Below are 72,089 nucleotides of genomic sequence, written 5' to 3'. Positions count from 1 at the left end.
ATCAATAAATGGATGTTGAACCATCCTTGTATCCCAGGGATAAACATGGCTTGATCATGGTGTATGACCTTTTCAATGTGCTGTTGAATTTAGTTTGCTAGTATTTTATTGAGTATTTGTGCATATATGTTCATCAGGGATATTGACCTGTAATTTTCTTTTCTTATGGTCTTGTCTGGCTTTGTTATCATGGTAATACTGGCCTTATAAAATGAGTTTGGAAACGTTTCTTCCTCTTCAATTTTTTGGAAGTTTGAGAAGGATTGGTGTTAACCTTCTTAAAATGTTTGGTAGAATTCCCAATTGAAGCCATCTTGTCTTGAACTTTTCTTTGCTAGGAGACTTTAGATTACTGATTCAATCTCCTTAATAGTTATAGGTCTTCATATTTTCTATTTCTCCATGATTCAATGTTGGTAGGTTATCTGTTTCTAGGAATTTATCTGTTTATTCTAGGTTATCCAATTTGTTGGCATATAGTTGTTCACAGTAGTCCATGATCTTTATATTTCTGCAGCATCAGTTTTAATGTCTCTTCTTTCATTTCTGATTTCATTTATTTGAGTTGCTCTCTTTTTTTCTTAGTCTAGGTTTGTCAGTTTTGTTCACCTTTTCAACAAATTGGCTCTTAGTTTCATTGATCTTTTCTATTGCTTTTCTAGTCTCTGTTTCATTTATTTCTGCTCTGATCTTTGTTATTTTCTTCCTTCTGCTAACATTGAGCTTAATTTTTTGTTCTTTTTCTAGTTTCTTGAGATATAAATTTAGGTTGTTTATTTGTGATCTTTCTTTTTTCTCAATGTAGGTGTTTACTGCTATAAAGATAATTATTATTAACAATGAAACTTATTATCATTTATTATTAGTATTATTGGCTTTGATGGAAAATTTATATCATTTGCTAAAGATAATAGAAAGTAATAGAATAAAAGAGTTTTCTTTATCCATTTACCACTGCCAATCGGTGGGAAAAAATATTTAGGAAGTGTTTCATGATATTAAAATATTTTTAGAGAATTTTTCAGTTAAAGAATAATAGAATATAGCATGATCAAGACACATTCATCACTCTATTTTTCAGGCCCCTCACTCACTTGGCCTTCATGTATAATTATAATGGAAGCTCACATTGTAAGGGTGATTTTAAGCTGTTCAAATTAGCAGAGATATCAGTAAGATATTCTACTTTTAAATCCATTCATGAAAACAATTTTGAAGATTGAAGGCTTTCTTCAGAAAGATTTAGAGTTCTATCAACTCAAATGAAAGAGTGAGGACTTGGGCGCATGGAAGCTAATGATCTTCGATGGTTTTCATTGCCTCTGTTCATCTCTTTGAAAAGTAAAAATCTGAAATTTAAGAGAACTTTGGATTATACAATTGACAATTTGAAAAGCATCATTTAAATACTCCTCTTCAGTTTTCATGTGTGTACTCAGGGGGATTTTGCTGGTGCATCCAAACAGTGACTAGATTATGCTTCTAGGGCAATCATTTTAATACTCCACTACTCAACATTCAACAGCTTTTCAAAGTGACATTTCAATTTAATGCTGAAAAGAATGCAGGAATGGACTTGAAAATTCAGTATGTAAGAAAACATACTAGTGAACAGCATTCTATGAACAGTTCCAAGAGGAGGTTCACTATGATCATGGGTAGGCCTGAGTCCCACTCCTGTGATTCGTGTGATATACAAATTACCACAGCTTTTCCTGTTGTAGCCTCACCTTAAAAAGTCACATCCAGGGCTTCCCTGGCGGCGCAGTGGTTGAGAGTCCGCCTGCCGATTGAGGGGACATGGGTTTGTGCCCCGGTCCGGGAAGATCCCACATGCCGCAGAGCAGCTGGGCCCATGAGCCATGGCTGCTGAGCCCGCGCGTCCGGAGCCTGTGCTCCGCAATGGGAGAGGCCACAACAGTGGGAGGCCCAAGTACAGCAAAAAAAAAAAAAAAGTCACATCCAGAAGATCACAGCTGTGATATGCTAGCTTTGTTTTTCCTAACACACATTAAAATAATCACATGGCTATTAAATGAAAATGTTTACCTGTGTACCATCTAAAATTACTCACATCACCAGAAGTACTCTGCCCTAAGGAAACTTGTTTAGAGTATCCTCTGTAGCAAAATAAATTTTTAGAGAGCCTATTTTTTTTTTTTTTTTGCTTTACTTTGGCATATTTTCTCTGCCATTCTACCCATATGTATTTTTAAAAAACAAATGAATGAGAGGTTTTTTTTATTAACAATGTAAAATGTACCATGGAGTCATTCTTGCCATCTAGACACATTCATTGAAAGGTATAATTCGAGTGAAAGAAAATTATTTATCATTTTGTTCTGTCTGTATTTGTTGTGAACTTATGTATCTACTTTGAGAACATTCATTTATTCAAGAAACATGTACTGAGTATTTACTATGTTTCAGTAATTATTCCACCACTGAGAATAAAGGGGTAAACAAAGCAGACAAAAATCTAGTCCTCATGGAGCTTAGATTCTAATGTGAGGAGACAGACAGTAAGTAAAATAAATAAGTGAAATATAGTTTTAGATGGTGGTACCATTTGGAGAGAAATTAAGTGGGAAAGACAGACAGAGTTCAGTGTGCTTAGAGAAGCTTTTGCTGGAATATAATATCTGAGCAAAGATCTGGTAGACTCAGTGAGGGGCCATGGAGTTAATTTGAAGAAGTGTGCTTCAGGCAGGCAGAACAGTGGGGGGCAGGGAAGGGGAAGAAAAGAAGCTCTGGGCTGCATTTGAGTACAGATAAGGAGGCCAGTGTGGGAAGAGCTTAGTAAACAAGGGGAGATGAAAGTGGGAGATAAAATCAGAAGGAAAGGAGGTTAGAGAAGTAACTGCAGTGAAGGGGTGGTGGGCAATAGTGTCAGGCTCCATGGGCCTTCAGCTCTTCTGACAGTTGAGATGAGAAGCTATTGGAATGTTTTAAGAAGAGGAGTGACCGTGATTTGACTTCAAGGATCCTCGCCTAAGCAACTAGAAAGGTTGGGTAAAGTGGCCGTTAACTGAGTTGGGGTAAAACTTGAAGAGGAAGATATTTTGCAGAGGAATGGGGAAACAAATTAGGAATTTATTTTAGACCATGTTGGGTTTAGAATGCCTATTATGCATCCAGACAGTGATGTTGAATAAGCAGTTGGTCCTATCAATCTGAATTTCAGAGGAGGGATACAGGTGGGATACAAAATTTGAGTGTCTTCTGCACAGAGATGAATTTAAAACCGCAAGCAGAGTGAGATTACCAAGAAAGTAGATATAAACTAGAGGTAGAAAAGGAAAGAAGCCCTAGGACTGAGCCCAGAACATTCCTATGTAAAGATATAAGGAAAAATAAACCAAGGCAAATTTTCTAGCTATCCTTAAGAAGGTTACCTGGAAATTCATTTATTTATGATTGGAAAAAAGAATTAACTGTATATATCACAAAGCTAAAGAATCTTAAAGCTAAAGTACGTCTTAACCTAAAGGATGATCAAATTCAACCTGTTGGCCTTTTGGCAACAAATATTTTGACCTTTAAAAAACTAGCTGACTCACTTGCCCAATGTAATTTAGGGATTTAATTTCAATCAAATGATGGGAAATGATTGAAATATGAACCTCCAGCATAAAGTAAGTGGATTAGAGTAAACATGGGTTGACTTGGACAAAAGAGGGGATCTAGTTTTAACCCAGGGGTTTGGTTGAGGGACCACTTAATTCCACAAATATTTACTGAGTGCCAGTTATGTGTAAGACACTTGAAAGAGTAATTTGGGAAATGCAAATTTGATTAGGAGACTGTCTTTTTCTTCAGAAGGATTACAACAGAAAAATAGAAAGTAACACAAGTAAAGTGTGATAAGAGGCACAGAGAGACAGAAATACTTTATGGAAGTTCGAGTTAAAGAAAGTGATTCTCCACTGGGAACATCTTAGATGCTCCATAGAGGACATGACATCTCAGATAGCCCCTGAACTATGGGAAGGATGGGATTTGACAGGTAGAAGGTATAATATGGCCAAGGGCCCCGGTGTGAGAAAGCTCAGGAGTATGTTTCCCTGGTGGGTGTTTGTGTCCTCACACCACTGTTATTATCATCTATATTTCTTTCATTTTTTTCCTCCCAAAGTGGAGAAGCAGAGATTGCACAAGAAATTATGGGTTTGAATCCATTAAGAAAATACGTATATCTTCGCACATATTTCCCATCTTCATGGCAGCTTTATTCACAAGAGCCGTGAGGTGAAAGCAATCTAAATGTCCATTGATGGATGAATGGATAAAGAAAATGTGGTATATACATATCTAATGGAATATTATGCATCCCTAAAAAGAAGGAAATGCTGTCATATGTTATGATGTGGATGAACTTTGAGGACATTATGATAAGTGAGATAAGCTGGTCACAAAAAGACATATAGCTCATAATTCCACATATATGAAGTATCTAAAGTAATTAAACTCAAAGAAACAGAAAGTAGAATGGTAGTTTTCAGGGGAAGGAAGGATGTGGAGAAGAGGAGTTGTTGGTCAGTGGTTATAGAGTTTCAGTTTTACAAGACAAAAATGTTCTAGAGATCTGTTGCACAACAGTGCGCATATAGTATGCACTGCTGTACTGCAGACTTAGAAATGGTTAAGATGGTAAATTTTACATAATACGGTTTCACCACAATTTTTAAAAAAAAAAAGGAAAAGAAAGAATGTGTATGGGTCAATACTCATTCAATTGCAAGAGACTAAACTCAGCCAAAATAGCTTAGTCAAACTAAGGAGAAATTTATTGGTTCAGAGAACCTAAGAAAGGTTAAGGATGCAGTGAGGCCTTAATAACTGCAACCAGGGACTCTAAAGAGCCCCTAGGTGTCGCTCTTCACCTCCCGACTCATCTTTCTCACTGCAAATCTGCTTTCTCCACAGGGCGGCCAAAATGGCTGAGGATAACTCCTAGGTTTTATACCTTAGACTTTCTGCCCCAGGAAGAGTGCCCTCATGTTCTCCCTCCAAGTTCAAAACATTGAGAAGAGCTCTAAGTAGCCCAGTCTGCCTCTGGACCAACAGGGGAGGGAGAAGGATGGGGCTAAATCATTTAATCTACCACAAGGTGTGAATGTGAGAAACAGTTTCCAGAGGAAATTTGGATGTTGGGCAAACAAGACAATAGGAGTCCTGTATAGTATTATTACATAGATACAAATATAGTAATATCAAGTAGTAGATTTTATCAATCCCCAAATGCTAAAGTAGAGAGGATTAGAAGAGAACCAGTTATCCCTTACAATGTTGTGAGCAGTATACTAGGAATTTCATAGCTATTATGTCAAAGGAGAAGCAATAAAAGCTATTATTAACCTGAAACAGTGTCATTTTGCACATAAACTCTCTCAAGTTGCAAAGAAAGTGTCCTTGAGGATTCCAAGTTAATAACCTCTTTTCCAGTTGGCGCCTCTTTAAGAGTAGGTCATGCCTATTAAACTTTCTAATGTTTATGTCTGTGAAACAAATGCACCAGCGTGGAATAATGGGAAAGAGAAATATTCTGGTGCCAGAGAAACCTAAGTTTAAATTCAAGTTCGGCCACTTCCTAGTTGAATGACCTTAGACAAGTCACAAGCCCATTTTACCATTAGTTTTCTTCTCTGTAAAATATGGGTAATAATACATACCATACAGGATTTGGGGGAGAATTGAATGAGATCACATCTATAAATGTATATCACAGTGTCTGGCACATAATTATGCAATAAATGTTAGTTTCTTGGTATGGTGATAACAAATGGAATAAAGCAAGAGTCCTGTCTTGAGTTCAATTCTGTGTTCCTTTCCGCACTAAAATCGAATACTATTACAGAATGGAAGAAGTCTCAAATAAAATGGAGCACAAGTTTGCACAGGAGAAAAAAAGTAAAACATTGAAGTCATTGGCACTATACTTGAAACCAAAATTCGACTGAAAGAAAACAAAGTAGTTGTTTGTTTTGTCAACTATTTCTGTCAGGAGAATCTTCTGGTAACCTAACTGTGAGAGTTTTGCTTCACCTCTCAGTCAGTAGTGGAGCACATGTAGCTTCCTGTTAAACTGTTAGAGTACAGTGGTCTAAACACTGAGGAGCTTAACACATCTTTCACTAACCACAATTTACAGGTGTGATTCAGTTTTTTTAACATAGGAGAGATGTTAACTTTACCTTCAGTAGCTAACCAACTTTCTCTTTCAGGATGTTTCTTCCATGTGCCTCCTTTTCTTCACAGTATTGGGAACTCAAAGTGTTCACACCTGTAAATACATTGTAAAAAGGCAATTTATAGTATAAATTAGGTTGTCAATTTTCTACTTTCCTGTTTGACAGAGTATATCTTGGAAGATTAATTTAATTAATTTGTCTTCTTTTTTTTTTTTATTTTTTTTTAATTTGTCTTCTTTAGATGCCTTTATACTTTATGCATTTCACAAGTGGTCCTTGCTGCAGCCTTGTTTACAAGAACCTTTATATTTTGCTGGGATTTCCTTCTTAGTTTAATACTAATTAGCTGTTAAATAAAAGAATGATTTAATATGTTATCATTAAACATTTGTACATGTTTTATGCTAGAAACCAACAAAAAACTTCATTAATCCAGAGCATAGTATTATTCAATAGTAAAGAATTCTCAGAGTTTCATTACTTCATATTATATCGTGTACCTTTTCTTTTCTGGATGGCAAAATTATAGAGAATTTAAAAAAAAAAAACAACCAAGTTTTCAAATTGGAGTTGCAAGAGAAAACGGTAAAGCTGAGTAACTTTTAAGATTGTCGTTTTACTCCAATGAAGCACACCTTTTTCCATAAATTTTTCCCATTACAAAAAACTCTGAAAATCTAATTTTCATTTCTTAAACAATTTGTTAAGCTCATCAGATTGTGGCAACTACAAATTATATACTATAACACATTGATTTCTTATTAGGTAACGCTTTAAATATACTGCAACTTCAGCTCTTTTTACTGTAAGTCATTTTCCCATTATGAATATAAGGTAGATAAATTAAAAACAAGAAAAAATATTTTTATCATTTTGGTTTGCTTGTATTTGCAATAGTCAGAATTTTTTAAACTGTAACTGCTAGAAATCCAACTCAAACTACTTAAGTAAAAAAATGGGAATTAATGGGAAAAGCATGCGGCCCATTATAGAATTGATGGAATTTCTGTGGGGAACAGGTGACTTCAGGTATCTCAGGGAGAGAAACTTCCAACTTGACATAACTAGGACTTAACTCTCTTTCATACCGTTCGTCTCTCATTGGCTTAATTCTTCTAGGCTTTATTTTCTCAAAATATCTTCCACATAGAAGCCCAGGACTACAGCTTTCTTATTTTGTGCCTCAAGAAAGGAGTCTTTTCCTGAAAAAAATCTCAGAGAAGAACTCTGCCCTGTCTTGGGGCCTGTACTTATCCTTTAGAATAATCCCTTTTCCTAGAGAGATGGGGTACTATGATTGACCAGAACAAGGTCATGTTCTCATTCCTATAGGCCAGGTGGAGTGATGTACTGTAGTTGACAGTCCAACCAAAACTAATTGGAGGGAGTTCCCTGGTGGCACAGTGGTTAAGAATCCACCTGCTAATGCAGAGGACATGGGTTTGAGCCCTGATCTGGGAAGATCCCACATGCCGTGGAGCAACTAAGCCCGTGTGCCACAACTACTGAGCCTGCACCTAGAGCCTGTGCTCCGCAACAAGAGAAGCCACAGCAATGAGAAGCCCGCGCACTGCAATGAAGAGTAGCTCCCGCTCACCACAACTAGAGAAAGCCCAAACGAAGACCCAACACAGCCAACAATTAATTAATTAATTATAAAAAATAATTGGAAAGGGGGAAGGACAGTTTCCCCAAGAAGAAGGGTAGCTGTTAGCAAATGAAAGTGGGAAGAGGAGAGGTATTCTGCACTTAGACATATGAATGAATAAATATCTCCAGTCATAATTCTACTATAATCTGGGCATGTTGAGCCTCTTGGTTTCAGTCTCCTCTGGTCATGTCTGAAGGTCTGGTGGGGTTCACATCCTAGTATCTGTATACATGAAGGACTTGGTGCCTCATTGGAGAAATTTTAATCCAAGGGAAGGGAATGTCATGGCACAAAAGTATGGCTTAAGGACAGTGGGCCAGGATAAAGGAGGAGAAATGATTATGAATGTGGCACTATTTCTGTCTGTCTATCACTCAGATTATCTAGTGGCCCATCCCCCACGGATTCATGCCTGAGCCCTAGAGTGAAAGGGACGCAATAAAAATGTGATCAGATCTGAAGGGCTTTTTCACAATGATCTCTGTGGGATAGTGAAGTGCAAGAGGTCAGCAGTATCCATGACAACAACTTCTGTAGTGACCTGAGACTGCACCCCAGTGTAGACATCTGCACTCTCAATGTCGAGTGCCGGCAATGTTAGCATAGACATTGGCAGGCACTGGTAACTGTGGCAAAGACTTAGAAGACAGCAGAATTGTCACTTTTGTCATTACACACGTAGGAGACATGATCACATGAAGCCAGAATAGGAGAGAAGGAGATGACTGGGCTAAGCTGAAAGGTTCTTCTGTCCCACATGATGTTGACTGGAGGTGCAGTTGTCTGTGGCTCAACTAGTCTGGAACATCCAAGATGGCTCATTCACATGGCTGGCAGCTTGTGCTGGCTGCCTTCTGGGAAATCAGCTGGGACTGCTGACCAGACTGCCTCAGTTTTCCTCCCTATGTTATTGCCATGGTTTGGACTAACCACAGCACGTTAGTTGGTTTCCAAAAGGGAATATCCCAATCAGAAAAATTGGAACCTGCAGATATTTTAAGCCCAACCTTAGAAGTTGCACAATATCTGTTCTTCCACGTTCTATTGATTAAAACTAATTACAGAGCCAGTTCAGACTCAATGTGGGAATTGTTTACATAAGGGTGTGAATACTGGGAGACATGGTTTACTGGAGGCAATCCTTGCAAACTAGCTACCACAGCAAGAGAATGCAATTTTGCTACTATTTTAGTGATCTTGTGTTATCTGCAGTTTATCTAGGAAACACATTACAGCTAAAAATATTATTCATTCATTCATGTGTTTATTAATTCATTCAGCAAATATTTAATTATCCAATAGTGCCAGACACTGTGCATGCATGGTAGTGAAGATATTAACATGAGTATGATAGTGAAATGAACACAGATATAGGAAAAAAGGGCTACAATGCAGTGGCATAAGGGCTAGAAGAGAGGGAGGCCATGGGAGCACAGAAAAGAGGAGATGCAATAAAGTGTCAGGGAAGATTTCTTCCTGAAAGGCAACAACTAAGTTGAATTTCAAAAGATGCATAGGAGAGGCATTCCCAAAAGGAGCAGCATGTTAGAAAGCAGAATAAGGGGAATTGGGAGACCTGAATGAAATGAACATGAGGTTGAGGGGAGTGGCCTGTGCCGTGGGTGTTATCAAGCTTGTCAAGGATCTTGTGGCCCATGCTGAGAAGACTGGCTGTTATCTGCTGGGGAATGGGAAGCTGTTTAAAAATGTTAAGTAAGAACAGGACATTAATATAATATTATTTTAGAAGGGTCATTCTAGCTGCACAGTGGGGTATGGATTGGAGATGGTTGAGGATGGAGGCAGGAAGATGAGTTATATAGAAGGATTTAGGAGCTGTCCCAATTAGAGAAATAATGAGGACTTAAGAGAGGAAGAAGAATTAAGGAGGAATGAAAAGATTTGGTAATTGATCTATCTGAAGTGGATAGTGAAGAAGGAGGAATTTATTGGCACGTTGCTTGTATCAGTCAGGATAGGCTAGCATACACAGTAATCACAACAAACTGAAATCTCCGGAACTTACCACAAAGGTATTTTTCCTTAATCATGTGGCGTCTCCTCCAGCTTTTAACTATGCCATCTGGAATTCATGGCTTCTAAGGTTGCCACAACTGAGGGAAAAAGGGATTAAGGGGAATACAACTTCTTTAAGTGCCTTGGCCTGGAAGAGACACACATCACTTCCATTCCCATTTCATTGGCCAGAACTAGATAGATGATCCCAACCTAGTTGCAAGGGAGGTGAGAAAATGTTTAGACACATGGATATTTGGTGCTGCTCCTGATAAGTGTGGGTTAGCAGTATGGACTCTGAAAACACCGAGTTTACATCTCAGTTCCTCTACTTACTAGCCATGTAACTATGGGCAAGTCTGTTTCCTCATTTATAAAATGGTTTTAACAATAGTACTTACCCCATAGGCTTGTTTTGAGCATTAAATAAGGTAATGTATATAAAAGACTCAGAACTCAATTAATCATTTTAATTATTAATTATTATTCACATTAAAATGACTCCAATATTTCATTGTCAGTGACCAAGTCAAAGGGCAAAAGGGTGCGGGATGGAACAAATTTAGGAAGGGACATAAATTAACAAGTAGACATGTTGAATTTTCAGTGCTTGTGGGACCTCCAGTGGACATGTTAAACAGGCCATCACAAAATGAATGGAGCTTCAGAGAGAAATGGGGCTGGAAAGATAAACCTAGGTCATAAACCTATGGTCATAGTTATCAGCTTTTATGATGATTTTTTTGTCAGCATTTTGATAAGAAAGACAACTCCTCTCTTACTGAAAGGAAAATCTTCCTCTTTCTGTAAGGAATGCCAATGTAAGGAGACAAATCAGGCCTCAGTAGCAGCAAAAAGTAAAGAGACATACAAAGTAAGAAAGTGGTTTAAGCATTAATTCAATAGTTTCACTGCATTATAATGGTAATTTCATGACTATTATAATAGTATAAAAACAGGCAGGGGCTGGGGGAGAAGGGACACATTGGAGAAAGAATTTTTCTGAAAAACCTACAATATAGTAAGAGTAGCTTAATCTCCAACTGGAAAATGACACATTTTGGGGAAATTGTTTTACAGCCATTATCATGAGATATTTAGTGTCATTTCAAGTCATTACTACTATTTTTTTAGTTTCAATCATCTAAACTTGTATACTGCCATCAAGTGGTAGAAGCATGTGTGTGAAATAAGAGAATATTGTTTTTCTCTTCATTTTATTCTTTGAACCTACTTCTGTAACTGCATTTTATTCTACTAAAATTACACACACACACACACACACACACACACACACACACACACAGTTATTTACTGGACTCTGTTGATGTCCTACTTGAATCCCCTCAATTCACTCCTTTTTTTAAAATTTTTATTTATTTATTTATTTCTGGCTGCGTTGGGTCTTCGTTGCTGTGTGCGGCCTTTCTCTAGTTGCGGCGAGTGGGGGTGCTGCTCTTCCTTGCGGAGCATAGGCTCTAGGTGCACGGGCTTTGGTAGTTGCGGTGCACGGGCTTCTCGTTGAGGTGGTATTTCTTGTTGCGGAGCATGGGCTCTAGGTGCATGAGCTTCAGTAGTTGTGGCTCGCGGGCTCTAGAGCGCAGGCTCAGTAGTTGTGGTGCACGGGCTTAGTTGCTCCGCGGCATGTGGTATCTTCCCGGACCAGGGCTTGAACCCGTGTGCCCTGCATTGGCAGGCGGATTCTTAACCACTGCGCCACCAGGGAAGCCCCTCAATTCACTCTTGATGTCACTTGCAGCTTCAAGAAGAATTGCTTTATATTGCCAAGGGTATCTCACCTCAAGCATCTGTGTCTTTCTGCCTAGAGACTTTCTCTGGCCTCAGGAGTGAGCTCAGCCCGTTTGTGGGGCAGGGTCGACGTGCCAGGAATATAATGGCTCAGAATAACCATCAATCAGTGAGGGATGAGTGTTGTGGATAAACCCTAGCTTCCTCACCCATCGTAAGGACAATTATGTCGTCGGTTCTACATCAATTCCATCAACTCTCAGAATTACCCAGGGAAACTGAGCCCCAGTTGCCCACAGCAGGAACCCATTCATTAAAGCATTGACTTTTCTTCTTTCCTTTCCTTGTTTCACTTCTTCATCACACTTCGTGGGATCACCTCCTAAATAAAGTCCTTATACCAAATCCTTGTTTTTGCTTGGTCTGCTTTTGGGAGAACCCAAATAAGACAACAATTCACCTTTAATTCTACTTTTAAAGCAAAAATCCTTCCTAGCACTAAGTCATGCTATTCATTGCCAAACAATCTAAAGATTGCATATCTGTTAGTCTGTAAAATTTGTCTTGTGTCACAGATAGGATATTCACTCTGCTTAGGTTTTGCCTTTGAAGCACATGTATAGCCTTTGATTTTGTTTTGCTGTGAGGTGGAGTAGAAAGCTCCTGGCTTTGAAAGAAAAAAAAAGTTTACCTCTTTCTACCTAAGTAGCTTTGTCAAATTACTTATCCTGTCGAAGTGTCAGTTTTCTCATCTATGAAGTGGGGATAATAATACCTACCTCTTAAGCCTGTGGGGAGGACTAAGTGAGGTTATGCCCTAAATACAGGGTCCAATTAAAAGCGGTTCATTCTTTTTTTTAATGTTTTTTATTTTATTTATTTATTTGGCTGTGTTGGGTCTTAGATGCAGCATGCAGGATCTTCATTGTGGCATGTGGGATCTTTGGTTGCGGTGCGTGGGCTCTTCATTGTGGTGCACAGGCTCTCTAGTTGTGGCATGTGGGCTCCAGAGAGCCTGGGCTCAGTAGCTGCAGCACACGGGCTTCTCTCTAGTTGTGGCGCACGGGCTCCAGAGTACCCAGGCTCAGTAGTTGCGACACACAGGCTTGTCTCTAGTTGTGGCGCGCAGGCTCTAGATCATGCAGGCTCTAGAGTTGCCGCGTGGCATGTGTGACCTTAGTTTCCTGACCAAGGATCAAACGCAAGTCCCGTGCATTGCAAGGCAGATTCTTAACCACTGGACCACCAGGGAAGTCCCAAAAGTTGTTCATTCTTAATATTGCCATTTGCAGCGACATGGATGGACATATCACGTGAAGCAAGTCAGACAGAGAAAGACAAATGTTATATGATATCACTTATATGTGGAATCTAAAAAAGAATACAAATGAATTTATTTACAAAACAGAAACAGACTCACAGACATAGAAAACAAACTTATGGTTACCAGAGGGGAAGGGAAGGGGAGATAAATTAGAAGTTTGGGATTAACAGATACACACTACTATATATAAAATAGATAAACAACAAGGACCTACTGTATAACACATGGAACTATATTCAATTGTTTGTAATAAACTATAATGGAAAATAATCTGGAAAATATATATATATAACTGAAAAAAAGTGGTTCATTTTTTAATGAAATAAATAGATAAAACATCTAGCAAAATACCTCACACATGTGTCTTAGTTCCTTTCTCCTTAACTTCTTTCCCTTAAAGTATTACCTTCTTTCTCTAAATAGTACCAAAAAGAAGAAAATAACAAAAGAGCTATCTAGGGCATATTCTTATTTGTACCATAAAACCGTCATGATTATTTTTCCTTATTTAGACATAAATTATTTATTTGCTCTTTAATACTCTTCCCTCCTATTCAGTTTATTCTTATTTCTCTCTCTGTCCTTTTTATCTTTCTCCTACCTTCCCTGCCTCAGTTTAACTTTGCCTGGTTTGTCACTGGTCTACTAGGACTATAAAAATAATATTTTTCCAATTTAGTTTTAGAGTATTTTTGAACAGTTTAAAGTAATAAGACAGATTTCCTAAAATTTTCCTAAAAAGTGACAGAATTCCTTGCAAAATATTTCTAATAAAACACATATTTAAAAATCACAGCCTAGGGTTCATGTCCCTGTCCAGGCACTATGGATGTGTGTTTGGGACTTCCCTGGTGGTCCAGTGGTTAAGAATCTGCCTTCCAGTGCGGGGATGCAGGTTCAATCCCTGGTCGGGGAACTAAGATCCCACATGCTGTGGGACAACTAAGCCCACGTGCTGCAACTGCAGAGTCCATGTGCTCTGGAGCCTGCACACCACAAATAGAGAGAAGCCCGAGCGCTGCAATGAAAAATCCCGCATGCTGCAACGAAGACTCGACACAGCCAAAAACATGAAATAAATAAATTTTAAAAATGTTTTTAAGAAAATAAAATAAAAATCATGTTAAACTGGTTTTCCATCACAGTTGTAGAAAAGTTGAAAGACTGATTTTGGAATTATAATAATATTCCCAACACCAAGTTCATCTAAGCAGGAATTCTGAGTTCACCTCAGCATAAGAGATTGTTTAATTCAGTTGAGTGTACCTTCACTAGTTTTGAACAATAAAAATGTTTACATCTGATGTTATAAGTCATAGGAGCAAATAATCTATTATTTCCACTCTAGGATACAATCTATATTTAGGAGTCTTGATGTCAGAGTTAAAGTGTCTTGACCATTTCAGATTTTTCCTGCCTTAGGATCAAAGCAGATTGCTGTATTGTATTTGTAAAACATCTTTGAGAGCAGGCCAATTGGAGGGGCTCCAGCTCTTATTCACACAAAAGTGTCTTGACCCCTCCCTCAGGTAAAAGTGCCATAGCCTGGAACAGACAATAGAAGCATTTTAAAGGGGATTGCTATCAAATTATCAGCAATTTTCCTCTTGTCTACACTCAGCTTTTTTTTTTTTTAATGTATTTATTTATTTATTTGGCTGCATTGGGTCTTCGTTGCTGCACGTGGGCTTTTTCTAGTTGTGGCAAGCGGGAGCTAATCTTCATTGCAGTGCACAGGCCTCTCATTGCGGTAGGTTCTCGCTGCATAGCACTGGTTCTAGGTGCATGGGCTTCAGTAGTTGTGGCACGCAGGCTCAGTAGCTGTGGCTCTCAGGCTCTAGAGCGCAGGCTTAGTAGTTGTGGCACACGGGCTTAGTTGCTCTGCAGCATGTGGGATCTTCCCAGACCAGGGCTCGAACCCATGTCCCCTGCATTGGCAGGCAGATTCTTAACCACAGCGCCACCAGGGAAGTCCTACACTCAGCTTTTCTATTTTTCATTGGTTTATCCCTTACTTTTGAAACCATTAAATTATTATTTTTTAAATCTTTAGCTTTATGTACTTTTATTCAAACTTTTTTGAATGTCAAATGGAAAGACATTTCAAACTTTTTTCAAAGAGGCTCTTGCGTTTTCAAATTTCACAAGAAGAAAAAAAATTGGGGACCATACTGAAGTATTTTAGTAACTTGGGTGCAAATATAATACATATTCATATGTAGTCTCTACTATGCATTAGTCTTTTGTGCATTTAGAAAATGGAAAAGAGTACAAAGTAGCAAAAAAATTCCAAGGAATAGTTTGACCACCCTAAGATAACCATCTTTTAAGAGTGTTTTATTGCAGATCTTTTCTGTGAACATAGACCCATACTTTGTTAAAAAAATAATAATAATTCTAAATGTAAATATGTAAAGTCCTATAATCTGATTTTTTTTCAACTAACACAACATCATGAACAGTTTCCTTTGTCATTAAGTATTCCTTTACATCACTTTCAATAGCTGCATCATATGTAACATCCTATGGCTGGACAAAAGCTTGACAAGAAAATCTGAAAATAGTAGTAAAGATTATAGGCTTTGGAAACAGATATAACTGGGTTTAAATTCTGAATCTGCCACTTACTAGCTTTATGATCTTAACCAAGATACTTAAAGTTTCTGAATCCAACTTGTAATCTATAAAATGAAGAATAAATGAGACAATATATGTGAAATTCAGTATAGTACTTGATACATAATACATTTAGTAATTGAGAAGTCAATAAATAATAAATAGATGCTATTATCCTATTTTTTATTTTTCACACCATTATAAAAAATGTTACACTAACAGCATTGTGCCTAATTGTTTGTGCATTTCTGTGATTAATTTCTAAATATAAATTCTTGAAAATGGAATTGCTGGGCCAAAGTTTACATATATTTTGAAAGATTTCCTACAAATTGTAAATCACCATTCTAACAATTCATACTTCCACTGGTACAGCACAGGTGTGCATATTTCTCTGTTTCTTTCCCCAGATTGCCGATAGGATAGGGAAATAGTTATATTTTGTAGGTTTAATGCATATGGCTTTGAATATTTTGTTGATAATTAAAAATATAATTAATGGTCATTTGTAAGTATTCTTTTGCAAGTAGACTGTTTATATTCAACACACATTTTTTTCCCATTATTGTGTTTGTCCTCTTCTTAATGATTCCTAAGATTTTTTGAGATACTTTTTGTTTACACATGTTGGGTAGTTTTCCAACTTTAACATGTTTTGATGTTTATTGACATGCAGAAATTTTAAATATTTATGAAGCGAGATTTTACAATCCTTTACTTTAAATATTGTGTTTTTGCATGTAAAGCAAGCAAAACATTTTAAGATACTATACAAAGGAATATGTTTAAAGTTGTGGTCTTAAACAGGAGGAGAGGATTTATGGGGGAAAACTCTAGGATTTAATAATTTAAATATTAGAGAATATGTACTTTCTTGGTACTATAAAATCAAGTTCAGGTGGCAGTTTTGAATTGTACTGTGTGGACTTTGTGGAGATAGGGAGGAGGGCTAGGGGCACAGAAACATAATGAAAGTTTTGAGAATCTGCTTTTGTTAGGCACTGGGCTTGGTGCTTCAGATTGATAAATCGTTTAATTCTCAGACCAGCCCTATGAAATCATTAATCTACCTATTTTACGGTTTCCATTCATTTGACAAATATTTGTTGAGCATAGTGTCAGTTTTTAGATTTCCTTTTATAGGAAGTGAAAAAATAAATCCAAACTGGTTTGTGCACAAAGAGAATTTATTTTATCATGAAAAAGTCTGACAGTAGTTCTAATTTCCATGGTAGCTTGACTCAGGGCCCTAACTGGCCTCACGTGAGTCATGTGCCTCTCCCTGAGTCAATCACTGTGGTCAGGGGGTACAGTCAGTGGTCTCATTGGCATAGCATAGACGACATGTTCTCCCCTTGGAGCTTTGGGATTACATTCCTCTAAAGTGTCTGTACTGAGGGAGCAGCATAAGCAAAGGCACAAAGATATGAAAACCTGAAACATCTGAAAAATTTACATGAACAGATAAGGCTGTCATTTTGTGTACCAGGGATTGGCTGAGATTTAAAAAAAAAAAAAATCAAAACTCAGTTCAACATAAACTGGACTCAGATGGTAGAAATTTCCATATCCATATTCTTTGCTGTGTAATTTGGACTGTGTTCTGAGGGCAATGTCAAGGCCAGGAAGGGAACGGAAACCGCACGTCTCAGATGGGACTCGAACCCAGCCAAAACTCAGATTGGTACTTGAACCCCTGGGCTGAGACTCTTAGCCAAAACTCTAAGACTTGAACCCACGGGCTGAGACTTTTACTCAGCCAAAACTCAGATTGGAACTTGAACCCACAGGCTAGGACTCGAACCTGCTGTCTTTTAATTGAGATCGGACACCTGGTCTCAGGACTTAGTGAAGCTCAGGTTCTTTATGTCTCAGTGCAGAAGGAATTCAGCAAGAGGCAAATTGATAGGTAAGAAGTGGATTTATTTAGAAAGATACACATTCCATAGACAAAATGTAGTCTGTCTCAAAAGGTGAGAGCAGCCCCGAGATATGGGGTGGTTAGTTTTTATGGGCTGGGTAATTTCACGGGCTACCAAGTGGAAGAAGTGTTCCAAGTATTTTAGGGAAGGGCTGGGGATTTCCAGGAATTGGGCCATCACTCTCTTTTTGGCCTCTTATGGTCAGCCTCAGAACTGTCTTGGTGCCGGTGGGTATGTCATTTAGCTGATGTATTACAATGAGTGCATAATGAGGCCCAGACATCTGCTGGAAGTCAAATCATCTGCCATCTTGGGGCAAATGGGTTCTAACCAGTTATGTTGTATCCTCAACAGCTATGTCATTCTTTTAAAGGTTGTGCCCTGTCCCCTTCCCTCCTGTTTCAGAATGAAGGAAGGTAATAACAGGAAAGAATCTCAGTGTAGAATAATATTTGAGGAGTGAGCAGAGGAATAGGAGTCCATAAAGGAGAGTAATAAGAAAGTAATAAGAAAATTCTCAGTAAGGCAGGAGAAGTAGGAGGAGAGAGTAGCATCCCTTGAAGCCAAGGAACATTTCAAGGAGCCAGAAATCAACAGTGTCAAATTCAGAATAGAGTTCAAATAGCATAGGGTCTGAAAGATGTCAAATAGCATAGGGTCTGAAAGATGTCCATTGGATTTTCAAATAAGAGAGATGGAATTAAGGGGTCACTAAGGGGCCAAAGAGCCCATTATCTAGAAGTAAGAGAGGTGATAGGGAGGAGAGTTTGTGATCTAAGATGATCTATTGAAGCTCAAGATTTCAGAGTTTCGGTTTTTGTGGACAATGAAGTAAAGATAGCTTTAATCTGGGAGGTTAATGAGTGTTGAGGTGAAACTATTGACTTCATAAATTTAATATAGAGACTGAGAAAGGTCCCAAATCCAGAAAAGTGAGAAATGGCTGGGAATTTGTTAATAAGTAGGTGCGGAGAGATGGTTGGCACAAACCTCATAAAAGGAAGTCTTTCCTAAGGAAGAAGAAAAATAGAGGTATGAAAGGGACAATAGGAAAGTTGAAGAATAATGACACTTCTCCCAGGCCTCATGGTTTGTGTGGGGCAAGAAAAGAAATGCTCCCTTTTCTAGAGAGGACAGAAGGTGGGGAAAGACAGGATTTCACCATTTCTGAATGGCTACATAAAAATCTGGATATTTTCTGAACAAAATATAGTCAGTATGTAGTAAAGAATATATAATAAAGAATCTCTTGCCCAAAAAGATGCTCTGGACTTTGCCCTTGGCTTCTGGGAGGTAATCTCTGGGTCCTAGGAGTGTTGTATCTGATAGAGTGTCTTTGTTTGCCTGGGGGCCTTGGGTCACACTGGATAGTGCAACAATGTGATTTAGGGTGGAGGGCTGGCTCCTCCCGCATAGTCTTAGGGGTGGGGAATGACCACTCCAGAAAGACCAATAATGTGACTTAAAGTGGGGGCTTTGGATCAGTCAACCTGGAGACTGAGATTAACCATGTGGGCAATTAATCAGTCAGTCACGCCTATATGATGAACCTCCAATAAAAACTCTGGGCACAAAACGTAGGTGAGCTTCCCTGGTTGGCTGTGCTCCTTATGCATTGTTATACATCGATACTGGGAGAGTAAGCTGTTCCTGACCCCAGGAAAAGGACAAAAGAAGCTCTGCATTTGGCACTTCTCCTGGACTCTTCCCTATGTGTTTTATTCCTTGGTTGATTTTAACTTGTATCCTTTCCCTGTAATAAACCCTAATCTTGAGTATAATGGCTTTCAGTGAGTTCTGTGAGTCCTTCTAGCTAATTATTGAACCTGAGAGTTCAAACTTGGTGTCAGAAGTGAGTGGTCTTAGGGAAGATGCCCTCTAACTCTGTGGTTGGCCTAAACACCTTGCAGGAGGAAAAAGTCTGCAGATACTACTTTCTTTGCTTTCTTATATTGGTAGAATACAGTTTATGTTTTAAGATAGTGTTGTTTGTTTATGCTTTAAGACATTGTATTCTTTTAAAATAAAGCATTCATTAGACTCCTTTACACAATATTTGTCTATAATAGGTTCATGAGCTCATTCAGTAAATACCTGTTGAATTTAACTGAGAGCAATTAAGGAAGTTAGGAAAGAATCCATTTAAATTGTTTCTGGCGTACATTTTATCAAATGTTTTTTTTAAAGAGAAAATATTTTATGTTATACTAATGCTTAATCATTGTATAATATTGGGCAAATCACATAATTTCTTTGCATTTGATCATTTCTAAAATTGAAGATAATACCATTCTCATACATAGTAATTAAAGATTCAGGATTAATGAAAGATGAAGCATTGAATGAGAGATGTTATTAAAAATTTCTAGTCTAGTGTCTGGCACATAGTTGTGTTCCATAAATATTAACTCATATAATGATAATATTCTAAGAATTTTATATAAGATTCATGTTTTACAAATCTTATTGACTAAAAATTGGTAAGTGGCTAACAATTCTGAACTCAATTCTCCTTTATTTAAGAAGCTAATTTCACCTTTGTGCAAATTTGAGGTGAAGGCATTATAATAATATTAGTCAAATGTCCACTAGATTCTATTTACCAATTCCATACAAATCATTGTACTTGAATGGATATGGTTTTAAAAATATGATAGAATTAAACTACCTTATACTTTTATCATTGAAAATCTTATATTTAAATAAATTGATTCCAATTTTTTCATACATTGGCTATGAATAACAAGTTCTAACTCAATTTTTATTATTACATAGTTAAAACTACTTTTTTTGCAAAGTTCTGTCATTGCCACTAGCGTGGACTTGTAATGATTAATGCTGTTTTCTAAAGCTTTTACTTCTATTTTGATTTGCATCAGTTAAGGCACATTCCTGAAATAGTTATCAATATAACTCTTGACTAAAAAATTAATCATCGTTGTAGAAATGCTCCACCATTCTTGAGCAAATCAAGAATGTTTTCAAGTCAGTCATTTTTATTTTATTTTATTTTATTTTTGCAGTACACAGGTCTCTCACTGTTGTGGCCTCTCCTGTTGCAGAGCACAGGCTCCGGACGCACAGGCTCAGCGGCCATGGCTCACGGGCCCAGCCGCTCCGCGGCATGTGGGATCTTCCCGGACCGGGGCACGAACCCGTGTCCCCTGCATCGGCAGGCGGACTCTCAACCACTGCGCCACCAGGGAAACCCAAGTCAGTCAATTTTAGATTATTATTCTGTGGTGTGTATGAATGGTATAGGGTGTGTGTGTGTGTGTGTGTGTGTGTGTGTGTGTGAGGCCAAACCTGCTATACAACTTGTAAAATACAAGGGTGATCTTACCAATCACACGGGTGGTTTCTTGGCCTCAGGATAAGAATCGGTTTTCTTTTGTTTGTTTGTTTGTTTAATGTCATAAGTCATGAAAGCAGTCTTTCATCAGGTATTCAAAAATAGATTGTCAACTTCCATTCAGAGCTGCAAACTGCATGGAGGAAGCTTTAAGCTTCTTTTTGAAATTCTGCGTTTCCAAGAAAGTACAAAAGGAAGAAGGAAATAAAGAGAAGCAAAGTCACTGCTCCCCAGTTCTTTTTACTTGATTTTCTTCTTTCCTTAACCTCTCTCTCCTTCCAGTCTTCAGCATAATAGTTTTTATATCCGTAAGGGTTTGGTGAGTCATTTTGGTTTTTAGTGACAGAAGTGTGAGGTCGAAAACCCCTTGGAGGAGAGAGAACTCTGCTCTCAAGACCTTTTCAAGGTAGGGAAAGCTCAGGAAACTGTTTCTGTGGACACAGGACGCATTGCCAAGGGGCTAAAGCGGGAAGAAAAGAGCTACCAGAGCCAGAAGAGAAAAGAAAGAAGTAGATGCCGTCTGGGGAGGTAGAGGCTCTGGAAGGCTGGAAATTAAAATTTGTATGGAGATGGAAGGCAAAATAAGAAATTCATAGTTTTGGGGCTTCCCAGGTGGTTCAGTGGTTGGGAATCTGCCTGCCAATGCAGGAGACATGGGCTCAAGCCCTGGCCCGGGAGGATCCCACATGCCGCAGAGCAGCTAGGCCGGTGTGCCACAACTACTGAGCCTGTGCTCTAGAGCCCGTGAGCCACAGCTACTGAAGCCCACGCGCCTAGAGCCCATGCTCCCAACAAGAGAAGCCACCGCAATGAGAAGCTCGTGCACCGCAACAAAGAGTAGCCCCCACTCGCCGCAACCAAAGAAAAGCCTGCGTGCAGCAACAAAGACCCAATGCAGCCAAAAATAGATAAATTTAATTAATTAATTAAAAAAATAAAGAAATGCATAGTTTTATTAAGTCTTAGACCCTTCCTGCCCTGGTCACGGTAATTTCTCCAGTGAGATCTGACTGGGGAGGGATTGGGTGAGAGGCGTCACCATCACTCTGGGTTGTGGGCTTGCTCTCACCACGCTTTCTCAGGTGAGTGTGGGCTGCAGGTGGGAGGCCGGCCTCAGGGGCTTTTCCCAGGTTCCTTGAAAAGACCTTTGCTTCTTCTATACTTAATTTTAAGGAGCTTCCTCAATCAAAACATCTTTGATATTTTGGCTTCCTATTTAAGGATCGTAGGCATAGAGTGTGCAGGGCCCTTGTTTTCCACGTGCACCTGTGCCCCTGCACCCCGCCGGCGGTTCCTGTGGTGGAGGCTCCCTGGGGAAGCAGAACTGGAGGGCGGGCATGTGGTACAAGCCGACTCTGGGCTGCATAATTGGTGCCCTTCAAACTTCCCAAAACAGACAGAATGGGCCTGGACCGGTCTGGCTGGAGTTGATCACTCCTGCAATAATTGTGGTGGGATTTCGAATTTGCCAATGGATTCTTCCAATCGTTATCTCATTGTTTGCCCACAGTAATACTCCCCAGAACATATACATCATACTTTTAAAACATTTTTGATATTTGCCATTAGAATTTTACCATCCAACCTCAAATTGGTTGACTGGCAAATTTTAGTAATGTTTGAAAAAGATGAGGCAATTTCCTCTCCCACTCTCTTATAACAAAAAGGGGACAAGAAATTATACGGTGTGGATCTATGTACGTAGGCCAGGTTTAATAATTAATTCTTCTAATAATGAGTTTTTAAATTAGTTCTCGTGATTTGTGGGCTGTGTTAGTTTTCTGGGGCTGCCATACACCATACCACAGACGGTGTGACTTAAACAACAGTAATTTATTCCTTATAATTCTGGAGGCTAGAAGTTCAAAACCAAGGTGTCTGCAGAGTTGGTTTCTTCTTAGGCCTCTCTCCTTGGCTTGCAGATGGATGCCTTTTCCCTGTGTCCTCACATGGTCTTTCCTTTGTGCATATTGTCTATGTCTTAATTTTCTCTTCCTATATGACACTAGTCATAGTGGATCAAGGCCCACTCTAATGACCTCATTTTAACTTAATTACCTCTTTAAAATAAAGGCCCTCCCTCCAAATACATCCACATTCTGAGATATTGGGATTAGGGCTTCAACATACAAATTTGGGGGTGACATAAGTCAGCCTATAATATGAGTCATTGATCAACATTTTAGACTAAAAAAAGAATTCCCTTGTATGTGTACTTGGAATGTGAGGTAAAGAAATTCAGCCAGTTATCTCATTATTGAGCAAAAACTAATCATTTAACAGAGTGCTTACTATGTGTTCAATATAGTGTTTAGTGGACTGTGTCAGGTACAAGTATAAGACAGAGGCCTTGCCTGCAAGGAGTAAACATTTGAACTGGTAAAGCCAGATAATGGAGTAAATTATAATTTGAACCTCTCCATTTTCTAGACAGTTGCTCAGTCCTGCTCTTTAGTTTGTGAGTTTAGAGCCACTTTCAGTTTTCCTAAATTCTTCCTTTAATAGGAGACATTTGCAACTTGCTGAAGAAGTCTTCTTAGCAGAGCCGGTTATGTTGGCAACGTTGGGCTTTTTGTTTGTTTGGTTTTTGACTTTTTTTTTTCAAAGTGCTAACTGTTAAAATGAATTAATGCTCTTAAAAGTAACTTTTTAGTTTGGTATTGTTATTTTTAGTAACAACTCAGTCTCTAATGTGCTTATAATGTTGGCTTTGCAACCTTGAAATTTGTTGATATAGCCAAGTCTTTGCAGTGAGGCCTGTGGATGACTTACTATGAGAGTGACTGAGGATTTTATTCTGCTCTAGTTGGCAAGTTCTCTATTTCATTGTATTCTTTTTTTTTTTTTTGCGTTATGCGGGCCTCTCACTGTTGTGGCCTCTCCCATTGCGGAGCACAGGCTCCAGACATGCAGGCTCAGCGGCCCAGCCGCTCCACATGTGGGATCCTCCCGGACCGGGGCACGAACCCGCGTCCCCTGCATCGGCAGGCAGACTCTCAACCACTGCGCCACCAGGGAAGCCCTCATTGTATTCTTTTTCAAAAAACTGTCATTACTGAGCCAGTAATTAAGAACATAAATCCAAGTTTCCTTTGAAAATAATTTTACTGAGTTTAGATTTGGCAAGAACCAAATTTTATAATTCACTCAACTTCGTATTTCATCCACAGTAAATCATCATGAATTAATATCATCCATTACAGATAAATTGGGATTATTCCTCCTAAACCGTTTCATTCAGAGACATCTCCAAACTAAATTATAATTTTCAGATCCCAGTTAGGTGTAAAATTCTTTGCCTGGTGCTGAGATTCAAAGGTAGGTAAATCAATTCTTGCTTTAAATGAGCTTTTAACACAGTGAGAAAGAACTTACCATTGTCAATTGTCAAATGGTAAATCTCTATAACACAATGTGCCAAGTTCTATAATGAAGGACAGAGTATAATAGCACACAAGAAAATGAAACTGTCACTGGGACAAAGAATGAAAGAATGTCAAGCAAAGTCTCACAGAAGAGGTTACCTTTAAATTAGGAGTTGGGAAAGAATAGGCTTTTGACTGGAAGACATGAGGAAAGAACATCCCAAGTGGAAGGAAAAACAGGAGTGAAGGACGTGCTTGGAAAGGGGCAGGATGTGTCTGGGGAATAGGAGTAGTAGCACATGGCAGACGATGGGTTATGGTGGGAGATTAACTGGAAAGGTAGACCGAGCCAGGTCCTGGACTGTTTTCTTGAACTGTCTCGTATGTCATCTGCAGAGTTTGCGTGTTATTCTGCAGGTAATGGGGAGCAAGCCGAGGTTTGTGGGCTGGAGCTGGACCTGATCGGTGTCCTGTTTAATAAAGACAGCTCTGATGGCATTTTGAAAGACCAATATTTGAGGGATATTGAGGAGGAAAGTTAGGGGCTAGCAAATTAAGGAGATTAGAAGCGTAGTAACTGAGAGGAGGGAAAATGAACACCTGAAGGTCTGAAGGAAGACATGACAATGAAAATAAAAGCAAGGATCAGAAAGGTCTTGTCCATTTGGGGTCAATGTTGCCTCACTGTTCATGGAATTATGTGAAAGACTATTGGCCCATTTTAACCCCAAGATTCTATGGGTTAGGTTTCTGTGACCACATAAGAACTCTCTATTCCAGAAGGGAGGATTTCCCAGCAACTGTAAGTATAAGAATGCTTCAGATATAGCGATACATATTTAAGAAGTGAGATCATCTCTTTCACCCCTAGTTAATATATCAGTTGAAAGGGGGATGATTAGATCTATTTACTTGAACACAAACTAATTTTGTTTTTTGATGAGTCTCCAGTATGGCGGCATAGAAATGCTTATCAAAGTAGTGGCCCTAAACAGTTACTATATATTCAAGGCCTACAGTAACACTTTATGCGACAATGAGTTTTAGTTTCTGTTCACTGAACTCCGAATAAGAATTTAATAAAAAACTGAGAAGTAAAACTATGAGAAAATTAGAGAAGGAAAGGAAAGAAGATAATAGATGACATGGTACAGAAGACACTGAATTTCTGGATTAAAATAGAAGATACTGACTTGCTGAATACTTATTGTTTCCCAAGTTCCAAGCATTTAGTACAGGTATAATTGAAGAAATATACTGTGAAGGAAGCAAGTAGGCCATAAGACATATGGAAACCATTGGTGATCGCATAGTGGCAGGTATGCAGAAAAAACCAAAATGATATGCACGTGAGGAACATGCATTTTGCAGAATTTATACGTATTCTCACACACCTTAACCCTAACTGGTAAGTGTATCATTACTTATATTCTCTTCTTATCAAGCATTTAATGTGTCACTTGCATTCACTCAATTAAACATCATAACCCCATGAAGTAGGTCCTCCTATGATTCCCATTTTATGGATGGGACAACACAGAAAGATTAGGCAATTAGCCCACAGTCATACAGCTGGTACGTAGCAGAGCCAAGGATTCAAACGCAGGCAGTCTGATTTTAGAGTCCATGTTCTTAACCAGTATACTATACTGCCTTTCTAAGTTTGAAGGTGGGAGAGAAAGCAGTGCTTTTTAATGCTATGGCTTGATCTAGAAGAACCTCAAGAGGACTCTGTCAAGGATTTATGTATACTCAGAAATGTAAATGCAGGATAAAAGCAAGTGTAGCATTTACTGTTTTCCATTTCCTCTATGGCTGATGGTTAATTCATTTATTCAGTTTGTTAGGTATTAGGGATGCAAAGATGAATTAGACATGGTTCCTGCCTTCAAGAAACAGTATAGGGGGGAATCAAGTATATCAAATGCTTTAATAAAGTGTGATTAAGTACTAGGATAGCAGTATACATAGGCTATCCTGTGAACACAGACATTGGACATCTATATCACAGTGTATCAGGGAAAGCCTCCCAGCTGAGGTGTTATTTGTGTTGGGTCTTGAGAGATGAATGGGACTTAGAAATACAGGGAATGGATAACAGCATTGTAGGCAGAGGGAACAGCAAAGACAAAGCAACAAGTAAAGGAAAATACAACACATTCAAGAATTGCAAGTTGTTCATTAGGACTGGAATATCAAGTATACGTGAGGGAGAGGCAGGTGAGGTTAAAGGCTTAGTCAGAGGCCAAACCATGAGCCTTGCATGATAAATCAAGGAGCTTGACCTTTGTCCTGAAAGCTATAGGGAGTCATTGAAGCTGAAATCAGGGAGGCATGTGATTGTATTTTTCTTGAAAAAATAATTCAGGCAATAGTGAAGAATAAAATGGATAGGATGGAACAAATGTACAGATATTTTGAAACTACTACAATAATCCAGACAACAAGTTATGGAATCTTAAACTGAGGCAATAGCAATGTGAATGGATAAGAGGAAAAAAACTAAAAAGATATGTAGGATGTAGCATAAACAAGAGAAGGTGACTGTTGTATACTTAGGGAAAGGATGGGAGGGAGTTTTCCAGGAGAGTGGTGACAAAATTCTGGTTTGGGGAATGGCTGCATCAGAATGGCTTTAAAAAATAGATCCTGGGGGGCTTCCCTGGTGGCGCACTGGTTGAGAGTCCTCCTGCCGATGCAGGGGACACAGGTTCGTGCCCCGGTCCGGGAAGATCCCACATGCCGCGGAGCGGCTGGGGCCGTGAGCGTGGCCGCTGAGCCTGCGCGTCCGGAGCCTGTGCTCCGCAACGGGAGAGGCCACAACAGTGAGAGGCCCGCGTACAGCAAAAAAAAAAAAAAGTAGATCCTGGGACTTTACCTCCATAAATCCTGACTTAGTGGATCTGAGGTGGTAACTGGGAATTTGTATTTCTTCAAACCGTTTGAGTTCATTCTGCAGTGTAACTAGGATTGAGAACCTTTACAACTCCTAAGTTTATGGGCTGGATGCCTAAGATACAACCTGTGTGATAATAAAGAGATGCCTATGTGATAATAAAGGTTGGAAGAGATTTTTGGCTAAGGGAGCAGAAGAATGGATTTACTTTTAGACCTACCTTTGGGCTACCTGTGGGAAATCTGGATTGAGTGAGGTATATAGGTTTGGAACTCAGAAGAGAGATTTTCTTTAGAAATAAATGGTAGTTACTTCCAAACCCATGGTTTGGGTTTGGAAGCTCATCCTGGAAGAATATATGGAATAGTGGAAAAGATGGCTGAACATTTAGGAACACTAGTATTTAGGAAGCGGTCTGAGAAAGAAGAGAAGGCAAGAAGACGTGAGTGTTGTCACAGAAACCAAGAGAAGGGAGACCCATAGAAAGGGGTGGTCAACATTAGCAAAAGTTATAAAAACTCAAATAAGGTAAATAAGAGCAGAAAAGTGCCCACCTATGTATAAGATGGTGACCCTGGTGACTTATGAGAGCAGATTTAGAGGAATAGTTTAAGAGGAAGTCAAATGATGGCTGACTGAGAAGGACAAGGGATGTAAAAAATTAGAAAACCTAAGTATAGACAACTAGCTTAAGAAATTTGGCAATAAAGGGACGATGAGAGAGAATAATGGCTAGTAAGGTTAGAGGAGGAATTTTTTTCCTTTTTTCTTTTTTTAAATAGAAGAGACTTGAGCATGCTAAGGAGAAGAAATTGGGGAAGAAAACCAATGAAAGATAGAGGAAAGGGGATAAAAAATGGAAGTAATTCTTTTAGGAGGCCAGAGGTAGAAGAACCTAGAGTATTTGGGAGGGATTAGCTTTGGATGGGAGAGGAAACACTTCTATTAAAATTAAAATACAGGTGAGATGGGAATGGATGCTGATGAGACTCTGGTATGAGAAGTGGAAGTTGAAGAAGTTCTTACCTGAAATCGGAGAGACTATTTGCCTTGCCTAGGAAGATGGGTGTCACAAGAAAAATGTCTGCCAGGTGCCAACTTACTCAATAAATTTGGTAGAATACCTAGCACAGTGTCTTTCATGTAATAGAGTTAGTAGCTGGAGGCCAAATGAAATGTTTATCATTAAATGAAAATGTATGCTCATAGAAATAGGACAATGAAGCAGAATTTATGCCCATAGAAGTATAAATATGAAGCAGAAGTATGAAGCCAATATGCTGGTTTAAAATAGACATTAAGGGCTTCCCTGGTGGCGTGGTGGTTGAGAGTCCGCCTGCCGATGCAGGGGATACGGGTTCGTGCCCCGGTCCGGAAAGATCCCACATGCAGCGGAGTGGCCGGGCCCGTGAGCCATGGCCGCTAAGCCTGCGCGTCCAGAGCCTGTGCTCCGCAACGGGAGAGGCCACAACAGTGAGAGGCCCACGTACCGCAAAAAAAAGAAAGGACTGAAATACAGAAGATCAAATTGAGGAACGTTTAATACAGTAGGTGCATTTTGCATCAAAAGATTAGTTTTTACTTCATGCAAAAGCAGTTGGGATGCATCGTCATATTGGACCTGATGTTCCTTTGCTCTCAGCATTTACTTGAAGAGACACAGCTAGGTCCTCGGAACCCTTGTTATAATGATGAAAGCAAGCAAGTTAGTCTGTAGTGTTAGTCTCACCTCCACTTTCTCCCAGTGCCCTTCCTCCACTGGGAACCATTGGCACATTGCCAAAGACCTATGAAAGCATTTGCAAACTGAAAAAGGAAGTATTGGTTCCAAAATATGAAAATAAAACTGCAAAACTGAAACTAATATCATTCCGTCAATTTCATTAAGTGTCAAATTCCGTATTCTTCACTTCAAAGAAACTCATGATATGCACAGTGATTTGCCAGAAATCATATCATAGCTAAATAACTTACTCATAGCAAAATAATTTTAAATCAAAACCAAAAATTCTTTCAAATTGCAGCTCTGTGTGCATGTGTGTGTGTAAAAAATGGGATGATGTGGTATAGCTTAAAATTCTGATGTGATGTTAAAGATGAGAGACTCTAAAAGTAAGATGCATAAGACACTTTACCCTTTAAAAGGACCTGCTTTCCATCCCTCTCATAGTAAGTAGCATGTCTCAGTTCCCTCATGTAATTTTTACCTTCCCCAAACTTGGAAATGCATTCATTTCAATATGCTGGTTCCTCTAGTTATTTACCTCTCTCTTTCGTTTAGAAATAGAAACCTTTGTCTCCAATAAAATAAATTTTGGTGAGAAATATAGCATCCTTCCCCATACTTGAAGTCATATTATGTTTAAGGGAAACACAGAAACTAAAATTCCTGAAGTTGTTTTTAGGATATATAAGAGGGGTGGTTTCTGAATCTGAAAAGACAGTATATAGTGTCCAGATAATCTCTATTCTCTTCCAAAATCTCTCCCCTCCTCTCCTGCAGGAGACCCAGAGAGTCTGAGGCATTCACACTGTGCTAACACCCTTACCCTGCCTCTCTTCTTTCCAACCTGCAACCCAAGGTTATGTGGTTCACAACAAGGCAGGCTATCTGCCCGCAGCCTCATAGCCCACAAAAGCCCTTTGTCACATTGGATTACATCATGGGACAGAGGTGAAGTATTTAGATGTAGCAAAATGTCACAGGGCATTCTGGGATGGAAAGACACTAGCAGAGCACCAGGAATTCACTCCCAGGGCAATAGGTAGTAAAGGAAAGAAAGTAGAAAAGAGAGCTAAAAGAAACCAAGTACAAAATAATATGAGCTTTTGACATAGGATTCTTAATTCTTGTCTTTTCATGCTTTACTGTCTCTCTGTGATATTGATTGAATAATATACAATATGGGAGACATCGCATAAAATTTTTTTGAGCTAGAAAGAACCTTAGTGTTGACATTGATATTTATAAGAAATATTAATGAATTCAATGTTTTCTGTGAACTTTTACATTTAAATGCCGCTGGAGCCCATTCAATTCACTGAGCAAAAATATATCAAATGCATAAATGTCTACTCAAACTTTTAAAATAAATAAAATAGAGGGAGATTTGGATTAATATTCCTGATCCTTGCCTCCACTCTGCCCCTAGCTACTTGTACTGCATTGTAAGGTATTCTGTGGCTTTTAATTTTCTCATCTGAAAGTGGAAATAAATTAGACCAAGTCCTGATGGCTAACACTCAGGTCCCCAAAACTAATGTGGACCATCTGACCCCAGATGAAATTTTCAGCAAATTAATTAACTGGAAAATAAGAACTATTGTGGCAACAGAACCTCACCAGTTTGGTTGCTGCTCCTTCTGTGTGACTGATTGTCTTCTAAGTGCTGTATTAACAGTTTTGGATCATTGACCAATTTATTTTATTTATTTATTTTCGGTACGCGGGCCTCTCACTGTTGTGGCCTCTCCTGTTGTGGAGCACAGGCTCCGGACGCGCAGGCTCAGCGGCCATGGCTCACGGGCCCAGCCGCTCCGCGGCACGTGGGATCTTCCCGGACCGGGGCATGAACCCGTGTCCCCTGCATCAGCAGGCGGACTCTCAACCACTGCGCCACCAGGGAAGCCCCCATTGACCAATTTAATTTGAATGTAATTAACTCTGTAAATGTGAGCTCTTCTTATTTACTTTCATTAAAATTAAATCATGACAAAAAGAAAATAGGTATAAATCAAGCTGCATGCCCTTGCTTCAGGTATGAGTCACATCTGGTTCTCATACAGTAATCTTGAACTTTCTCCAACTCACCTTTATCATACATTTAAAAATTCCTGGGGCCCACATGCTTCCAGGAATTCTGATCATATGAGCTTCTATCTAAAAAACTTGGGTACCTCTACAATTCTGTGGTTTATTCCATGATCTATACAGTTCTTTTCTTTACCTAAAACAGTATTGTAAAAGTGGATCTCTTAATTTATGCCTAAATAATTGATTATATGTTTAAATTTAATTGCTTTGGAGATTTATTATTTTTTCCCCCTCCTTTTAAAATAGGAATTTACTGACTGACAATGGCAAAAAAAATCTTAGAGAAGTTAGATATTCTGGATGAGCAAGCAAAGACACTCTTGGCCATAAGAGCAAAGGTTTGTAAAATATAGGCTAAAATTCAATTTTCCATTAAAAGGTTATCATTTCAAATGTGAACGATTTTTACTTCTTAGTTAATGATGCATTAGTATGAGGCTACAAACCAATTTGTAAAAAACAAATAATTATATTAGTTGAAAGAGTCATCTATGTAATACTATAAAGAATTAATTAAACATACAAGGTAACTTTTAGCTAGCTGCTGTATTTGGTTGTGATGTATCTAACCTGCTTAAAAAAAAAAAATCCTGGGTTTCCCTGGTGGTGCAGTGGTTAAGAATCCGCCTGCCATGTAGGGGACATGGGTTTGAGTCCTGGTCCAGGAAGATCCCATGTGCCGGTGAGCAACTAAGCCCATGCGTCACAACTACTGAGCCTGTGCTCTAGAGCCCACGAACCACAACTACTGAAGCCCGTGTGCCTAGAGCCCATGCTCCACAACAAGAGAAGCCACCACAGTGAGAAGCCTGCACACTGCAACCAAGAGTAGCCCCCGCTTGCCACAACTAGAGAAAGCCCACGCACAGCAACAAAGACCCAATGCAGCCAAAAATAAATAAATTAAATAAGTAAATTAAAAAAAAAAGAATCCTAAGCAGTCGAATAGTAAATGTGACTATTCCTATAGTTGTTACTAACCTGTTAAACATAAAGACTTGTTTAGCTGGTTCATTAAAAGGAAGAAAATATTTGGTATAGCTACCAAATTAGAAATAAAGTTCATAGAAAATAATTAAACTAAAAAGGGTGAGTCTCTTATAAAATCCAATATAAAATATTAATAAAGAATACAGTTCTGAAACACCAGATTTTTTACCATATGTGAGCAATTTAATTTGGTTGCAAAAAGACTTGTAAAATAATATAACAATGTGAATAAATGAAGCATATATAAGGAACAATAGCGTCTGAGAAATCAAGGAAGACATCACAGAGAGGAACTCTTAAGTGAATGAACATATGTGCAATTTGAAAATGAAAACGTTGGTGTTTGAATAATAATTTGGTTTCTTTTTAATTTTTCATAATTATCTCCTTTCATTCAGAAAGTAAAGGAATACTGAAAAATGGGATAAATTAATTCTGTTATAGCTATCAAAATTTTGAATAGCAAGCCAGGGGTAACTTGACTAAAGCAAACCTTTTAGACTTTGATGATACCCCAAAGTTTATTGCTTTTTTTTTGTTTGTTTAAAATGAATTGTAATATACTTTAAAAAATACAATCAGATAAATCTATTAAATTTGTCACGAAATTCCCTTTTACATAAAATTTTAAGTTATAATTAGTAATAATAATTCTTACTTTTCCTGGGAGCTTCGTTTGGGCAAAGCATTTCCACATATTTTCTCATTTTGTGTTACTATTCATGTGTTACTGATAGAAAATTCTCTGGAGATTCTTCTGAAAGTATATATAATCATTTTTAAAACCTTTTCTTAATTTTCAAATTATACTTTTGGAAACAAGCAACATATAGATATGTATAAAGAAAGTTATACAAAAGGAAAGTTATATAAAGAAATATTAAGAGTCTGGCCTCTTCCCTCTAATCCTTTCCTCTGAGACAGACACATTTTAGCAGTTGAGGTTTATTCATCCACATCTTTTGTACTCTTACAAAGATATACAAGTATGAATATCTGTACGTATACATACATTTATCTTTACTTACAAATATCCATAATATAAATATACATGTACATATATACATATACATTTATGAAAGTGGATTATCTATTTTTTTCTATTGACAAAAAAATGAAATACAGTATATAAATCACTTTGGTAATTGTTTTTTAATCTTTTAAAAACATTTATTTTGAAATAATCATAGACTCACAGGAAGCTGCAGAAATAGTACCAAGAGTTCCATGTACCTTTCACCCAGTTGACCCTATCAGTGACATCTTACAGAGTTGTAGTTCAATAGCAAAACCGGTATGAGTTACATCCAACATTGACACGGGTGTATTACTGTTAACTAGACTACAGACGTTATTGAGTTGTCACCATTTTTTAACCTTCATTCGTTTGGGTCTGTAGTTTTATGCAATTTTATCCCGCTACAGATTTACAGAAATCACCACAATCAAGACACAGGACACTTCCATCCTATAAAAGTACTCTCTCATGTTACTTCTTTATATTTGTATCCATGCCCTCACCTCAATTCTCTGTCTCTAACCCCAGCAAGGACTAATCTGTTCTCCATATCTATGATTTTGTAATTTTGACAATGGTATATAAATGGAATTATTCAGTGTGTAAAATTTTGAGATTGAATATTTCACTATGCCCCTGAGGTCCATCTAAGTTTTTGCATGAAGCAATAGCTTTTATATGATAAATAACATATAAATTTTATTGCTGAGTAATATTCCATTATATGGATGTACAGAGTTTCAACTGCTCACCCATTGAAGGACATTTGGGTTGTTTTCAATATTTTGCTTTTAAAAATGAAGCTGCTAAAAAAATAAGATGAAGTAAAACTGCTATGAATATTTGTGTACAGGTTTTTGTATGAACGTAAGTTTTCATTTCTCTGGAGTGAATGCCCAAGAGTGTGATTGCTGGTGCAGGGTCTGTCTCTCCAACTCAACAAGGTCAGAGCCACAAGCTTTGGTTTAAGTTCCCCCTCCTTGTGCGTCAGTCCAGAAACTGCCTCCAAGAAGTAAGCTAGGCTATTGTAGGGTTTACCTAATTTGTTTCCCTTTCTTCAGGGATCATGGTCCTGCTCTGCCTGTTTCCTAATGCCTGATTGTAGTTGTTTTCACATACTTTGGCTGGTTTTACTACTTGTGTATAGCAGAAGGACAATTCCTGTAGCACTTAATCCCTCACTGGCAGGAACAGAAGTTCCCATATCCTTTGACTTCTTTTTTAAGTTTTTATCTCTTTATGCCTCTGTGCTGTGCTCTGAGAGAATGTTTTAAAGAAGATTTTCGGCTCCTTAACTCATTCTTTAGCTTTACGCTTTTCCCTCTTCAGTCCATCTGTATAAATATTTGAACAAAGTTCTCTTTCGATTGCTTTCTTAACTCTATTTCTGGCTCATGTTCCACCATGTGTGTGGCTCCAGGGAGGAGAGCAGGTTGGAGAGAGCTGCCAGGTATAGTTCCAATAACTCTATGTATCAATATTGTCTTTGCTAAATATATAGGTCGTTCTTAAATTCTGGACTTTGGATTTTGGAGGGAGCCTTCATGATCATCTAGTCCAACACCCTCATTTCATAGATAGAAAAAGAGTTGGTACACAAGGCCTCCAATTTTCAGTCTGCATTATTTTTCCATTGTTGCCTGACACATAAATTCTGTGTGTGAGTGTGTGTATGTATGAAGTGAGATTAATTTTGTCCTTTCCATACCGGATTTGTCTTATATGAAAAGTGCTCCCTTTTTCACTGAGTTATGTTTTGGATTTGCTGCAGAAAAACTTTCTTCAGGGTGAAGTAAAGAAAAAGATTTCAGTGATACCCCTGACATTTGATTTTCAGTTGGAATTTGAAAAGGATATTGCTACCTCCATATCTGAGGCAGAATCAAAGATCACAAAAGACAGATCATATGGCATTAGAAAAACAAAAAGGTAATCATCATAACTACCTCAAACTTTCACTTTGAACTTTTAAAGCATTATTTTATATTTGCCTTAGATTATGCAATCTATACTAAATGTAAGCTTTGTATATTTCATAATGGTTATGAGTTACAATATGCTAGATTAGCATTCTGAATATTCCTAGTTTATAAAATATTTATTATAATATTTCACTATTGCAGATGATAATTTTATATAGTAATTATAATTCCAGATTTTTAAAGAAAGACTTCTTGAACTTTACTATATCGCCCCAAATTAATCTCAGGATTTATTTCAAACTTTAACCAATATACTGCAAAAAAAAGTAGGCCTAGAAAACTAAGTAAGGCAGTTTCTCTGTGTACTTACAAGGGGTAGCCTGAATATGTAATAATTGGTCTTTCACTGGCATTGTGTATGTATGTAATGCTATATAATTTTCTAGGCATCAGAAATGTGGAGGAGAGCCCAGACAAAAGAAATACTCAGGTGCAGAATCAATAGGACTTCAAATCAGTTGGACATAGGTGGTAGTGTGTTCTTACCTCATTTATTCTGTAGTAAATCATTGTATTAAGTGCAGTTTTACAGATGCCAAACCCAAGTCTTGATGAGGTAAAATAACTTACCCAAAGTCACAAAGCTAACACATGACGGAAGCTGGATTTAGACATAGCAGTCTGATTTCCGAGCCTATGCTCTTACCACTACCACATTCAACAGAATGATTTCCAGCTTTTGGTCTTGGTGACTAGATGTACTTTGGTGTTTTGTACTTAGGTGGAGATCATAGGATGAAAAGCAGATTGGAGTGGATAAGAGATTAGAGTGAGAAATGCTGAGCTTTATTTTGGATATGTTAAGTTTTAGATGCCTGTGGGGCATCCAGGTGATGGTGTCTAGAAGACAATTGGACAAATATGTCTTAATCTAAAGTAAAACAAGATCATTTGGACTCAAAATACAGTTTACTCAGATTTTTGTTGTTTATGATTTACCAGGATGTCAGAACATGTTTCCATTGTGCAGCCATAAGAAAAAGGAGTTTGTTCCTAACACAAATAAATATTAGTGGTTTATGTAATTCAGCTTTATCACAAACTTCTTTCACTACTACTTTGTTTTTATGTACAGCTGATAAAAGCCAATACTTTTACTTTGAAATCATTTATAGAACTATCCATGTTAAAATAGAATATTTTAATACATAGAAAAAGTTGCATAAAATGGAAGTTGGGCATGTAGAGAAGGGAAAAATAATGTCTTATTATATATTATGTATTATATAATTGTAATTATATATATTTTATATTTGTATATATTTATATTTTTGAATTTATATATATGTATACCATTATGTGATAACATAATATATGGCTAATGACCCATTAGACACATTTAAAGATAACGTGCAGTGTGTTTTATGACAGTATTTTCCAGGATGATACTGTTGCTTTCCCTTTCCTTTCTGTAGTTTATAAGTAGTTTATAAAGGCATCATTGATCCTGTCTTTAGTGAGGATATCAAGAGCTGAGTAATGTTCCTTTTGAGTTAAGTCTGGCTGAGTTGAAGTTTGAAATCAGAGTCCAAAATAAAGACAAACAGGCACATAGTTTCAACATTCAAAGACCAAGTAAATTTTGCTTGCTCGGTGCTCAGAGGACCAAAACTATCACACACACACACACACACACACACACACACACACACACAAGTACAGGAAAATGTCAAGAATTTACACAAGAATTAGGGTGTAACCTAGGCCAAAAGAAAGAAAATTTGGTTGAAGAAATTAAGAGAATCTAGTACATACAGATAAGTCCAACTGGCAGCATATCTAGGCTCCGAGTTTCGCTTTTAAGACCACTTCTAACAGTTGCCTCTCTTCAAGTAGCTTTGTGGCAATTTTGTACTGTCACTCATGCTTGAATGATTGGCCCTAAACCAAGTTCAAATAAAGAATTCTTACAGACAACTTCATTTTAATTTTCATTAACAGTAGCTCTGCTATCCCATATGACTGTAATTTTAATTTATTGATTTTATTCTACAAGTGTTTACTGAGTGACTACTATACTCTAGGCATATAACAGCAAGAGTGAAATATTATCTCTTCAGTGGAGATTCAGATAAGCAAAGGGGCAAACACCAGTTGCCACAGAGATTCCTAATGTGAGGATCTGCAAGTTTCCTAGAGGAGGTGGCCCCTCAGGTGAGACCCAGAGAGTTAGTGAAGAGGCAACAAGATTTAAAAGAGAGAAATTGATTCCAGGCCAAGGCAATAACATGAACAAAGGGTCAGCCAGAGGCAAAGCAAAGCCCAGCTCATTTGAGGAACCAAAAGTAGTTCAGTGTTGCTAGACTTGAAAGGGATATGGGGTAGAGACTGGAGATGGATTGGTAAGAAATGAGGCTAAAGGGGTAAACAAAGGCCAGATCACCAAGGCCTTATGAGCCAAGTAAAGCATTCTGGACAATCTCCTTCAGTGAGGAGCTGCTGCAGGGTTTAAACAGGGCAGTGCATACTCAGATTTGGATTTCAGAAATATCATTAACTAGCAAAAGTGGTCATTAAAAATTATGGGGGCTCCTCAGAGAACCGAACCTTTTATTAGAATTTATAGTATCTCCAGAAACCACCTGTTCTAGGAAGCCAATCATCTTGCAGTGAGTCCTTTTCCAGCCATAGCGGAACGATTACTTAAATAACAGAGCATAAGGCGGTAAGTTTTTTCCCCATATCAACAATGATATGCTGATTACACTGGCTATATTGCACAGATTTAATTCCTCCAAATCTTGAGATGCAGCTCCTGGTCTTATAAGTTACGTTAATTATAACAGGATACCAGCCTCCACCAGTGCTCACAAACCTCACTCCTGTCCTACACTGAGCCAAGATGTCAGATCTGAGTCACACAGCTTTCAGCTTAGCCTAAACCTTACATCATAACTACCACCACCAGTACCATAGTAACTCCTGGTAACTGCATGCCTCTTTCATTTTTGATCTCTGGTCTCTTGCTATTCAAAGTGTTGTCTTCCATCCAGCAGCATTGGCATCAAACTCGGCAGCTTGTTTGAAATGCAGAGTCTCTGACCCCATCTCTGACCCCATCCCAGATGACAGCTGCAGTTAACAAGATCCCCCAGGTGATTCCCATGGACAGTAATGACGGAGAAACCCTGCTCTAGCCCAGTGGTTCTCAAACATGGAGGACTAGTTAAAACACAGATTGGGGGCCCCCACTGACAGAGTTTTTGATTCTGTAGGTCTGGGCTGGGGCCTAATAATTTGCATGTCTAGTAAGTTTCCAGGTGATGCTGACACTGATGGTCCAGGGTCATCATCCTCTAGCTGGATGAGTCCCTCCTCTAGCTGTGTCCCACTATAACCATACTGCCCAACACTGACATCGGTTCCATGTTTCTCCTTGGCTTGCTTAATATCATAGCAACGCTCAACCTGGTGCTACCTGATTTGTAGCTGAGCTTTGTTTTCAGAGCAGTGGTTTTCAACCCACCTGCATGTTAGTATTACCTGGGAAGCTTTAAAGTAATTGGATTCAACTTTAATTAGTTTGGAGTAGGTCCCAGGCATTACTATTTTAATGATTTTCCCAGATGATTCTTACTTAAAGCTAGGATCAAAAACCATTAAAATGCATAGGGCTTCTTTTTCAGTTAATCCCAGAGACATCTTTTCCATGTAACTATTATCTCAGGATTTCTGCATTTTTCTTGGATAAAAGGGAACTGATAAAGTTGATGGCCACAAATACCCAGAATTTGCTGGAAGGACCTTCCTAAGATTACTTTCCTGATACAGAGAGAGTTTTATAATCATTCAAAAATCTCAGTCTTTTGCCTTTCATTTGTATATAGTCTTTAAGATTTGTCAATAAACACCAAATCTACTCTTCTTTGCAACTTTTCATAATTGGACCTTTTACAGAAGAGCCATACTCGGGCTTCCCTGGTGGCGCAGTGGTTGAGGGTCCGCCTGCCGATGCAGGGGACATGGGTTTGTACCCCGGTCCGGGAAGATCCCACATGCCGCGGAGCGGCTGGGCCCGTGATCATGGCCGCTGAGCCTGTGCGTCTGGAGCCTGTGCTCCGCAACGGGAGAGGCCACAACAGTGAGAGGCCCGCGTACCGAAAAAAAAAAAAAAAAATAGAGAAGAGCCATACTCATTTTAGAAAATTACCTGGAACATAAGAAATGTTTAAAGAGAAACAAAGTGAGTTCTTCAATACCTAAGCATTCAGTACTGGATTATCAGATGAAAATGGCAACTTTACCATTTATTAAGTGGTAAGAACTAGGAAACAATTTAGGAGTAAGTAGACAGATTTAGATTAATAGGGGCTTCTCATTAGAAGAATTATTTTCCTAAAAATAAATTCAAAATAATATTCCTTTCAGAAATATTTTTACGACAGAAGGATAAACTTGCATACAGGAAAGACAATGAAATATAGAGAATATGGTAACAGCCTACAGTGAAATTTAATTGGTCAAATTCCACATGAGAAGCCCGCACACCGCAAGGAAGGGTAGACCCCGCTCGCTGCAACTAGAGAAAGCCCGCATGCCGCAACAAACACCCAACACAGCCAAAAATAAATAAAATAGTAATGAGATACACGAACCATGTTTACATATGGCAATCATTTCGACGATAAAAATCCTAGGTAAAGTGTGACATAATAGGTAGGTGGGTTGGGGAGGGACGGGAGCAGGAAGGAGAAGGAGGCATTTAAGTAAGTGAAAACAGAGGTTCATGCCTTGCTTGCTGCTACCCACACAACTTCTCCCTTACCTGGGCACAGGCTCCTTAAAGGCCCCACGAGGATTCTGGGCAGGTAACAGCCTTGCCTCCTCCAGCTGTCTGTGGAGAGAGCTTCACTTCTGGGCTGGATGCTTCCTCTCCCCTGCAGCTGGAAGAAGGCTCCCACTTATTGCTCATACCTGGAGAAACCTGAGACTCTCCCACAAAGCTTCTCAGCGGTGGCTGCTCACTTCAGAGTATTTGGAAAATGCACTGAGCCCTGCCCTAGAGATTGTGAGTTAACTAGTAGGGAAGAGTCTGGGCATAGGTGCTTTTTCAGAGCGCCCCGGATGGTTCTAATATACAACTAGATATTTGAGAACCATTTCTGGAGGCCTCTTCATTTCTCACTCCCTCAGCTGCCATGTGAGACCCTCTCATGACAGCTTGTTTACCACTGATCACTGCAAAAGAATCTTCTCTCACCGCCTGATACTACCTGAGTCCCAAATAGCCTGACCTTCATAGGTGCTGCAGGAACCCACACTCACTGAAATGAGTAAAGAGAAACTACAGGTCATTTAAGGGGACTCACATGAAGGATGGAGATGAAGCCAAACAATCAGAACAGGTACCTGACTCCTAACGAGGCAGACTTATGGGAGGAAACAGAAGAGAACTTTAGAAAATATCTCTCTTAAGGACAGTAAACAGGAGAAAAGGGTATTTAAAAAAAACAGACATTTTTGAATCAAAAACTGAGTAGGGAAATTAAAAATAGAATACAGATGAAGACTGATTTGGTAATCTAGAAGGTCAAATAAAGGCACAATCTTATAAAAACACCAAAAAATGGATATCAGTTAGAAAAGAGACATGTAGATACATTCAGGATACTCAGTATGAAAATATATATTTAATACATAAAGCAGGAGAGTAAGAAACAGATGGTGAGGAAATAATCAAAGAAATATAAGAAAAAAGTGCCCTTTGTTTAAGACAGACTTGAATCTTCAAATCAAAAGTGTTACTAAGTGCTAGACTTATGGTGAAATTACCCAATTCCAAAGGCACAGGAAAAAAACGGTTAATTACAAAGGAAAGGATAGCAAATCAGTTTCATATGTCTCATCTGCATCTCTGAGACTAGAAAATAGTAAACCATTTTCAACTTCTAACAAAATGGCAATCCAGAAATCTGCTATTCGGATGAATCATCATTTATATTTGAGAACAAAAGAAAGACAAGTGTTTGGACATGAAAGACTTTAGAATGTAAACTGCTTATTTATTCTTTCTGAGGGACTTGGAGAAATATTTTTATCCAAATTTAAATTAAATATGAATAAAATAAAGATCCAAAATGGGTATCTTTATTACACAAAAATGCATTTGAAATTTTCCCATGGTGTCTGAATGAAATTCTGGACTTCCATCTCAAAGTGGCTGTTCTATAAAAACATAAAACATTCCAAAGAATTACCATGTAAGTGGTCCATAAGAGATTTCAAGTTGGGAAGAGACAGCTTTAGCTCAACCCCCATCCTCCCATCTGAGCTGTACTTTTCTCTGGGTTTCTTCCTTTGCCAGTGCCACTTCAATGGTCCATCCCAGACACATGCAGCAGCCTTCCTTTAATTCCAACCCATGCAGCACAAATCAAGGCCTTTACTTGTATTCCCTTTAACTCAACTGCAACAGGATGTAATTTCACAGGGAATTTTTCTAACTATAAGACAAAAAAAGTGGGAGAGGGAAAAGGATGAATTTTTAAACATTTGAGCAGCCCCAAACCAATACAACTTACAAAAAACGGATTTATAAACTTATGCTAGTGAACTAACCTACCAAATGTATAACTCCAGTTCCATTCCTCATATTCTATGAAAACCCAGTGCTGGGCTTCCCTAGTGGCGCAGTGGTTGAGAGACCGCCTGCTGAAGCAGGGGACACGGGTTCGTGCCCCAGTCCATGAAGATCCTACAATGCTATGAGATTAGATATCAATTACAGGAAAAAAATCTGTAAAAAATACAAATACATGGAGGCTAAACAATACACTACTTAATAACCAAGAGATCACTGAAGACATCAAAGAGGAAATCAAAAAATACCTAGAAACAAATGACAATAAAAACATGACAACCCAAAACCTATGAGATGCAGCAAAAGCAGTTCTAAGAGGGAAGTTTACAGCAATACAATCCTACCTCAAGAAACAAGAAACATCTCAAATAACCAACTTAACCTTACACCTAAAGCAATTAGACAAAGAAGAACAAAAAACCCCAAAGTTAGCAGAAGGAAAGAAATCATAAAGATCAGATTAGAAATAAATGAAAAAGAAATGAAGGAAACAATAGGAAAGATCAATAAAACTAAAAGCTGGTTCTTTGAGAAGATAAACAAAATTGATAAACCATTAGCCAGACTCATCAAGAAAAAAAGGGAGAAGACTCAAAACAACAGAATTAGAAATGAAAAAGGAGAAGAAACAACTGACACTGCAGAAATACAAAGGATCATGAGAGATTACTGCAAGCAACTATATGCCAATAAAATGGACAACCTGGAAGAAATGGACAAATTCTTAGAAAAGTACAAACTTCTGAGACTGAACCAGGAAGAAATAGAAAATATAAACAGACTGAACTAGGAAGAAATAGAAAATATAAACAGACCAGTCACAAGTACTGAAATTGAGACTGCGATGAAAAATCTTCCAACAAAAAAAAGCCAAGGACCAGATGGCTTCACAGGCGAATTCTACCAAACATTTAGAGGAGATAACACCTATCCTTCTTAAAATCTTTCAAAATATAGCAGAGGGAGGAACACTCCCCAACTCATTCTACCAGGCCACCATCACCCTGATACCAAAACCAGACAAAGATGTCACAAAGAAAGAAAACTACAGGCCAATATCACTGATGAACATAGATGCAAAAATCCTCAACAAAATACTAGCAAACAGAACCCAACAGCACATTAAAAGGAGCATACACCATGACCAAGTGGGGTTTATCCCAGGAATGCAAGGATTCTTCAATATATGCAAATCAACCAATGTGATACACCATCTTAACAAATTGAAGGAGAAAAACCATATGATCATCACAATAGATGCAGAAAAACTTTTGACAAAATTCAACACCCATTTATGATAAAACCCCCCAGAAAGTAGGCATAGAGGGAACTTACCTCAACATAATAAAGGCCATATACGACAAACCCACAGCCAACATCATTCTCAATGGTGAAAAACTGAAACCATTTCCTCTAAGATCAGGAACAAGACAAGGTTGCCCACTCTCACCACTATTATTCAACATAGTTTTGGAAGTTTTAGCCATAGCAATCAGACAAGGAAAAGAAATAAAAGGAATCCAAATCAGAAAAGAAGTAAAGCCGTCACCATTTGCAGATGACATGATACTATACATAGAGAACCCTAAAGATGCTACCAGAAAACTACTAGAGCTAATCAATGAATGTGGCAAAGTAGCAGGATACAAAATTATTGCACAGAATTCTCTTGCATTCCTATATACTAATGATGAAAAATCTAAAAGAGAAATTAAGGAAACACTCCCATTTACCATTGCAACAAAAAGAATAAAATACCAGGAATAAACCTACCTAAGGAGACAAAAGACCTGTATGCAGTAAACTATAAGATACTGATGAAAGGCATTAAAGATGATACAAACAGATGGAGAGATATACCATGTTCTTGGACTGGAAGAATCAATATTGTGAAAATTACTACACAAAGCAATTTACAGATTCAATGCAATCCCTATCAAACTACCAGTGGCATTTTTCACAGAACTAGAACAAAAAAATTTCACAATTTATATGGAAACACAAAAGACTCTGAATAGCCAAAGCAGTCTTGAGAAAGAAAAACAGAGCTGGAAGAATCAGGCTCCTGGACTTCAAACTATACTATAAAGCTACAGAAATCAAGACAGTATGGTACTGGCACAAAAAAAGGAATATAGATCAATGGAATAGGATAGAAAGCCTAGAGATTAAACCCACACACATATGGTCACCTTACTTTTGATAAAGCAGGCGAGAATATACAATGGAGAAAAGACAGCCTCTTTTCTGGGAAAACTGGTCAGCTACATGTAAAAGAATGAAGTTAGGGACTTCCCTGGTGGCACAGTGGTTGAGAGTCTGCCTGCCAACGCAGGGGACACGGGTTAGATCCCTGGTCTAGGAAGATCCCACATGCTGCGGAGCAACTAAGCCCGTGTGCCACAACTACTGAGCCTGCTCTCTAGAGCCTGCGAGCCACAGCTACTGAACCCACGTGCCACAACTACTGAAGTCCTCACGCCTAGAGCCCGTGTTCCACAACAAGAGAAGCCAGTGCGATGAGAAGCCCGTGCGACACAACAAAGAGTAGCCCTGCTCGCGGCAACTGGAGAAAGCCTGCACACAGCAACGAAGACCCAACACAGCCAAAAATAAATAAATAAAAATTAAAATTAAAAAAAAAAGAATGAAGTTAGAAACCTCCCTAACACCATACACAAAAATAAACTCAAAATGGATTAAAGGCCTAAATGTAAGGCCAGACACTATAAAACTCTTAGAGCAAAACGTAGGCAGAACAGTCTATGACATAAATCACAGCAAGATCCTTTTTGACCCACCTCCTAGAGAAATGGAAATAAAAACAAAAATAAACAAATGGGACCTAGTGAAACTTCAAAGCTTTTGCACAGCAAAGGAAACCATAAACAAGATGAAAAGACAACCCACAGAATGGGAGAAAATATTTGCAAATGAAGCAGCTGACAAAGGATTAATCTCTAAATTTTACAAGCAGCTCATGCAGCTCAATATCAAAAAAACAAACAACCCAATCCAAAAATGGGCAGAAGACCTAAATAGACATTTCTCCAAAGAAGATATACAGATTGCCAACAAATGCATGAAAGGATGCTCAATATCACTAATCATTAGAGAAATGCAAATCAAAACTACAATGAGGTATAACCTCACATCAGTCAGAATGGCCATCATCAAAAAATCTACAAACAATAAATGCTGGAGAGGGTGTGGAGAAAAGGGAACCCTCTTTCACTGTTGGTGGGAATGTAAATTGATACAGCCACTATGGAGAACAGTATGGAAGTTCCTTAAAAAACTGAAAATAGAACTACCATATAACCCAGCAATCCCACTACTGGGCATAAGCCCTGAGAAAACCATAATTCAAAAAGAGTCATGTACCACAATGTTCATTGCAGCACTATTTACAATAGGCAGGACATGGAAGCAACCTAAGTGTCCATCAACAGATGAATGGATAAAGAAGATGTGGCACATATATACAATGGACTATTACTCAGCCGTAAAAAGAAGTGAAATTGAGTTATTTGTAGTGAGGTTGATGGACGTAGAGACTGTCACAGTGTGAAGTAAGTCATAAAGGGAAAAACAAATGCCATATGCTAACACATATATATGGATTCTAAAGAAAAAAAAAGGTTCTGAAGAGCCTAGGGGCAGAACAGGTATAAAGACACAGACGTAGAGAATGGACTTGAGTACACAGGGAGGGGGAAGGGTAAGCTGGGATGAAGTGAGAGTGGCATGGACATATATACACTATCAAATATAAAATAGAAAGCTAGTGGGAAGCAGCTGCATAGCACAGGGGGATCAGCTTGGTGCTTTGTGACCACCTAGAGGAGTGGGATAGAGAGGATGGGAGGGAGATGCAAGATTGAGGAGATACAGGGATATATGTATATGTATAGCTGATTCACTTTGTTATAAAGCAGAAACCAACACACCACTGTAAAGCAATTATACTTCAATAAAGATGTAAAAAAAAAAAAAAAGCTGTCATCTCCCAGTACTTCCACCAGACTTTGGCTTTCCTCTCATAAGCACACTGAATCTTTAAGAACATGTTGCAAAATTAGCATGTTAAGACCTCCCCAAAGAATGTTAAAATGACCATAATTTAAGAAATTGAAGAGAAGAAACAGACAACGTAAAGGCACAATATTAGTAATGAGAAAGGAGCTATGACGATGGACGTAGAAGAAATTAAAATAATTATAATGAGTACTTCATATAACTGAGCTGCTTTGAAACATGAGTCTGTTAGTGGATAATCTGGGAAAATATGAATGGTGAAAATAGAATCAAGAAGAAAAAGAAAATGTAACTAAATCAATAACTAGAAAATTTTGAGAAATTGTCAAAGAACTGTCTTTTACAAAAGCAGTGTCTTGGATTTCCCTAGTGGTGCAGTGGTTAAGAATCTGCCTGCCAATGCAAGGGACATAGGTTCAAGCCCTGGTCCGGGAAGATCCCACATGCCACGGAGCAACTAAGCCCGTGTGCCACCACTACTGAGCCTGCACTCTAGAGCCCACGAGCCACAACTACTGAGCCCACGTTCCACAACTACTAAAGCCCACATGCCTAGAGCCCGTGCTCCACAACAAGAGAAGCCACTGCAATGAGATGCCTGCACACCGCAACAAAGAGTAACCCCCGCTCACCACAACTAGAGAAAGCCCGTGCGCAGCAACGAAGACCCAACACAGCCAAAAATAAATGAAATAAAATAATTTATTAAGAAAAAACAAGAAAAAGCAGCGTCTTGAAGCTGTGTCAGGGTGACTCCAACGTTTCAAGGAAGTATTTAAATGGTTTCTGAGCATAGAGATGGAATAGTTCCAATTCTTTTTATAAAGATAGCTTTGAACCTCAAGTCTGACCACAAGAATATAAAACAATTGCAGTATCTCGCTTATAAATATAGATTTTTTAAAAATCTAAAATAAAAATATTAGCTTAACTGTTTCATTGCCTTTCTCAACTTGGGAACATAAAACATAAAGCAGTTTTATATTTATTTCTCCAATTTTACTCTGATCATTTTTGGTTATTAAAAGTCTGACCAGTTTAGTATTTTGGTCCCACGTATTAGTTGAGGTTTCCCCTTCCCCCATATCAGCCAGTTTAGTGACCTGAAATGAAAAGGGTTATGGCCAGCAATTTGATTCTTCCTGTCCTGACCTGTAAGTGGGAGATGGGTGTGGTCTTCCTCTAGCGCACCTCCTCTTCTTCCCTCTTTTAATTTTTTTTTCTTCTGGTATGGGATCATTGGTGTGCTACAGCCAGCTCCCAACAATTTGTTAGAGCTGATTGTTGAATCTTCAGGGATTTTGTTAGATGGTTATTAAACACAGTCATTATTTAAATTAAATATGTAAGCTAAAAATTCAGTGACATACTAAAAAAGATAAAACTCATCACCTCCTAATTATTACATTTCACTGTTATCTAATGTGTTTTGTTTGTTTGTTTGTTATTTGAAGGCCCAGTGTTTGATTTTATTTCATCCAACAGAAGGTTCTATCTGTGGTAGCGAACAGACGGTGGGGATTAAGGCTGAGAGGGGGCAGGAAAAGGAAAAAAAAGCCACATCCACTACCACGCATAGGTTTTCCCCGGAATTGCTGCGTGGGGATGAATGAGTGATTCTGGAATTTATCACCTTCTCTCTCCTCCCTTCCTCTGGCTTCCGCTGGGTCTTGATAACGCCCATGCCTTCAACAGGAGGTCCCAAGGCGCGGGGTAGTGGGGAGATCCCTGGGGCAAAAGGCGTCACCCCGTGGCTGCAGTGAACGGCGGGTGCCTATCTAATGTAAATAATTCTTATAACAACCCCAAGAGGTAAATATTACCCTCAGTTGGCATATGAGGGACTGAGATTCAGAGAAACTCAATATTCTGCAGAAGTTTACGTAGAGTTTAGATGAAAAGTATGGTCTAACCTCAAAGCCCATGCTCTTTGGTTCACTGTAAGGAAATCCATATCTGAACATCTCTATATATTCTGCAAATGTATTTGAAAAAATGCCTTAGTAAGATAAGGATAAAAAAATCATCTCCTTAACAAGACTATATAGCCAGCAACATTAGGGTGGAATCTTTGACACATTCCCATTTAAATTAGAAACAGAGGGATGCCTGTTCTCACTAGTATAGTAAACTATTCTGGAAGTACTTGCCAATGATATTAAATAACAACATAATATACAAATTTAAATGTTTTGAAAGGAACAGATAAATTATTTTATGAAGATTAAATGATTGTTTATTGAAAAACCTAAAGAGAATAAACTGAAAACTCATTGGAAATTGTAAGATTATAAGAGAGTTCAATCAAAATTTACCAAAACAATTCATACATTCAACAAATATTTATTGTACGTGTACTATGTGCCAGTCACTGTTCTAGGTGCTAGGAATACAACAGTGACTACAAAGACCCTGCCCTCAATTTGCATTCTAGGATAAGGTAGAGAGACAGATAACAAATAAACAAGCAAATGAATGTATAATATACATTCACTAGTGATAAATGCTATGAAGAAAAATATAGTAAATTAACGGAATTAAGATTGATTCCCATAATTTACTATATTAGATGAGAGGGGGCACGAAAAGACCTTTCTGGAGAGATGGAAATTTGAGTAAAGACTTATGAAATACATCTCTTATGATTTAAGTGAGTAAACCTTGCAATACCTAGGGGAAGAATATTACAGGCAGAGGGGAGAGCAAGGGCCAAGGTACTTACGTGGGAGCATAAGTTCCTTTCCTTAAGCCAAACAGCCAAAAAACTCACTCTGCTTCCATGTGGAGGAGAGGGGTAAAGGGATGCACAGAGAGAGGCCTGGAGGGGCATTCAATGGAAGCTCCTCTACTTGGAAATACAAGAATTGGGAGGGAAGTTTCTGTCTTACAATGAGAATTGTGAATTTCATTTCAGTGTGACGGGAAACGGTTGGAGGGAAATGACAGTCTCATTTATATTTTACAGGTGCCACCATGGTTGCATTGGGAAAATACTGCTGGGCACAAGAGTGATAGAGAGAGCAGATAGAAGAAGACGAGGGATGTAGAGAAGTAGTTCAGATGAGAGATGAAGGGGCCTTGGACTAGGGTAGGTGTGATGAGGAAGGAAGTGGTTGGATTTGGAATGTATTTCAAAGAAAGGTCCAATGAGATGTGCTGAGATATCGGGAATGGGGAACGAGAGAAAGAAAAGTCAAAGATGATTGCAGAGTTTTTGGCCTAAGCCTTTGGCTGAATGGAAATGAGAAAACCTGGGGGGAAGGAACAGATTGGAAAGGAAGTGGAAGCAAACATTTGGTTTTGAATATGTTTGAAATTCCCATGATATATCTAACTGCATAAATCATGTAGCAGTTGGATATATAAATCTGAAGCTCAGAGAAGAGTTTGGGGTCTGTACTATAAATCTGGAGGACATCAACCTATAGATAATAAAAGGTGGGAGACTGGATGACATAAACTAAAGGTGAGTGTCTGAGATCTGAGTCATAGCATTTAGAGGTCAGAAATATCATAAATTATATAATTATTATAATTACATACCCTCAATAGTCAGTTAAAGAATTTAGCGGAGAAAAACTTCTGTTTACAGTAAATGGATTCTGTGATCCTATCTGGTATACTGTTCTGGAATCTGAGCTGACCCTAACTGCATAAACCACCACTATGACTAGGCTTGGCAATGTCCCTAGTATCTCATTTAACAAATTTCCAATGTATTTTTCTAAAAGGGTTAATTAGCTTGTGAACAATAGTTTCCTGAGTGCCCTCAATTCTATGACAACAGCACTTTTCTCTCTGTTTCCAGTGATTACCACTAATATTTTTAGCTCCTGCTTAATCAGTCCCAATCTTTTACACTTTGTACTATAATATATTAAAACAATAACATTCAAATCTATATAACTGGGACTTGACCACATTTCTCCAAATTTATTTTTTAGATTAGTTTTGTAAATTTTCTGATTATTTTAATTTAGATTAATTTTATTTCTTTCAGATATGTCTCCTTCAAAAATATGCCTGAACCTAAAAAGAGTGATTTTGAAAAGTCAAATTTAAGACCACACTTTGTACCAACAAAAATAAAAATTCAAGAAATCAAGTCAATAGGTAATGCTTTGTATATTTATCTCTGTTTTGATGTATTAATGAAGTTCTTTTATTAAATACTTTATTATTTATTAATGTTTGTCTTATAAGTTCTTATAATTTGATGTTTCTGTTGAAAGCATTTGCTTGAAAGCCTATGGGTTATAACTGAAGTGTGAAAGATATCAGTGAGCTATAAAGAAGAATTTCCTAAGAGAAAGAGATGATAAATGTCAGAATAGACATTTGTACAATTCACAAATTAAGAATATATTTTTATGTTTACTTTTCTGGAAAGAAAATCTCTGGATTTCCTTTCAGCTCAATCCTGAGTTTTCTTGTAATTGTTTTAAAAAAATCACTCAAGCTTGTACACCTTACTTAGTAGAAATTTACTTTATAGGGACTGTAAAGGAACTCACTTTCCTAGAAACTTCAGGAATCTGTGAGCTAGGAAACAGCGTTATAGATCCTCAGAAGATTTGAGTGTTTTATGTTGTCTTTGTTTTTCTTTCCCTGGCATTATCAAAAAACCCATCTAATTGTGTCATGCTCATCAACAACCCTGACTGAGGCTCCTTGAATCCACATTGCCCCATATTGCCTCATTTCTGTGACTCTTCGTAATCTAATTTCTCAAAAGATTTGTTTACATATACTGTCTCTACTCCCTCAACATTTTTTTTTTTTTTTTTTTGCGGTACGTGGGCCTCTCACTGTTGTGGCCTCTCCCGTTGTGGAGCACAGGCTCCGGACGCGCAGGCTCAGCGGCCATGGCTCACGGGCCCAGCCGCTCCGCGGCATGTGGGATTTTCCCAGACCGGGCCGCGAACCCGTGTCCCCTGCACCGGCAGGCGGACTCTCAACCACTGCGCCACCAGGGAAGCCCACTCTGTCAACTTTTGTTTAAACTTCAACCTACTCCAAATTGGTCTTGCCTCCACCATTCTACTGAAGTTACACTGATTAAGAGTACCAGTGATCTCCATGTTGCTAAATCCAAAGGATATTTTTCTGCCACCTCTCAGTCCCAGTATAGTTAGTTGATCACTCCCTTCTGCTTAAAACTCTGTTTTTCTGCTATCTCACCCTTTCTCAGTCTCTCTTTTTAATTTCTCTTCTCCATCCTTAAAATACTGTATTTGCTCAGAGCTCAATCCTGAGCCTGCCTCTGCTTCTACATTCTTTCTCCTTGGGTGATCTAATCCAGTCTTACAGATTAGATCACCCAACTGTATTTTAAATCTCTATGGTTTAAAATACTGTAGAGATACCGTTAAATCCTTCATTTATATCTCAATCCAGACTAATCCTCTGAAGGGCAGGTACCTACACTGAACAACCTATTTGATATCTCCACTCAAACTTCTCATTACATCTTAAACCTAATATCCAGAACTGGTCTCATGATTCCCTATCCTAGCCATCCTCTCAAACTTTCTCTCCCATCCCCTCCCCGCAACAGCATTCCATTCTCAGTACATTGGACCAATTTACGCCAACTGGCTCAAGTCTAAAACCTAGAAGCAATCCTTGATCTCTCCTTTCCTTCCTCCCCAAAGTTCAATATGTCAACAAGCTCTTTTCATTCTAACTCATCTTGAATTAATCTATTTTCACCATGTCTGCTGTCACCACCCTAATCCAAATCATCATCATCTTTGTGTGTCAACTATAGTAGCTTGCCGACAGGTATTTCTTCTTTCATTCCTGCCCTCTTTATAATCACTTTCCTTTTTTATTAAACCATTAAAAATTATGAAATAACATACATTATGAAAAGTGAATGTAGCATAAAATGTACAGTATAATAACCAATTATTAAAAAAACACCTATATAACCATATTGCACATCAAGAAATAGAGCATTGCCAACATCACCACTTGACCTTTCCCAAATCACCTCTCCCTTCCTTGTCCCTGGAAGTTACTACTGTCCTGATTTCTGTGGTAATCAATTCCTTACTTTTCTTTAAAATTTTACCATCTATTATTTGCATCTCTAAAGAATATTGTTTAGTTTGCTTGCTTTTTACTGTATATGAATGTAATCATGCCATATGCATTCATTTGTATTCTTTTTTCTTAGCGTTGTTTGTAAGATTCACTCATATTGTTCTGTGGAGGAGTAGTTGCTTCATTTTCATTGCTGTTAAGTATTCCATTGCATGAATATATCACACTTTGTCCGTACTACTCCTGAAATTTGGGGTTTTTAGTTTGTCAGTCATTGCAATGCTGAAATGAATATTTTTGTTTAGGCATCCTGCTGCATCTGTGTAAAAGTTTCTTGAGAGTGTATATCCAGGATTTACATTACCAGGGATGCTTATCTTCAACTATAATAGATAATGTCAACTTTCCAAAGTGTTTTTACCAATTTATGCTCCCATCAGATTTGTGAGGGTTCTTTTTGTTCTGCTTCCTAACACTTGGAATTGTCAGTTTTCCATTTTAGCAATCTACTGGGTATATAATAGTATATCATTATGGTTTAATTTGCATTTCTGTGATTACTAATAGGTTTGAGAACTTTTTCATAGACTATTGACAAATTGGATTTATACTTTTGGAAATCATCCAAGTTTTACCTTATTTTAAAATTAGTTTTTTATCCTTTTCTTGTTTATTTTTAAATATATTCTTTTTACTAGTTCTTTGTTGGTTTTGCGAATACCTTCCCCTTTTCTATGGGTTTTCTTTTCACTCTCTTTATGGTGTCTTTTTGATGAACAAAAATTCTTCCACTTTAATAAGGTCAAATATACCAAATCTTTTCTCATTTGATAAGGACTTTTTGTACCATATCTAAGAAATCTTTTCCTACTCTGTGGTCATGAATATCTTTTTCTGTTTATCTTGCAAAAGATTTTAGTTCTTCTTTTTACCTTTAGGTCTAAAGTCTACCTGGAATTACATTTTGAGTGAAGTAAGAGTCAAGTTTAGTTTTTCTTCATGTGAATACCCAGCTATCCCAGTGTGGTATTAAAAAGGCTATTCTTGGGCTTCCCTGGTGGTGCAGTGGTTGGGAGTCTGCCTGCTGATGCAGGGGACACGGGTTTGTGCCACGGTCCGGGAAGATCCCACATGCCGTGGAGCAGCTGGGCCCGTGAGCCATGGCCGCTGAGCCTGCGCATCTGGAGCCTGTGTTCTGCAACGGGAGAGGCCACAACAGTGAGAGGCCCGTGTACTGCAAAAAGAAAAAAAAAGAAAAAAGGCTATTCTTTCCCTAATACTCTGGGCTCTTTGTTCTGGAGTTCTTATTATGTTTCACTATATTATTTATCCATTTCAATATCAATACCAAACAACATTAATTTCTGTAGCTTAAAATAACCCTTGATATCTGGTAGAGCAAGTCTTCCCACCTTGTTCTTCAAGAGTATCATGGTTATTTTCTGTTTTCCATTATGATTTCTTCTTCTGACACATTGGTTATTTGGAAGTTTATGTCTTAATTCAAAATATATTAGGCTTTTCTAATTATCTTTTGGTTATAAATTTTTAGCACAATTACATTGTAGTTTGAGGATGTAATCCATAGGATTTCAGTCCTATGTAATTAGTTAACGCTTGTATTTTCACCCAGTATATGGTCGATTGTTGTAAATGTTCGGTATGTGCTTGAAAATAAAGTATATTCTGCAGCTGTTGGGTGCAGTGTTCTACATATGTCTTTTAGGTCAAATTTCTTCATTGTTTTTCAACTCTTCTATATCCTTTTTTATTTTTCTGCTTGCTTATTCTGTCAATTGCTGAGAAATTTCAGACTCATTTATTTTTTCCTTGTAGAATTATCAAATTTTGCTTTACAGATCTTTAATATAGTTTAGGCTGTGTTATTAATTGCATAAAATTTTAGAATTATTATATATTTCTAGTGAATTGAACCCTTTTTAATTACAAAGTGATTGTTTTATTATCCAATATTACTGTAGTTACCCCAGCTTTCTTTTGGCTAACATTTACATGGTATATCTTTTTCCATCATCTTTTTGCCACATTTCTGTAACATTATGATCTCTTACATAAGAGTCTTCTTATCTCTTGTAAACAACAAATTGTTAGATTTTTAAATCTATTCTGTAATCTTTGTCTTTGAAATGGATCATTTAGTCCATTTATACTTAGTGTAACTACTTATATCTTTGGATTTAAATCTACCATCTTATTTTGTTCTTTCTCTCCTGTTGATTCTGTGTTTCTTCTGTCCTCTTATGTCTTATTTAGGATTGATTTTTTAAAATTTAAACTTTTCCCCTTTACTAATTTGGTAGTCATGCATTCTGTTTCTATTCTTTAAATGATTACCCTAGAAATTACAATATTCATCCTTTCAAAATATATTGTTACTCTCCTTCTGGACAATAAAGGAATCCTAGAACATGTTAATTATTTTCTTGCTGTACTGAGTTTTATGTTATCACTAAAGTCCAAAGTCTTACCTAAATATCATCTAAATCAGCTATGGTGAGACTCAAGGTATGATTGATCCTGAGGCAAAATTTCTCTCCATCTTGAACCTGTGGAATCAAACAAATTATGTGCTTCCAAAATACAGTTGGGACAGGAATAAGATAGACATTCTCATTCCAAAAGGGAGAAATAGGGAAGAAGAATGGAGTAATGGGTCCCAAGGAAGTTTAAAACCTACTAAGACAAACTTCATGAGATCTTAAGGCTCAAGGATAATCCTCTTTGGCTTGATGCTCTGCCTTCCTGACCCACTGGGGCAGAGGTCCTGCTCTCACAACTCTGCTGAGTGGGGGGGTCACATCTCCCCCACTTCCCCACTGGGACTCTGCTAGGCCAGGATTTCATCCCCAGGACTATCTAGTGAGAGTGTTGGCCCACCCCCAAGGGCTCCATAGGCAGAAACTGAGGCGGTGGCCTCTGATTTTGAAACTGAGGCAGGCCTGATGATCTTTGAGTCACCTTCATGGTCATTCTTCCCTTGTCTTGAGGAATAGCGTGTTTGCAATGCATAGCTCTGTGGTCCTATCCTGTAAAACCCAAGAAGTCCGACAGCCTTCCTTCATTTTATCCTGTCTCTATCCCCTTCACTTCAAACTGGCAGTGTCTCTGCTGGGATGGCTGATTAGGTCCATGTTTCACACCCATACCAATCTCCTTATCAAATGGTCAGTGCACCACAGCCTTAGTGTTCTCTTTTGAACGTGCTTTCTCAGTTTTTGTAATATGAGAATTTTCTAAATTCTTAAGTTCTGGTTCCATTTTGCTTAACAATTTTGTCTTCAATTCATTTATCTCGTCTTGCATTTTACTGCAAGCAGTCAGGAGAAATCAAGCCTCTTCTTTAACACTTTGCTTAGAAATCTCAGCTAACTATCCAATTTCATCACTCACAAGTTCTACCTTCCACAACAAAACCAGAACCCAAACACAAGTCAGCCAAGTTCTTTGCCACTTTATAACAAGGATCACCTTCTTTGCTCCATTGTCAAATAGCATGTTCCCCATTTCTGTCTGAGACCTCATCAGAATGGCCTTTACCATCCGTATTTCTACCAACATTTCTGCATATGGCTATTCATGTATTCTCAGTGAAAATGAAAGCTTCCTCAATGGCTCTCCTCTTTCTTTCTGAGTTCTCACCAGAATTGCCTTTAAAATCTCTTCATGGCCATATTAGCTTTTTCTAGCATGCACCTCACAACTCTTTCGGCCTCTACTCACTACCCAGTTCCAAAGTTTCTTTTATATTTTTAGGTATTTGTTACAGCAGCACCCCACCTCTCAGTCCCAATTTCTCTCTTATTCAGGCTGCTATAACGAAATACTATAAACTGGGTGGCTTAAACAACAAATACTTATTTCTCACAGTTCTGGAGGCTGGAAGTCTGAGATCAGTAGGATCAGGTTCTGTTGAGAGTCTTCTTCTTGGTTTGCAGACAGCCACCTTCTTATTTTATTCTCACATGGCGGAGAGAACATTATTCTCATCATGGACATTCTACCCTTATCACCTCATCTAAACCTAATTACCTCCCCAAAGCCCAACTCCCAAAACCACCACATTGAAAATTAGAGCTTCAACATATGAATTGTGGGAGAGACACAAACATTCAATCTCTAGCAACTACCCTATCTAAATTATTCCTCCCTCTCATGCTGTCCCTCACCAAAATCTGTCTATGTCTGTCACGGCATGCATCTCAATTTATAATTGTTCACTCCTTTGTTTCTTTACTTAATTCTTTTCTGTACTATCCAATAAAATGTGTGCATCATTGGGCAGAAATCACAATTCCAGAGTCCAACACCAGGCACTGGCCTGGCACATTGCAGGTGATAAACAAATAACTGTTGATTGAAGGAATACCAGATGTAAGTTTGTTACATCTATTATCTCATTTAATCCTCACAGCATCCCTGTTACATAAGTACTATTATTTCCACTTAACAGATGGGGAAACTAAAGCTCAGAGGGGTTAAATGATTTTCCTAAAGCTACATAACTCACAAACAGAAAAGTAGTTTTTGGTCCCAGGCTACCTACATCCAAAGTCTGCATGCTTGACCATACATTATACCTACTTAAAAAAAAAATCCATTAAATGATAATCCAAATTAGTAAAACTCATAATTGGAGATGGGGGATCCAAGTTGAGGGGAATCTTTCTCTTTTCAAAGGAATTAATGAGAAGATTTATTTGACTATCAAGTATGGTTCTGTTTTATTTAGAAATCTTTTTTTCTAAGAAAATACAGCTTTATTGTACAATAGTAATTGAATGTTATATTCTGTTAATAGAAATTCCTTTTAAAAGCAAATTATTCTAGAATATATTTAGCTCTAACAAACTACATTTCGAAAAAGTTTACAAGTAGAGAAAATGGTTTGTTGAGTTAAATTAGAAGTAGTCTAACAGTATAGAAATATCATTTATGTTTGGATTTCTTTCTTTAGAGCCAGTAGAAGAATATCTAAAATCAAGATCTATTGGATCTTTTCATTATCTTAAGGATACAACTGAGGTAGGTTTAATTTGCATGCTTACAATTATTTAATGGAAATCCAGGTTATCCCTTATAGTTTTATATATTTTTCTACAAATCCCAAATTCAAATGAATTTTAGGATTCAGAAGCATAAAATTTTAAAGTGATTTCATCTCTGATATTATGCAAAACTTTATATATGGCAATAATAGAGAAAATAATATGTTATCTGTTGGACAGGCAATACAGTGGAAATTATTTATTGAATGTTATCATAAAGTTATCAAAGTCAGTTAAGACAGGGCCTCATAGAAAATTATATGTGCATAATTTAAATATTTTATTTTAATTTAGAATATAAAAATATACATCCATTTGTTAAGCTTTTGATATGTAGCCAAGACCATTTTTTTTTTTTTTTTGCGGTACACGGGCCTCTCACTGTTGTGGCCTCTCCCGTTGCGGAGCACAGGCTCCGGACGTGCAGGCTCAGTGGCCACGGCTCACGGGCCCAGCTGCTCTGCGGCACGTGGGATCTTCCCGGACCGGGGCATGAACCCATGTACCCTGCATCGGCAGGCGCACTCTCAACCACTGCACCACCAGGGAAGCCCCAAGACCATTTTTGTTACAGTTATTTAACTCACATAATTACAATAACAATGATTATAACAGGTTTAGCACCAATACTATTGGGAACATTTTTTTTAAATTTATTTTATCGAAGTATAGTTGATTTACAATGTTGTGTTAATTTCTGCTGTATAGCAAAATGATTCAGTTATACATATATATACATTCTTTCATATTCTTTTGCATTATGGTTTATCACAGGATATTGAATATAGTTCTCAGTACTATGCAGTAGGACCTTGTTGTTTATCCATTCTACATATAATAGTTTGCATCTGCTAATCCTAAACTCCTAATCCATCCCTCCCCCACACCTCTCCCTCTTGGCAACCCCAAGTCTGTTCTCTATGTCTGTAGCACCAGAACTATTGACTCTTGCTCACAACCTGAGCAGAGGTACATGGGCATCCTGAAAAGTGACCAACCAGTCTTGACCATTGAGCATGCCTGGATATTATTCAGGAGGTTTTATCTAGGAGACTAGAGAGAGAAATTAATACAGAGAATCAGCAAAGGGAAGTCATTTAAGAGAGTCTCTTAGGTGTTAATTTACTTCTTATTATTATATTTATTTATTTATTTTTTAAACACAAAAGGCAATCTATTGGCTCATGTACATGAAATGTCCAGGGCTGTCTAGCTTCAGGCACACCTGGATCCAGGGGCTGATATGATGCCATCATGGCTCAGTCCCCATCTCTCAACAATGGTTTCCTGCCTTGGTTTCCCACTCTGTGGCAAGATGGCAGCTGAAGTGCTGGACCTCGTTCCCCTCTTCTCAGCAGGCTCTTTCTTTCTTTCTTTCTTTCTTTTTTAACATCTTTATTGGAGTATAATTGTTTTACAGTGGTGTGTTAGTTTCTGGTTTAGAACAAAGTGAATCAGCTATACATATACATATATCCTCATATCTCCTCCCTCTTGCGGCTCCCTCCCACCCTCCCTATCCCGCCCCTCTAGGTGATCACAAAGCACCAAGCTGATCTCCCTGTGCTATGCGGCTGCTTCCCACTAGCTATCTATTTTACGTTTGGTAGTACTTGTAAGTCCATGACACTCTCTCACTTAATTTACTTATTATTAACCCTGTTTATTGCTAATCTGGAGAATGAAACATGAAGAAATACATACTTTGCACCATAATTAATAACATGTTATCATTTTATTGCAAATTTATACCTTTTATACTTTTTAAAAATATTGACAAAATACACTGTCTGGCTTATTAGTTTTATCCTCATCTACATGTTTTATATAGGTTTGTGTTTAATAAAAATCTCCCAAAAAATATAAATACATTGTAGCTTCATCATAAGATTACTCATCATAATAAATTTACTAGTATCTTATATAAAACATTTTAATTTTTAAAAGACAAATTAAAATATACATATGCCTTTGTAAATTAAATAATACAGAAAGGCTAATAAGAGCACAAAGCCCTTGCACCCGTGCTTCCTGTTCTAATTTCCTCTTTTCAGAAGCAACCATGTTTAACCTTTTGGGGTTTCAATTCCTCTTATGATTAACTCTATAATTCTAAAGAATGAGCTTCTACTGCTAATTTTTTACTTATCAACTTTAAGCATTATCTACTGCATAATCAAAAACAAAGATTTGAATTAGTTTATTTACACTACATCTCACCTCTCTCCCTCTTTCCTCTGCTGTATCTTTTTTTTTTATTTTGGCTGTACGCGGGCTTCTCACTGTTGTGGCCTCTCCGGTTGCGGAGCACAGGCTCCGGACGCACAGGCTCCGAACCCACAGGCTCAGCGGCCATGGCTCAAGGGCCCAGCCGCTCCGCGGCATGTGGGATCCTCCCAGACCGGGGCACAAACCTGTGTCCCCTGCATCAGCAGGCGGACTCTCAATCGCTGTGCCACCAGGGAAGCGGAAGCCCCCTCTTCTGTATCTTTGATAGTTACTTTTCTGCTTCTTCTGTTTTAACTTTGAAATAATATATCTAAATACTTTTTTCTTTCCTATCAACTTTAATCACTAACTCCTGATTCCTCTTTACATAAGATGAAAGATCTTAGCAGTCTTAGCCTTTCCTCCACATCTTCTTCCCTAGGTCAAATATATCTTTATTTTTACACTTTTGAGGTCAATGATTATACTCACTTTGAAACTCTGATTAAGCCTTTATGTTTTATCTGTAGATTAATTCTAAAGCTAAAAACGCTTTAAACAGCATTTATATTATTACATTTTTGTAAATAATTGTTTATTGTAGAACAAAGTAGTGTGCTAGGACTATGTTTCTTCTCAAGGGGTGCAGTGTAAAAACAATAGGCTCTCTTTTCTTATTCTCCATCAGTTACTAAAAAATAATGCCATATATTAATTTCCTTTATATTTAGATCTTGACTGTCTTGTGTACTTTTTCTGGAGTTCCTAGTTGCCTTTCTTTTTTCTTGTGGTGAATGATAATAATAGCAAACATCTATGTAGTACGTGAGTGTGCCAAGCACTGTTCAAATGCACATATATGCATATATATGCATTCTTCTTTTCCTGCCTTCTTTTGGATAATTTGAATATTTTTTAATATTTCATCTTAATTTATTGACTTTTAGCTGTACCTCTTTGTGTTTGGATTTTTTAGTGGTATCTTTAGGGATTAAAATATACATCATCAACTTTTCAAAGCCTACTTAGAGTAAAATTGTACTATTTCACATAAAGATTTAGAAGCCTTTAAATTGTATAAATGCATTTACTAACCCTGTCTTTCATAATATAGTTTTCATGTATTACTATAAACCCCATAAGACAGTATTATAATTTTTGCTTTCAACACTCCTATATGTTTCAAAGAAATGAACAGAGTAAAAAAACAACCAACTACAGCCAGATCTGATGCTCTTTAGTACTTCCTGAAGATATATTTCCATCTGGTATCATTTCCCTTTATCCTGAAGAACTCCCTTAAGTATATTTTGTAGTGAAGGTCTGCTGGCAACAAATTCTCTGTTTTCTTTTACCTGAAAGTGTCTTAAGGATATTCTGAAGGAAATTTTTGCTTGACACAAAATTTTGGCTGATAATTGTTTTTTCTTTTAGCATATTGATGATGTTCCAATATCTACTGGCCTTCACAGTTCTGACCGCCATAGTTTCTGATGAGAAGTCAGGGGTATTTTGAATTGTTCCCCTGTGTGTATAACTTGTTTTTCTCTGGCTGCTTAAAGATGTTTTCCTCATACTTGGTTTTCAGCAGTTTGATTATGTGCTTAAGCATGATGTTCTTCTTAATTATCCTGCTTAGGGTTCATTAAGCTTCTGGAATTTATAAATTTATGTCTTTCATCAAATTAAGGGCATATTTCATCTCACCACTATTTATTTAAATATTTTTCTACCCCATTCTACCTTTCCTGTCCTTCTGGGATTCTTGTTACACATATATCAGACTTTTCTTTTTTGAGTTCAGCAAGTATTTATTGAGTTCCTACAGCAGCCAGCCTCCTGTCCAGAGACTTGTGGCCTGAGATCACAGGGTAGGTGAGCAGGCCCAGACTTTTCATTATTGTTTTCTCACAGGGACACATATGTCTCTGAATCCCTCTTTAAAAAAAAATTCTCCTCTCTTTTTTCATATTGGGTAACTTCTATTGGTCTGTATTAAAGTTCCCTGACTCTTTGCTCTGATGTCTCCATTCTGTTTTAAAGTCAACCAGTGAGTTTTTTTACTTCAGGTATTATATATTTTCGGTTCTAGAATTTCCATTTTTTAAAATAGCTTCTATTTCTCTAAGATTTCCTTTTTTTTCATTCACTGCGAACACATTTTACTTTTTTCATTGAGCATAATTATAATAGCAGCCATAAAATCTGATAATTCCAACATCTGGGTCATTTCAAGGTTGGTTTTGATTGATAGCCTTCTCTGTTGAGACTAGGTTTCATTTTCCTGGTCTTTGTATGTTAAGTTGGATTTATCCTGGACACCACAACTGTTATAATGTGGAGACTCCAGAGTCTGTTGTATTCCAACAAAGAGTAATAATGTTACTGTTTTAGCAGTCAGCTAACTTGGTTGGGCTCAAAATATACTCTGTCTCTATAGCAGCAGCTCAAATTTCAGTTCAGTTGTTATATCCTTAGCCGCACTGCTTGCAGTTTTCCCTAAACATGCATCGTTCATGGGTCAGCAAGAGACTTGGACAGGGTTTATACATAAAAGATGGGGCTATCATCTTTGGCACTCTTCTTTCTACCATTCCTTTCTCATTCCCAGAAGTTTTGGTCAGCCTGAACTTTTTCCTCTGGTTCTTCTGGCCAGGAAGAACTTAAATTTTCTATCAGAGATTTAGATGTCCTATACTTTGGCCTGCCTTCAAACTAAAAGCCATAAAAATAGAAACTTCACTCTACGGAAGTCAGTAATTCCAAGTTTCAATGCTTTTTCTTTGTCACCTGCTTTTGTTCATTCTCCAGGACCTTCAGGCAACTTGTGTGTGTGTGTATGTGTGTGTGTTTTCTAGGGTATTTTGTCTAGAGTTTATAGTTTTTATCTGAGAGAGAGTGGCTCTGATAGAGGCTTACTCAGCCATATTGAATAAGAATTTTCCAGAGTTTTTACTACTTCCTTATTTTTTCCTACTGCATTGCTCAATATTTCCTAAACATCTATAAATAATAGTGATGATAGGTGTCACTATTGTCATGCCACAGACTAGTGTATTGTCATTAACCATATTAGTTATTGGTTTTATATGGGTATAATTTTTTAAATTTTGCTAAGATATTCTTTATCATATTAAGAAAGTATTCTCTTTAGTTTTATTACAGTTCTTATCAATGATGGTTACTGAATTTATCAAATGTATTTTAAATATTACAGCTATTAAAATAATTACATTATTTTTCTCCTTTGATCTATTGGGACATAAATTATAATAACTTAGAACTATTAGGAGCTTTTAATGTCTTTTATTTTTTTTTTGCGGTATGCGGGCCTCTCACTGTTGTGGCCTCTCCCGCTGCGGAGCACAGGCTCCGGACTCGCAGGCTCAGCGGCCGTGGCTCACGGGCCTAGCCACTCTGCGGCATGTGGGATCTTCCCGGACCAGGACACGAACCCGTGTCCCCTGCATCAGCAGGCAGACTCTCAACCACTGTGCCACCAGGGAAGCCCAGGAGCTTTTAATTTCTTGATAATTTTGTTTGGCCATTACAAATTGTTCCATTAGTACAGCGTTGAGTAGTATTTTATTTTGAATTTGTGAAATCACCTGAAGTCATATGTGAAATTAGCTTGTAGGCTTCTTCTGGTGCATTATCTTTTCAGACTTTGGTGTCAAGACTATGTCAGCTATGAAAAGAACTGAAAAGTCTTTGTTGTTATTTATTTTTTAATTTAACTGACATTATATTGCATAAGAATTGTTTGTTGCATAAAAATTTGAAAGAACCTATGTATAAATCTATTTGGGCTGGGTTACTTTTTTAAAGGGAGTTATTTGAAACTTCTTTACATTTCTTTTAAGAATTATTGGTATGCTCAAATTTTCTACTTCTCAAGTCAATTTTGGCCATTTTCTTTAGGTTAAAGTTTATCTGTTTGACTCTGAAGACATCGATAGTCTATCCCTCTCACAACCATCCTTCTTGACTATTGAAACTTACCCTTTATACACTACAAATGATAAATGCTCCCCTGCCCCACCTGGCTTTGAATATGCTGTTGATTGTCTTATGAATACCCTGGACGTATGTTGTTGGCCTCTCCTGATATGTTCTTATCTCCAAATCCCAGCATTAAGTTCTTCCTCACTGATGAAATGTTTCCTGTCTATTCCAGCCCTCTCTTCTAAAATCCTCCCCATTTAAAGATTGTATTGATTGGTTTGGTTCTTAGTGATATTATCTTATTACATTATTTGCCAATGACTCATGTATGCTAATCATATATATTTAGAATGTGAATTCTTTATGGCCTGGATTTTTGTCACATTAAAAATTTTTATCTCATATTATCCAGAATGAAATATATTCTGTGCCTAGTGTAAAAAAAATTGTAGGTACTAAACAAATATTTGTTTGGTTGGTTGATGGACAGTCACAAGTTACACAGTTTATACTTACATATGTATGTTTATTTTGGGTATCTAAATAATTATATTTAAATAGAAATATACAGAGACAATCTGAGACACTAGGTAAAGCTGGATCACTTTTTTCCAGTTTCTCCCCCTTTACTCAGAACTATTCTGCTGTACCTGCTCTGTGTATGAGACAGTAAAGTTTCTGTTTAAACCAAGAGGGGTTTTTTTTCTCAGTACTTAAACTTTAGACTTTCTCTGCATTTGGAGAAATATATTTTATATGAAAATAATGGCTAAGTTTTAGAGACAAAGAAAATAAAAGTTAGTAAAAAGTGCGAGCATAGGCAAATTTTAAAATTTCTGTAGATTTGTTCCCTCATCTAAGAAGTGGTAATAACATCTATTTCATAGGGCTTTTTTTTTTGAGGATTAAATAATCATTATATTTGAAATTATTTAAAGATCTAGTCAGCTGTTAGTTATCATAATTAGCTATTCCAAATATGAATAATCAAGTATAAATTATTTACAATATAGACATGGAAAAAATAATTTCTAAGATAGTTTCCCCTTTTCTTTATGTTTAGGAAGAACATGCTAAGCCCTTCCATGAACTGTATTCACAGCATAGACAACAACAATGTAGAAGAACATTGGGCTCTACAATCTTTCCTCCTGTACCCAGCATTCAGTCTAATGCTTATAAGCATGAAAAAGACTCTATTTACAGGTATACACATTGTGTGTTTATATTGAAGTAACTGAAAATTAACTGCATCTAACTTTAAGATATAGGCATTAAGAAAATCTTTAGCCAAGGAATATCAGTATCTAATCATATTACCCCATTATTTCACTACTTAATAACATCTGAAGACTCTATAACAAAAATGGTAAAGCTTAGATTCCTTAGTATGGCATATAATATCTTTCCAGTCGTCTCTTCTGTCAACAAATAATTAGGGGTCTATGAATCTAATCTTCTCCTCCACAGATAGATAGATTGATAGACACATATAGATATTGATATAGATATCAATCATTGTGAATAAAAAGTATTTCATACTGTGGGTTGTGTTAAAAGCTGATAAAGATTTACTGGTTTTTATGGGGAGCATTTTCCTACGCAGGTTCCATCCCTCATCAGGAACTAAGATCCCACATGCCACGGTGCAACTAAGCCCGTGTGCCACAGCTACTGAGCTTGCACACCTCGACTAGAGCCCGTGTGCTGCAAACTACAGAGCCCTTGAGGCCCTGGAGCCTGTGCACCACAACTAGAGAGAGAAAACCCGCACCGCCACAACTAGAGAGAAGTCCAGCACCCACTGAAAAGGAGAAAAGCTCTTTGACCCTTTTTTTCTTTTAAAGATTTATTTTATTATTTTTGGCTGCGTGGGGTCTTAGTTGGAATGCAGGATCTTCATTGAGGCATGTGGGATCTTTCGTTGCGGCATGCAGGCTCTTCCTTGTGGTGCGTGGACTTCTCTCTAGTTGTGGCGTGCGGGTTTTCTCTCTCTAGTTGTGGTGCACAGGCTCCAGGGCTCAAGGGCTCTGTAGTTTGCAGCACACGGGCTCTAGTCGAGGTGTGCAAGCTCAGTAGCTGTGGCACACGGGCTTAGTTGCACCGTGGCATGTGGGATCTTAGTTCCCTGATGAGGGATGGAACCTGCGTCCCCTACATTGTGAGGCAGATTCTTTATCACTGGACCACCAGGGAAGTCCCTCTTTGACCTTTTGTAAGAATGAGGAAAATGCTCCCCAAAGCCCTCCAGCAGACCTCCCCTGGTGTCTCTTTGGCTAGAATAGCTTCATACACTCATATGTAAAAACCAGTAAATCTTTATCAGCTTTTAACACAACCCACAGTATGAAATACTTTTTATATCACAATGATTGATATCTATATCAATATCTATATGTGTCTATCAATCTATCTATCTGTGGAGGAGAAGATTCAGATTCATAGACCCCTAATTATTTGTTTTTCTGTTAGTTGAAATTGATTGCAGTATTTTAGTGTTTTGAACAACTGTTACTAAGGATCTATGTGATACACTCTATTCTATTCTACTTTTTAAAATGTTGGTCAGGAGATGCTAAATTGATTTATTGTCTAAATTGATGGGTTGTAGCTCACATTTTGAAAAGCACAGGCTTAGATTATTCCAGGTTCATTCCCTTGATTTAGGAAGGCGCTCAGCCTCCCTTGGAGGACAGGGTTGCTTGGAGAAAAATGAATAGGATCGGAGTTCTGTTAGCAAAAAAGGGGGAAAAAGACTCTTAAGTAGGCAACCCTCTGTTTACCGCATTATCCTTTAAGTTCTACTCAGATGTCACATCTTCTCTGAATGTTCCTTGATAGCAGTGGTGGGCTGTTCTACATGTGCCCTTACATGTTTTGGCCCCTGACACCTGTCTCATCTCATCTTACTCCACTCTCCTCATCACTGCACTCCAGCAACACTGGCCTTCCAGTGAGCATTCCAAGCTGGTTTCATACTCAGACCTTTACACTTGCTATTCCCCCAGCTCTTCACCTGGCTGTCTCCTTCCCTTTCTCAGATTTCAACTCAAATATCCCCTTCTGAGAGAGGTCTCCCATAGCCACCTTAGATGAAGTATTATGTTTATATTTTTCTGTAATACTTACAAGTAGTTGAAATTATTTTATATATATGTTTTGTTGGTTGGTTGGTTGGTTTTTTGACTATTTCCTCTCTCTAGAACAGAGCTTCCTAACCAATAAACTGTGGTAATTTTGTGCTCAGAGAGGGTTGTAGGTGTGCTGAAATGTTGATCCTTCAGCTTTCAAAACTGTGGAGTTGGCCCCATGGTAGCCAGGCTACAAGTGTTCTCAAGTGTTTATCTCAGTGTACTGAACAAAGACTATAAAACTAATATGTCTGTCATTATGTGGAAAAGGTTGGGAAACATTGCACTAGGATACAAACTACTTGAGGGTAAGAAAAAAACTGAATTTATTGCCAACAGCATGTGTGTCTGGGAACATGTTTAAGAAAGTACAGAAATGCTGGAGTGGCCAGCAGGCATATTTGGAAGAGTTCCGCCCTGGACACTTTATTCATGACAGGTGGCAAAGTCTGTTTGGCATGTGCTAACTGACCTCTCTCCATACCAAGTGTTTAACCATCTGAGGCTTCCTACTGGCTAATAATGACTTTACATTTTAGAGAGATTTGCAAATTTGGGAATGCCTTTCTTCAACAAAAATCCCCCAAGACCAGTTTTATGTTAGCCAAACATTAGATCCTTGATCTCAGTCTTTTCCAGTTCTATCTTGTTCACTTAAGAAGTTTTTACTGGGCTTCCCTGGTGATGCAGTGGCTGAGAGTCCGCCTGCCGATGCAGGGGACATGGGTTCGTGTCCCGGTCTGGGAGGATCCCACATGCCGCGGAGCAACTAGGCCTGTGAGCCATGGCTGCTGAGCCTGTGCTCCACAACGGGAGAGGCCACAACAGTGAGAGGCCCACGTACTGCAAAAAAAAAAAGAGAAGTTTTTACTGAATAGCTACTACAGATCAAGCACAATACCAAGTACTTTCCATGTTATTTGACATTGAAAAATATTTTATACAAAGTATTTTCTAAATGCCATAATATATATGTGTCTTTTGTGAAAATCTTTTATAATTTCAGCTCAAACTGAAAAAAAAAACCTAGGGGATCATTTGATTTGGTTGGTCACTTAGAAGATTAAGTTAATAAAAGGTAATTTATTTAAAATTTTTTATTTTATTTTGTTCAAAGATGTTTCTAAGAAGAAGAGTTCTGCCTTTTATTTTCTTGTAGACCAGAATGAATTTATTCTGGCTTATCATGGCCATCGAGGCCCATACTACAATCCAATGACCGTTCTAAACCTGCTCAGCTAGTCACATTCACATTCAGACAAGGTCATACACATGTGACACAAGGTCACATTCAGACCTTGAGCACATGCTCTATCTGCTGCAAGTTCACAGTCAAATGGAGAGGAAGACAATGAAAAATGAATGGAGATGGGCTTCCCTGGTGGCGCAGTGGTTGGGAGTCCGCCTGCCGATGCAGGGGACGCGGGTTCGTGCCCCGGTCCGGGAAGATCCCACATGCCGCGGAGCGGCTGGGCCCGTGAGCCATGGCCGCTGAGCCTGCGCGTCCGGAGCCTGTGCTCCGCAACAGGAGAGGCCACAACAGTGAGAGGCCCGCGTACCATAAAAAAAACAAAAACAAAAACAAACAAACAAAAAAAAATGAATGGAGAGAATACAATTGCATTTTTATAGCAGATACAAATTTAATTACACTACAACATGGATGTGAAAAAAAAGTAGCTTTTTATTTTTATATAGTTCTGATACTTCTCATGAGATCCTCAAACCCTGTGTAATGAAAAAAGTTCATATTAATCCATTGTGTTTTAAACTTTGTTTGGAGTAAAAATGCACAGCCTCTTGAGGTTTAACACAGTCTTTCTGTTTCTTTCTACCATGGTATCTTAGTATATGAGTGAGGGGCTCAGTGGACTTTGTGACATTGAGGAAAAGATACTTGGCCAGGGATCTTGGTCAGTGCCCTTGTACTGCTGACCTCATTCCTAGATGTTCTGTGGCTACTGACATTTGTGCTTCATGAACACATAGTCTATTCTCTCTGAACCTGGATAGGGTCCACTCTCAACTATCACTAGTGTGGTAGAACTCATTTAGTTCTTGTCATGTCTTCATCTCTTCTTAGACTGTCTATTTATACCTCACCCAAGTCAAGCCTTTGCTATGGGTCACTGCACCCCTGCAATGACAAGCTTGTTGCAAGCCTAATCTCAGTGTCCATGTCACATGTGGACCAAGGGAGACCTGGAATGAAAGCTATATCCTCTCTCTGCCTAACCACACCATTTCATCCTGATAACAAAGCTAGGGTCACCCTGTGTTGGCAGGAAGCTGCCCTGTAAAGCACTTTCATCCCAGAATCTCAACAAAGGATGTGGCAAATATATCTCTCTTCCTTTGTTGTTCTCCTCAACCTACATAATATACTTCCTCTCCACTCAAAAACCAAAGAGGCACACATACTACGGTCTTGCTTCCACCCCTGCTTTTGCTTATTTTCCAACCAAGCAGGAAAGGATGGTCTTGTCAGGTTGAAAGTATGGCAGAGGGTTTGAGGGAGATGTTAGCAGTAGTGATATTTTTAAATTGGGGTATAGCTGTTTTACAATGTTGTGTTAGTTTCTACTCTACAGTGAAGTGGAGTTCCCTGTGCTATACAGCAAGTTCTTATTAGTTATCTATTTTATACATATTAGTGTATATATGTCAATCCCAATTCATCCCACCCACCCCATGCCCCCGCTTTCCCCCCTTGGTGTCCATACGTTTGTTCTATAGCAGTAATGACGTTGAGGAATGGGAAAGGCAGACAAGAACAGACAAGCTGAAATCAGCCCTATAAACATTTATGCTGAACTTGTGTTCATTTTCAGAATAAAATCTCCTCCAGAGATGAATGATTTTAGTACAAAAGACAATAAATCCATCAGAAATGATCAGTTAAATGAGTACTCAGTAAGAAAGAAAAGCTTGCTCCCCTTGTGCTTTGAGGATGAACTGAAAAAGTCAAATGCCAAGATAATCAACATTAGTCCAGCAAAGACAGCAACTTCTTACACGGTAACAAAAACATCTACTACTGTTCGGTAAAAATGTGTATTATTACTCCTTGTGGGAATGTCATACTCCAGTGCCCAGAATCTTTGATAAATTCTCCTTCCCTCTTGGCTTCATATTCTGAAGTGACAACAACACAAATTCTTAGTGTTCTTTTTAGAACCTCCACCCCAAATCTGGGGATTCCTCTGCACCAGCTGAAAATTTTGTGTTTTTCTTTATAAAGAACGATTTATCAAATTTTCTTGATTATAAAAGAAATATAAAGATGGTATTTTTTTAAATGACTGGATTATGTTTCACTTTTCTATCAATCTATTTTAACTATTTCAACCAGAAAATACATTTATTAAAGGCCATCTGGTAGCTCAGAGTCTCTAGGATGCTGGAGAGACAATCTGGCTTGAAAGCTCTCCAATCAGGACTAACCCTGTTACAGCCCCAGGTTGCTCCACTGGGGCCCATGCTGTTGTCACAGATAAAAGTTTACAACTCTGACTCTGGGCAGGGGGCACTGTTTCTAAGATCTTTGCCAGTGCTGCCCTTCCGCTAGACATATCTTCCACCATCCTCGCTAGAATAGTTTTCACAATGCCTACTTTTCAAAATGCTTGCTTTTTCTGAGCTGAAGACTGTCTTAGGTGTGTCTGAGTGGCAGAGCCTAGGTCACACACCTACGCCCTAACCTCAAGCGAGGCTGATAAAGCGAGTTTTTGCCTCTACCTAAGTGTACTTTGACTCGGAAGGTGGAAAATTCCCTAAGGTATTGATTAGACAGACCAAAAATTTGACAGACCTCTATTACTATCACTAAATAGGTAACATGGGCACCACCAGTGGATTGCAAAACTAGATCTTTTGTCATTTTTTCAGTGATCATATGCATTAATATGCCTTTCACACTAATATACAATGAGATGATCCTAATTTCTTACTTCATTAATTATATTTCTAAAAGAAAAGTAGCAATCATTGACTTAAAGTTTACAAACTAAATACTAGTTCTACTCATATTTGATGAGTTTCTGTGGAGTTAATCTTTTTTCCTTACAATGGAAATGTGGAAAAGAGTTCAGTGAGTAGCTCATACATACAGATTTTGCTACTACTGTGATAAAAGTAATCTATGTTTAAGTCCATCTATTACTTTGGCTATTTTATTCCACAGATGTATATTGAGCACTTTTTATTGGGCTAAGTATTGTGCTAAATGTTGGGGTGTAGTAATGAATGTAATTATTTTAAAGAAAATTTTCCACTGTCTGAACTTATTAGGATACTCAGACTGTAATTTTGGCTTATAATCAGTTATATTTCTTTTGATTTTTGACTCAATCCATTTTTTGGTATGCTGCTTATTTCTGGACATGGAAACCTAAGAAACGACAGAACAATGTTCCATCCCACCAGCTATCATCTTTCCCAGTGACAACACCAAACATAAAGACTTTATATCTCACTCTATTTCAAAAAGGGTTTTAGGAGGCCAAAAGTTCAGATTTTACTCCTAACATCTGAACGGAGTGTCAAGAGAAAGAAGTGTGTCACATACAAAGACATCTTTTTTATGTGTTTAAATACCATTATCGTTTATATGAAAAACTTCTATGTAGTCATTTCTAGAATACCTTACGACTTTATTTTCATGTTTTAAAAATTATAGCCTTGTTGCCTCAATAGACTGATGACGAATACTCTCTTCTTTAATCCACAGGAAGAAAATGATACAAATCCCATAATTTTCCATGAGACTGGATATGTACAAATGTTACTTTTGACAAAAAACAGGCTTCCTCCCCATTCTATGGAAAGTGGGAATGGTTACCCATGTAAAAGATCAAATCCTGTTTTAGAAAGAAATTGTGAAATGCGCAAATCTGTAGCTAGAGGTCAATCTACTACTCCTTCCAAACCCAAAAGAACTCTGCCTACAACACAGAAGAAAGCTATACAAGCAGTATCTTTTGAAGTAAGCCGTAGAGTTGTAGATGATAAACTAAGGAAGAAAACTAGCAAGCAGACATTTGAAAACGTATCTTGGAATAAACTCTATAACTTTTCACAGACTTTTTCCAGCCTAACAAAAAAAATCTGTGGGTTTCCTTGATAAAACTGTTATTCAAGAAATGAGTGCTAAAACTGGCAAATTTGAAAAAATGTTTTCTACAGTCAAAACAATGAGCAAATTGAGTGCCTCGCCTGTCAAATATTGCTCAAAGCCTTCAAAAAATATACTCAAAGTCCATAAAATAAATAATGTAACACCATTGGATGATTTGTTAAACTTGTCAAGTAAAAATTAAGCACCTCATAAAATATTGTTTATACAGCAAAATTTGGGCAACAGGAAGCAAATAAAGTTCCAAGATCACAGAAGAAATCCTTGTCTAAATGGTAATGTTCTAGTGGATGGTAGAAGAAAACAAAGCATAGAAATTGGAATTACAAACCAACAGTGGTATACTATTTTTAGTAAATAAGAGGACAAAATTAGGAAATAATGATCAACAAGAGGAACTAGTTCAGGAATTTCTCTTATCTCAATTAGATCCCTCAATCATCAGCATTCCTACAGTAAAGTAGATTCAGGACCAGGAATGGCACAGACTGACTCTGGAAATTTGCCAGATAACGGAAGCTAAATAATGTCAATAACCTTGCTCCATAATTGGTTATCAAACAAGACAAATATACCATTAACTTGATGCATGTGGAATTAATCGTCGTAGCAGCATTTTGGATAATCATTAGAAACTAGTATTACATTAGCAATTCATGCAATTAAAAGACTTTGTAAAATTTCAAATACCTTTTTGTTAGTAAATGTTGGAACTTCTTTACTACATAATGCCTTTAGCAAGTATAACTTTGACTTTTTTCTGAATTGCTAAATAATTTAAAAGAATAATTTATCTTTAATAAGATAAATAATTTTGGCAGCAAATCCTTAAAGGATTAAAAGTTCTAAATATATTATTATATTGCTATTTTATCTACTCATTAACTTCTTGTGAACCCAAACACTATAAAGACGGAATTCACCTTAGAAACAAGTTGCATTTGAAGAGTTCATTGGCAATCCGCTAGTTTAAGGACTTTGAAAAAAAAATCTTAACTGTTAGTACTTGAGGAGAAGTAGGTTAATTAGAAGCATTTCAGTTAAAGGAAGGTT

The 72,089-nt window shown here is 37.8% G+C and overlaps 1 protein-coding gene across 1 annotated transcript; it reads left to right on the top strand.

Annotated features, from left to right (window-relative positions):
- Positions 1 to 24,964: 24,964 nt before the first annotated feature.
- Positions 24,965 to 71,622, top strand: C1H1orf141 (chromosome 1 C1orf141 homolog). The gene is made up of 8 exons (XM_065892032.1): positions 24,965 to 24,988; positions 31,143 to 31,234; positions 34,676 to 34,833; positions 49,505 to 49,617; positions 56,528 to 56,595; positions 63,835 to 63,977; positions 68,767 to 68,920; positions 70,632 to 71,622. Exons 2-8 carry the CDS (start codon positions 31,160 to 31,162, stop codon positions 71,022 to 71,024), a joined length of 1,104 nt encoding a protein of 367 aa, XP_065748104.1. The 5' UTR covers positions 24,965 to 24,988; positions 31,143 to 31,159; the 3' UTR covers positions 71,025 to 71,622.
- The last annotated feature ends 467 nt before the right edge of the window (positions 71,623 to 72,089 follow it).

Source organism: Phocoena phocoena, chromosome 1, assembly GCF_963924675.1.
Source record: "Phocoena phocoena chromosome 1, mPhoPho1.1, whole genome shotgun sequence".
Taxonomy (NCBI): Eukaryota; Metazoa; Chordata; class Mammalia; order Artiodactyla; family Phocoenidae; genus Phocoena; species Phocoena phocoena.
Note: the sequence above shows the minus strand (reverse complement) of the source record. Positions and strands in the feature narration are given on the sequence as shown.

Coding starts and splice junctions, on each gene's coding strand:
- C1H1orf141 (XM_065892032.1), top strand. CDS start 31,160: ATGGCAAAAAAAATCTTAGAGAAGTTAGATATTCTGGATGAGCAAGCA. Junction 31,235..34,675: donor TCTTGGCCATAAGAGCAAAG/GTTTGTAAAATA, acceptor GATTTGCTGCAG/AAAAACTTTCTTCAGGGTGA. Junction 56,596..63,834: donor ATCTTAAGGATACAACTGAG/GTAGGTTTAATT, acceptor CTTTATGTTTAG/GAAGAACATGCTAAGCCCTT.